The sequence below is a fragment of the Hevea brasiliensis genome, chromosome 1 (assembly GCF_030052815.1).
Source record: "Hevea brasiliensis isolate MT/VB/25A 57/8 chromosome 1, ASM3005281v1, whole genome shotgun sequence".
Classification (NCBI taxonomy): Eukaryota; Viridiplantae; Streptophyta; class Magnoliopsida; order Malpighiales; family Euphorbiaceae; genus Hevea; species Hevea brasiliensis.
This window is the reverse complement of record NC_079493.1, coordinates 7037476-7109564: the sequence shown is the minus strand read 5'-3', so window position 1 is coordinate 7109564 and position 72089 is coordinate 7037476. Positions and strand designations below refer to the sequence as shown.

The 72089-nt window shown below is 31.2% G+C and overlaps 4 protein-coding genes and 5 non-coding genes across 14 annotated transcripts; 6 read left to right on the top strand and 3 right to left on the bottom strand.

Annotated features, from left to right (window-relative positions):
* Positions 1-9209: 9209 nt before the first annotated feature.
* LOC110639220 (uncharacterized) lies at positions 9210-18574 on the bottom strand. Its single transcript, XM_021790076.2, has 4 exons — positions 16345-18574; positions 15648-15953; positions 14867-14958; positions 9210-10381 (listed from the first exon to the last, which is right to left on the bottom strand). The coding sequence occupies exons 1-4, from the start codon at positions 17311-17313 to the stop codon at positions 9523-9525; spliced, it is 2226 nt and encodes a 741-aa protein (XP_021645768.2). The 5' UTR covers positions 17314-18574; the 3' UTR covers positions 9210-9522.
* An 8055-nt stretch (positions 18575-26629) lies between these two features.
* Positions 26630-31550, bottom strand: LOC110639218 (protein TRIGALACTOSYLDIACYLGLYCEROL 2, chloroplastic). Of its 6 annotated transcripts, none has more exons than XM_058143726.1 (7): positions 31399-31550; positions 31199-31256; positions 30176-30897; positions 29736-30065; positions 28400-28515; positions 27041-27131; positions 26630-26932 (listed from the first exon to the last, which is right to left on the bottom strand). In XM_058143726.1, exons 3-7 carry the CDS (start codon positions 30701-30703, stop codon positions 26840-26842), a joined length of 1158 nt encoding a protein of 385 aa, XP_057999709.1. In that variant the 5' UTR covers positions 30704-30897; positions 31199-31256; positions 31399-31550; the 3' UTR covers positions 26630-26839. The 6 variants fall into 6 exon arrangements, with proteins under 6 accessions (XP_057999709.1, XP_057999713.1, XP_057999716.1 ...); XM_058143730.1 differs by having other exon boundaries at positions 31219-31256; XM_058143733.1 differs by having other exon boundaries at positions 31199-31312; positions 31399-31548.
* A 16787-nt stretch (positions 31551-48337) lies between these two features.
* LOC131178603 (60S ribosomal protein L38-like) lies at positions 48338-51986 on the top strand. The gene is made up of 3 exons (XM_058143707.1): positions 48338-48505; positions 51508-51691; positions 51824-51986. The coding sequence occupies exons 1-3, from the start codon at positions 48503-48505 to the stop codon at positions 51844-51846; spliced, it is 210 nt and encodes a 69-aa protein (XP_057999690.1). The 5' UTR covers positions 48338-48502; the 3' UTR covers positions 51847-51986.
* LOC131169706 (small nucleolar RNA SNORD25) lies at positions 49409-49494 on the top strand. Its single transcript, XR_009140606.1, has one exon. It is a non-coding gene; the product is annotated as a small nucleolar RNA SNORD25 (small nucleolar RNA).
* On the top strand, positions 49950-50033 carry LOC131169724 (small nucleolar RNA SNORD25). The gene has a single exon (XR_009140622.1). It is a non-coding gene; the product is annotated as a small nucleolar RNA SNORD25 (small nucleolar RNA).
* LOC131170167 (small nucleolar RNA snoR136) lies at positions 50101-50239 on the top strand. Its single transcript, XR_009141109.1, has one exon. It is a non-coding gene; the product is annotated as a small nucleolar RNA snoR136 (small nucleolar RNA).
* On the top strand, positions 50408-50496 carry LOC131169683 (small nucleolar RNA SNORD25). Its single transcript, XR_009140580.1, has one exon. It is a non-coding gene; the product is annotated as a small nucleolar RNA SNORD25 (small nucleolar RNA).
* Positions 50546-50693, top strand: LOC131170178 (small nucleolar RNA snoR136). The gene has a single exon (XR_009141120.1). It is a non-coding gene; the product is annotated as a small nucleolar RNA snoR136 (small nucleolar RNA).
* A 10234-nt stretch (positions 51987-62220) lies between the features above and the next one.
* LOC131178602 (protein SHORT-ROOT-like) lies at positions 62221-64107 on the bottom strand. The gene has a single exon (XM_058143700.1). It carries the CDS (start codon positions 63915-63917, stop codon positions 62646-62648), a length of 1272 nt encoding a protein of 423 aa, XP_057999683.1. The 5' UTR covers positions 63918-64107; the 3' UTR covers positions 62221-62645.
* Between the last annotated feature and the right edge of the window lie 7982 nt (positions 64108-72089).

Genomic DNA, 72089 nt, shown 5'->3' with positions numbered 1-72089 from the left:
TGATAGACAAGGTTATGAGAATGTTCATGGAGGTTCTGGTTTTGGCAGTCGAAATGAGGAGGGAAAAAGCATCCTGGATTTTGCTATGGCATACGACCTAATACTAGCAAATACCTACTTTATAAAAAGAGAGTTACATTTAGTGACTTTCAAAAGTGGGCAACATAGAAGCCAAATCGACTTCCTCTTAACTAGGAAGACAAATAGAGCTCTATGCAAGGATTGCAAGGTCATTCCAGGAGAGGCTTTAACAAGTCAACATCGGTTGGTGGTCTTGGATGTCAAGTTTAGGAACAATTCAAATAAGGTCAGAAGAAATAGTATAGCTCGAACAAAGTGGTGGGAGTTCAAAGGAGTAAAGCAAGTGAAGTTCAAAAATGAGCTTCTCGAGTCCGAAGTATGGAAGCTGGATATGGAGGCCAATGATATGTGGATACAGATGGCATCAAAGATTAGAGAAGTAGCTAGAAAAGTACTTGGAGAGTTTAAAGGACATGGACCACCCTCAAAAGAGAGAAGGTGGTGGAATGAGGAAGTACAAAAGGCAGTGAAGAGAAAAAGGGAATGGTATAAGAAATTACCTAAATGTGATAATAATGAGGCATATAAACAGTACAAGATAGCAAAGAAAGAGGCAAAAAAGGCAGTTAGTCAAGCAAGAGTACAGGCCTTTGAAAAGTTATATGAGAAACTTGAAACTAAAGAAGGGGAGAAAGATATTTATAGATTAGCAAGGAGGAGAGAAAGGAAATGTCAGGATCTCAATCAAGTTAGGTGCATTGAGGATAAAGAAGGAAAAGTGTTGGTGAAAGATGAGGACATTAAAGAAAGATGGAGAAATTATTTTAATGATCTCTTTAATAATAGTCAAAATGGTAATAGCGTGAATATAGATTATAGAACAATAGAAAAGAATGTGAATTATACTAGAAGGATTAGATCTTTAGAAGTAAAGGAAGCACTTAAGAGAATGAAAGTGGGTAAAGCCTGTGGACCTGATGAAATACCAATTGAAGTGTGGAAGTATTTGGGAGATATGGGAGTGGCATGGTTAACTAAATTATTTAATAAGATTCTAAACTCAAAGAAAATGCCTGATGAATGGAGGAAGAGTATTTTAGTACCTATTTTTAAAAATAAGGGAGACATACAGAGTTGCTCAAACTATAGGGGAATTAAACTCATGAGCCATACTATGAAGTTGTGGGAGAGAGTTGTGGAGCATCGACTACGTCATGATACTTCTATCTCTCTCAATCAATTTGGTTTCATGCCCGGTCGTTCAACTATGGAAGCGATCTTTCTTATTAGAAGCTTGATGGAGAAATATAGAGATGTGAAGAAAGATCTACACATGGTTTTTATTGATTTGGAGAAGGCTTATGATAGTGTTCCAAGAGAGGTCTTATGGAATGTGTTAGAATAAAAGAGGGTATCTATTAGGTACATACAAGTATTGAAAGATATGCATGAAGGAGCGACTACTATTGTGCGCACAGTGGGAGGGGACACAAGAGATTTTTAGATCTCAATTGGATTACACCAAGGATCAGCCATAAGCTCTTACCTTTTTACATTAGTTTTAGATGAACTGACGAAACGTATACAAGAGAGTATTCCTTGGTGCATGATGTTTGCGGATGATATTGTTTTGATAGATGAGACACGAGAAGGAGTCAATAGAAAGCTAGAACTTTGGAGAAGTACTCTAGAGTCAAAGGATTTTAAGTTAAGTAGAACGAAGACAGAATACATGCATTGCAAGTTTAGTAAAGGCCAAACTGGTAATAGGGAAGGAGTTAGTTTAAATGGAGTGATACTGCCCCAAAGTAATCACTTTAAATATCTAGGCTCAGTCCTTCAAGTAGATGGGGGATGTGAGGAGGATGTTAGTCATATGATTAAAGCCGGATGGTTGAAGTGGAGACGTGCCACGGGAGTTTTATGTGATCGTAAGATTCCCAATAAATTGAAAGGAAAATTTTACCGCACAGCCATACGACCGGCTATGTTATATGGTAGTGAGTGTTGGGCACTGAAAGAGTCGTATGCATCTAAGATAAGAGTTGCAGAGATGAGAATGTTAAGGTGGATGAGTGGCCATACTAGACTAGATAAAGTCCGATAAAGTCCGTATTAGAGAAAAGGTAGGAGTGGTGCCAATTGAAGATAAGTTGAGAGAAGGGAGATTAAAGTGGTTTGGTCATGTGAAGCGTAGACATACGGAGGCTCCAGTTAGACAAGTAGAGCACATTAGGTTAGAGGATAGAAAGAAAAAAAGGGATAGACCTAAATTGACTTGGAGGAGAGTAATACAACATGACCTAGAAGCATTACACATTTCTGAGGATTTAACTCAAAATCGTTCAGAGTGGAGAAAGCGAATCCATATAGCCGACCCCAAATTTTTGGGACAAAGGCTTAGTTGAGTTGAGTTGAGTATTAAAAACTTACTGACAAAATAGAGTAGTAGGTAAATATTTAAAAAAATCATTAAAAAATTTACCTACGAAATAAAGTGGTAGGTAAAATTTTTTAAAAATTATTACCAACCAAAAATTTGGTTGGTAATTATTAGTTGCTAAATCCATTTTACCTACCATATCTTTTTTATCAGTAATTAGGGACAAAAAATTTAGTCAATAAATGGTCGGTAATTCTTTTTTAAGCCTACCATCCTCCTACGCAATTACCTACGAAAAATTCTCAATTTAGCTACGAAATTTTTTGTTGGTAAAATTACCTACGAAAGTTATTTCGTTAATAAAAATTACCTACGCATAAATTTGTGAACGAAAAAAATTTTGTCGGTAATTCATTGGTAATCCTAATTACCTACGAAAAATATAATCAAATTTTATCGGTAATTTTCATCGCTATTTTTTTAATTTCTTGTAGTGATAATTTAAAATTCAGGATATTGTAGTTGGTATATCAGTAAATATTATGATTTGCTACTAAATTTAGTAACCGACTTAAATTCATTGCTGATTTAAAAAATAAATAAATATTATTATTTTGGAAATTAATTTTGTAAAATTATTTTATTACTATAAATACATTTTTATTTATTATAAATTCATTATAGTGAGAAAAAAAGTGGTCTTTGAAAAAGAAAAACAATAAAAATAGAAATGAAATGAGAAAAAAGATAAAGCCATGAGAGCAAATGGAAGAAAAATGAGACAAAAGTAAGAGAAAAAAAAAATGAAATCAGAGTGAAATGAGGAAAGAAAATGTATTAGTGAGTATTTATGCCCAATTAGCAATAAATTGCAAATCCATTACAAATTTTTTATATAAGAAAGAGGTTTTTTGTCTAGAAATTTGCAATGGATTGAAAAATCTATTGCAAAATTTTAAAAATTCATTGCTAAATGTGAAAAAATATTTTTCCGCTACTTTCGATTTAGTAACGGATGGAAAAATCTATTGCTAATTTTGGCAATAAATTGAAAAATCTATTGCTAAAAGAAAATATTTCTAACATCTAGCAATGAATTACACAATCCATTGCTAATTGAAAAAATTGTAAAGTTAGCAATGCAAAATCCGTTTATTTTAGTCACGGATTTGAATTCGTCGCAAATCCGATATATTATTGTAGTGTATTATTATTTATGTTAATTGCATTTTAATTGAAATAAAAAATAGCAATACTAAAATAATGAAAAGTGTGAAAAAGAAATTAAATATAGATAATAAAATTGAAGAACTGTTAGCTTTCACATGTTAAATTAAAGCTATTTTAATTGATATTATCTATATATAAGAAAGACAGAATACTTTTAACATTTAAATTCACCATTATAAAATTATTTTCTTGAAAATTTATTGTTTTAATTTAGATATAAATATTAAATCTAATATAATTTAACATACATTAAACTAATGACATACAAAGACACAATATTAAATTAGATAGACTTTAAATTCAGATAAATCTCTCTCATAATTAGATTTTTGTTTCTCATAATTAGATTTGGAAAAAAAATTATAAATTAAAGACTTCTTAATTCTTGATAAGGAAAATACATAGAATTACAAAATTAATATAAAATTATTATTGATGGAAGTTATTATTATTATTATTATTATTATTATTATTATTATTATTATTATTATTATTATCATGAATTAAAAAAATTATAAAGTATATACGCTTTATAAATTAGAATTCTATATAAAAATATAGATGAAAAATTAAAAATCGACAAAAATAATAAAATTCATTATTTATAAGAGAACACAATTAAGTAATAAGACACATAATTACATATTAATTTTTTATTAATAAATATAAAGTTTCTATGCATATATATAGTTTATAAGAAAATTAAAACTTAATTAATTTGTTAGAGTTCAAGTTGAATTGAAATTAAGAAGTATAATTAATTTAGGAAATATAATTAGTTTAGGAAGTTTAGTAGAATTTAAATTATGAAATTTAATAATTAGAGTCTTAAAAGGACTAGATTTTAGTGACCTATATATATGAATAGTTGATTGACCATTAAATGGAATGTATTACAGAGAGCCTACAAAGTGAAATGTGTGTTGAATTCTATAAGTTTTGTTTGAGTTATAATAAAGGTGAGAAAAATAATTAGTAGTTGTAATTACTTTTACTTAATAGTAGATTTATTTAGTGGAGTAGGCTTCCAATGAACCACGTTAAATTTTGTGTTCTTTATTTTGTGTGGGTGTGATTTTTCATAACATAATTTATAATTTTTCTATAATATTTATTATTTATAAATTTAATTGTATTTAATCTTTATGAATAATTATGTTTATTCTTTACTTTTATTTATTTAATAGTGAAAAATATATTAACTAAATATTTACGTGTTAATAAATCATATAGAAACATGTATATTGAATATGAGATAAATATGAAACAAACAAATAAAAATAAATTAATATATTTCTATTATGTATACGCCAGTTAGACACTCTAGGATTTAAAAGTATATTCCTCACTCTCCTCCTCTCCCTTCTCTCTTTCTTCTTTTTTGTTTCAGATTTCTTTTTTTTGGGCGATCACCGGTGAATTTTTCTCAGTAGTTGTCCTTAGATCATTTCTACTTTTCCTTTTATTATTTTTTGTTAGTTTTTTTTCTAATAAACTCTCATATCTGTGTCTATTTGGAATGAATCTAAGTTTCTCTTCTTAAATTTGTGCATTTTAGGAGTAGTTTTCTCCCCAATATTGGAATCCTATTTTCTTCCCATTATTGGGGTTTTGTTTTTCTCTCCTTAGCGGAGATTTATTTTGTTTTTTTAAATATTTAAATATGTTATTTGACAATTCGAAATACAGTATGAATCATTGATTTTTTTTTATTAGAAAATATGGGTAATGATTTTCCATCAATGGAGTTTGATAGTGCGACCTATTCCTCCATTTAAGTTTGGTGGTTTAATATCTTTTGTAGGCTACAAAGGTAACAACATCCCGAAAAGACAATTTTGCAGAAAATTTCTTTTTTCGTCCAAAATCTCTTTAGTGGGGATTTGTTTTATTTTTTTCAATATTTGAATGTATTATTTGGTAATTCGAAAAACAGTATGAATAATTGATTTTTTTTAGTTAGAAACTCAGGTATAAGTAATGTTTTTCTATCAATAGAGTTTAGTAGCGTAGTCTATTCCTCCATTGAAGTTTGGTGCTTTAATATCTTTTGTGGGCCACAGAGGTTACAAGATCTGGAAAGGGGAGTATTACAGAAATTTTTTTTTTGTCCAAAATAAAAAAAGACCAATTATTACCCGAAAGGTTATTCTACTCTATCCAGTTCATCTCTAAATAGAATATTTTAATTATCTATATTTGTATTTTTTTTTTCTCTTATGACAACATTATGCTATAATTATTTTATTATTCTTATTAATGAATTGCCAAATTTTATCTAAAAAATACAAAGAAACTTTAGGATTTAGCATAGCATTAGCCATTAGGATATATTTAGTCATGCCTACAAAAAAATTCTTATGGACCCTCACTTTTAGATGAGTATTGATTGAATGTGAAGTAATGTTAAATATAAATATTCTTCATGCGTGGAGTTAAACTAGCAATCAAGATCTTATGTTTGGCTATATATTCTTCATGCATGAAGTTAAACTAGCAATCAAGATCTTATGTTTGGCTATATTATAATAAAACAAAAAAATTTACGTCACGTATTAAAATTGTAATGTAATCATAAATTATATATTTGATTACATTATTTAATAAAAAAAATTTAATATAATGAAATGATAATTATATAATGCAATTAATTACACTTGAAATAATGTGTATATATATATATATATATATATATATATATATATTCTCAACACTATCATTACTTATTTGGCCACCACTGTTATTACTATCACTATTATCCCTCACCTTGTCACTACTATTGTTATCACCTTATCACCATCATCACTATCACCACTATTACCATCACGTGATCATTGTTACTATTATTTAGCAATTGCCATTGCTAGCTCCACTAGCACCTAACAACAACCACTACAGCTACTCTCAGATTGCTACTACCACTTAACCATCGGTATTGTTGCCGCTACTACTACTACTACTATATCAGTTAATTACCACAAATACTTGACTATCAATTATCGTAACTATTACCACTTATTATTAACATCATATATAAATTAAATATTAAAATAAAATTTATCATTATATTACATTACTTATATTTTTATTTTGCAACCATATATAATAAGGTAGTAACAATTACATTACATTGATTTCACTAGCTTGAAAAAAAGTTAACTAATTGAAAAAATAAATGAAGTAGCATGTCAAAAGATTCAAAGATATATCATATAAAAATTAAAAAGAAAATATTTATTTATAATAATAAAATAAAAATTACAAAAAAATAAAGATATCAAAAATAAAGAATTGCAATAGCATAAAATATCACCACACTATAGTTAGAACAATAAATTATACTTTATTAAAATAAAATTATTTTAAAATTATTTTAATAAAAAATAATAATCAAATAATTTATAAGTGATCGAAGTTAAAAATTAAAATGAGGATAGGGGTATGGAGACCAGGAACAGTAAAAGGAAAGTGGGTTTAGTGAGGGTTGTTCTATTGGGACAATTAGGGGTGGCCACGGTCTGCTTTTGAACCGAAATTGAATTGGAATCGATTTGATTAAAATCGGTCAAAATTGGAATCTTCTTCGAATTGGATTGAAACCGCCCTTCTCTGATTTGATTTAAGTTTATATTTTTTATGAATTGGTGATTCCAAACTAGAATGAACCGACGGTTCTGGATCAAACCAACAATTTAAATATAAAAGAACTTAATAAATACCTTACTCTACTCCTAATTCATTTATATAAAATTTAAATTCTCTATACTCTCTTTAATTCTTAATACTCTCTCAATTTCTCTCAAAATCTCTTAACAATTATTTTCTATATTCTTTTTAATTCCTAATACCCTCTCAATTTTCCTATTTTATTATTTTATACATTTACTGAAATTTTCAATACTATATCAATTACTCTGTTATTATTTTATATCCTCAATAAAATTTCCAATACCCTCTATTTAATTATTATTTTTTCTCTTTCATACTTTTTTGTAATTATTAAATTATCATACAATTTTTAGAAAAATGGCAAGTAATAAAACTGAAAATTTTGATTCTTCTAAATTCCAAGAGGATACGCAAGCAAAAATTAAGTTCATACATATTTTTTTGATTTCCTTAAAAAAAAATTAAATTTCAAGTCTTTTCTTATTAAATTTTTCTTAAAGATAAATTAATTTCATTCTCTTTTTTTTTTTTGAATTTTATTTTGATTGAAAGATTTCTCAGAAAAATTAAAATATTTTTACAAATATAACTTAATTCTAAATCAATAAAATTTTTCTCTAATTTTTTTATCTAAATCAGCCCCAAACTACCCTCCGAATGTCTTGAACTGTCCTTTTTTTAATCGCCCTTCAAACCGATTTAAACAGGGATTTAAACCGAAACCCACGGTTCAGGAATTGTCTTTCAAACCATCTCATACTGATTTGATAAGTTTATAATTTCATTGAATTTGAATCAGCAGTTTAGGAACTGTAATTAGCAGTTCTGAACTGTGACCACCCCTAGAGACAACCCCTCCCTCCCTTTCTCTTTCTCCCTTCTCATCTCCATTTCCTTTTCTGTGTGGCATCCTGCCTTTTCTTCTTCCTCTCTCTCTTTCAATTTCTCATATTTCCTTCTTTTCATTTAAATTTTTGCCAATTTCAATGAGGATTTTTGCCAATTTCAGTGAGGATTTTGTGCTCTCTTTTGCAAGTTCCCCTCTAACCTCCCTCCCTAGTGAGATATTTATGCTTGAGAAAAGAAGAAAGACTAGACTGTACAATGTTTTGGACCAATCTACTCAAAACGTAATCTAGCTTCATAGTGCTTGGCGTTTCTTTAACACCTAAGTGGCTTAGTCCAATAGTCTGTAGATGGTTTCAGAAGCTTGACTCGGCCTATCCGAACATCAACAAAGCTTCTATTAGCCCCACCTCCCTTGGAGCCTCACAAGTGATCATACACTCTACATTTAACCGCGACTCTAGTCTGATTCTCCCGCCTAGTGTGAGATGGCCCACCGATTACAAATCTGATTTCTTTTAAGAGTGTTAGAAATCAATTTGTTTAGAGTTTGAAATATGCTTGAGTTAGATTTCTAGTCTTGTACTCTTTTTGTTGGATTTGAATGAAATTGATGTTCTGATTTAATAAAAAAAAAAAAAGAGTTTGAAAACAGTACACATGATATTATTACAAGAGTATAAAAAAAAATGGCGAGAACATCACTAAAAACATAAGAATACGAAGACCAGCTTCTGTTATTGGCAACAGAAATAGGCAAATTCTGAACAAGACTCCTGTTTCATTGGTTCCTCATGGTAGGCAACTTTTGTCAACTGAACTTAGATTGTGGATGAGACATGAGAAACTCTCTTCCAATCCTTGGTCAGTCTCTTCAACAGAAAATCAAGAAAATTGAGCTTCTCTTATCCATCCAAAATATCCAACTGACATTATACTGAAAAGAAAAGGATTACTTGGTCCTTGTTCAGTCTATATTTTGCATCTCTTTGGTTAGAAAAAGAGATGCAAAATATAATGATGAAAAATTAAATTAAACAGTTAGTATTCTAAATGAGAATTTCATAAATTTCCTTCTCAACAAGGAAAAATCTCATTTTCCAGCTTACCAAACTGTTTCATTTTTGTATAATTTTCAGAAAACAAATGACAATGAGAATGTTTTGAAAGAAAAATTCCTTGCATTTCACGTCTATATACTTTCTTTCATAATAAACAAGGACAACCATCTATACCTCAAATCCATGTTGGATTTATGTACATAAATTAGAACACCTCAAGTCCTTAGCGCACTTGTTTGGTTAGCGGGAATTTTGGTATGATATATGCATGCATCACCAATGCTGCATTTCATTGGCCAAGCTGCAAATTAATCAAGTTACTTTTTTGGTTTTTGTGTCTATACTCCGGAGAGTTGGTGATGATTGTGATCCACTACCTAATGCAGCAGCAGCACTTTCAACATGCGTAAGAAGATATTCATAAATCTTCTTCCTAAGCCTGTCCACTGTCCCTGATGAAAAATGGGGTGTTTGTCCTTCCTCCTTGCTTGAACCAATCCCATCTAACCAGTCATTCACACTCTTCAGCTGAGTCAACATGCCTGCTATTTGGCTATTATCTGACAAAGTTGAGGAATCCACATCAGCATCCAAGAACCTCTCCACAAATCCCAAGAACCAATCTTGGGACTCCACTTGTAACATTTCAGCCAAGTCCACAGCCTCATCAAGGCCACTTCCTCTGATCCACTCAGGTGGAGGTTGGGGCGGCATCTTCTGAATGATGGCAGAACCATCCCCTGATTTGCGAAAAGCTCCTGTAGCTACAAGCTTGGAGCCAACAGATGGACGGGTTTTCCCTTGAGTTTTTGTTGATGCATTCTTAGAAGAATTTTCAAGGACTAAAACAGGTTGATTACTACTGTAAGTCTTTTGGCCTTGAGTGGGAGCTGAAGTAGTTTCTTTTGTAAATACCGAAAAGGATGACAGATTGGTGGCCAATGCAGCTTGGACCCAAGAGGCTGCATGCTTGCGTCTTTCTGATGTGACCTTAAGCACTTCTTCTGATGGGTTGTCACCAGAATCGGGAGATGAGTCAACTGTAATAATTTTAGACAGAGAGTCGGCAACCATGCGAGCATTGTTCAAGCTGGCATGGAGGGTCAAGAACTGCTCCACAGCAGGTTGTGGGTTATCTTCTTTAGCAGAGGACGTTAGGTCAGAGTATATGCTGCAAGAAGGAAGGAAAGAGAGTCAAGACATAAAACTTAACCTAACTGTAGATACGTCCAAAAATGAAGTATATATCGTAAATGAGAAAATATAAAATAAGATGCTTCCTTTCAGAATTACTTTAGTTCTCAAATGCAAACATAGAAAAAGAGCCCTCATTCTTATTAATTAAATTTCAGCATAGAGATGGTCTTACACTTGTCTACACATTCAAGTTTATTGAAATTTTATGCAAGGGATAGAACAAGAGAAATAAACCTAATCCTTGGCCATCATCTTCAAAATAGAACTTTTAGGTTGAGCAATCCCTTAATAGTTGACGCTCTACAAATTAAATTAAGCTCACTTTATTTCCTTCCATGACCGCTGTGCTCGTACATGAAGTGAGAAAACTTAGCCATAGCCTAATACTGCTGACTTGGAATCAGACATTGCTATTTAAATGAATTCCTTCTTTCTTCTTGAACTATGGTCCTTTCAGGATCTTTAGGCTCTCTGCACTCCAAAATCCCCCTTCAGTTGTTACAGTAAATTTGAACACAAACTCCTCCTATAAGTCTATACAAAGGAAATGTTCAAGGAATGGTTCTAAATCCTCCTCCTTCCCTTTTCTTTCCCCCCACTTTCCTCTCTCAAAAACATAGGGATTGTGAAACTCTCACAATATGTGGTTCTTTACAACCAAATGAACTAACAAACAATTAAACATGGACAACCAACATCCTCAGTATCATAGATTCATAATGACACATAAATATAGCTGTGATAGTCGTGTGCGATTGCATTGTCTATCGTCAAGTTGGGCTCCGTTGTCCATCGCTATGTAAGTGGACAAGCCGTTTCATGATTGCACTGCAATCAATTTGAAAACCACAGCTTCATTTATTTTATGAAATTCTCATTTCATTTATACAATCAACAATAGCATCAGACTCTAGAAGGAAAATTATCCCCTTATTTTCATTGTTCAACCAAACGAATTCACTACCACTCTGGTTACCTTAACAGTTTCCTTCTGTATTTAGGTGCTTCAATACTACCACAGACACCAAGGCTTTATAATCTTTAGTATAACTATTATTGTATTTACAATTTTTTTTTCTATTACATTACTCTTACATAGAATAGTAGAAAGGGTCTTCTATCACTACATAGAATAGTAGAAGGGGTCTTCTATCACTACACCTTTCTTTGGATGTTACCAATAATTGGGTTGAATGGAGAAAAATAATCCATGTGGCCAATCCTAACTAGATTGGGATTAAAGCTTAGTTGAGTTGCATTGAACTCAGCTCTGTGTTTTTAAAATAGGAACAGTCAGTGTCAACTGGTTCAGCTCGGTAAAAAAATGGTCAAATAAAATTTAAAGTTGAGGAAATTGATTTTTAGATATTTTTAAGGTAAAAGAGTAAGAAAATAAACAATAAAATAAAATAAAAGACTAAACCAAACCAATTGTAGTCCACTTTCTATTTTACCTGGTCCAACCAGCTGTTCTGGTCTGGCTTTTTAAAAAACTGGTTGAGATTACTCTTGCATAGCATCATGTATAGCTTTAGTGATTGGCAATTTTTGAGAAAAGTAACATAGATTGCCTTCTTTGGAAGGAATTTATGCCTAATGACAAAAGAAATACATTGGGGTGTTTTAAAATGCTGGCTTTTTAATATATATATATATATATATATATATATATATATATATATATATATATATATTATCAATTTGGTCATCTACTTCATTTAGTGTAGCAAAATTACTACCTCAGTTACTATAGAGTTAAGGGACCCACTGGGTGATGAATGTAAGTTGACATGGCATGATTTTGAGAGCTCTTTCTCTCTTTGCAATATAAAGTGGGAACTTAAGTTGGCATAGACCAATTTGATATGTTGACTGGCAACCATGAGGTCAAGATAAAATAAAGTGAGGAATTGAAACCAAAGTGGATAACTAAGAAGGTGGGGTTAATGCATTTCTTGAAATCTTACAAAGAAGGTGAAGTCATTTCAAGTCCTGTTTAAATAATAGAATGTCTGCATGACTCCTTATGCCCTGCACCATCCCCTCCCTCCACTCTTCTGCTTGGAGAGAGAGAGAGAGAGAGAGAGAGAGAGAGCAAGAAGATACTTTTGGGACAACTAAGTCACATAACCACCAAAGTAACATAATCTGCTCATGCATTTTAGGGTGCAGGGGGGGAGAAGGAGGAGAACATGTTTATGTATTTTAGGGTGCAGGGGAAGAACGGTGGAGAGGAGAACATTGCCTACAACAAATTTATATGAAGGCTAATGCTAAAAATCAAAAAGTTTTTCCACATTGTGTTCAGGAAGTCCATAGCAATATCTTTAGCAAAGCAACAATTGTATGCTAGTACATTTCTGCAATCTTATAGATTCCATTACTTCAACTATATATAGATTTACATAAATAAATAGGACAGGACAATCTTATGGGAGTAGTTGCAAATTATGGATAATGTAAAGTACCTCATAACCAACATTCATTCAGCACATTATTTTGAGTTTTTATATACAAAAATTCTAATGCAAAAATAAAGCATAAAGCAAACACCTAGACTTTTACGCTGTCAATTGGCAGTGAAAGAGAGGGAAGAATCACAAAGCATTAGAACTGATAAATAAATAAATAAAAAGCATTTTTTTAGAAGAAATTGGAAAAGAGAAATAACAATGTGTAACCAAAATTCTTAGCACTTCGCATTTCGGACCCTGCATATCCCATGAAAACCATTTTCTTATATTTTCATGAATTAAAAAAAAAAAAAGGAAATCATCATTAAACTATTGTGTAGCCTATCTAGACCACTTGAATTGCATAACACTTGTCCCTGATGTTTTGTTTCTGTATTCATGAAAGCATGGTAAAGATTCACGGTCAGTTGTGTAAAGCACCTGACTCAACCTACACTGAAGCAGGCAACGTATTCCATTACAAAAAAACTAACTAAAAAAGCGCAAGAATTTCTGGTGCCACGATTCACAACATTGTTGGCCTTCATAAAATAAGCATTGTTCTTTATCCAAGAAAGAGTAATGCAATTGAAGAGACAAATATTTTGAATTGTAATTGATTATGAGGTTAAAACACAGTAAACAGACATTATATTTTTAGTTTGCTTCTTATCTATTTACTCTCTATGAATTGTGGTTCTATATAGCAAATTGATGGATGGCTAGCTAAATGGCATTCAGAAAAACACAAACTCACAATTTCAAACCATAAATGTTCAATCAGAATTTCATCTTTAGTTCTTTCAAACTATGTACCTAGGATCCTCACAAATACAAATCAATCCATGCCAAAGTACTGCAGCAAAAAGCTAGACTGCTACTATCATTTGATATTAAAAAATTAAAAAAAAAAAAAAAAAACTCAACACATATAAAAGGTGTTTGAACAATTTTGCAGGCACATGTTGTAGAGAAGATCAGACCCACCCATGGTCCTGTTTTGGCCCAGAACTGGCCTGGTCCAACCAGTGATTGGAACCAGACTGAAGCTTCACGGGCCTGAACCAGACCAGAACAGTTTCCTTCCCACCCTTGAACTGGAACCGGACCGGGTGGTTCCAGTTCAGTTCAATTTTCTCTTAAAAAAGGGAAAATTTTGAAAAAGATTTCAACCATTGGATTGACTCAAACTGTAACCAGCCAAACCTTGCAGTCCAGTTCAGGGTCCTCCGTTCCACATACTGGAACCAGCCCATGGCCAGGACTAACGAAGATGATAAAAACATGAAAATGCTTTCCACTTCTTATAGCTTGGAAGATATCACTGTTCTTCTCAATTCAACTTCCCAAAACAGTTCCATTCATTTATATATATATATATATATATATATATATATATAAAACCTTGTTGTACATGACCTATAAGCAATTACACATTTCTGAGGATTTAACCCAAAATCGTTTAGAGTGGAGAAAGCGAATCCATATAGCCGACTCCAAATTTTAGGGATAAAGGCTTAGTTGAGTTGAGTTGAGTTGAGTTGAGTTGAGTATATAAAACCTTGTTGTTAAGACATAGAAAACAGACATTCTTCAATTTAACCTAAAAATGTTATATATGCTCAAACAATCAAAGCATCTTAACAAACAAGGATGCTCTTGCTTTGACACTGCACTTCAAACTCCTCAAATTAGAAACTATATTAAAATCAATGAGAAACTAACAATGTTAACCAAATAGAACTACTTAGCTAGGTTCTATCCTTATTCCATAAACTATGGATGCTAATTCCACCAATCATATCCCACAAGTTCGAGATACAAATAGAAGACCGATGAACTAACCCTGCAGGGCCCAGAATCTGGTTCAAGAAAGCTACAAAAACTATATGAAACAATGAATCCCAACTAGAAGTTACATTGGAAATCAGAACTATTCTCCTTCAAACAAAAATGAAAAACTACTATTTATTGCCAGTACTTGTCTATCGATTATGTTATCTTACCTTAGACATTGAAGTAAGCTCTCTGCAACAGAAGCCTCTTGAATAGCCTCTATTGCTGCTGTCTGTGCAGCATCTCTATGCTTCGTAACTTCCTGTAATAATAAATATGTAAATGAGAAAATGGAAAGAAGGCACAGAAATCGACATATCTTTTAAAAGACCAGAAAACCAAATGAATGAAGCATTTACAAATAAAGAACACGTGGAACTACAAGAATTGGCTCTTAATGCCAATCAAATAATTAAGATAGCAACAGTGCAGACAGTCAACTGGAACTCTTTTTTCCTATTTAATATATGAGGAAAAACTATTGATCACCTAAAAGCCAGCTGCTAATGTAGAAAGAATGTTCCATTGTCAAGGGATCATTTTATAGTATTAATTTGAGACACTGACTTCTAGATTATGCTCCCAAGAAAATAAATAAACAGCTTAAAGCATGATGCTTGCGCACAAAGAGCAGTTACTCCCAAGGTAAATGAAATTTACCTTATATCTACGACTTCAATCAACCAATATTGTTTCACATTCTATCTAGTTATTTCATCAAATATTGTTAAATTAGTGCACTTCCTGTGCTTCTATTTTATCTTAGAGAATAGTTTGATGGAACTAACTGATAGAGACCAGAGAATAATTGAATATTCAACAAGTGGGTGCCTTTCAGAAAAGAAAAGAAAAAAGATTCATTAAATCTGGCAATTTGGTCCCCACCACCAACCCCCAAGGAAAAAAGAGATCATGAATTTATCAAGATCAACAACATCATAAAGCTTTTACCTTTCCGAGCTTAGCAACAGAAGAAGGGAGTGAACTCCATGAAACGCTTCCCTCAGTTAGTTTCCTGCTATTTACTGAAACCTTAACCAAGTTTCCTGGAAGTCCATTATTATTTCCTGATGATTTCTTTCCAATTGATGCTCTTAGTTTATTTGACTTTTCTTGATCATCCAAATTTCCATTTGCAGTAACTTTCTTTGTAGATTTCGGATTTCTGTTCTCCTCTTTAGATGATTTGGCTGATAGTTGGGTCTTATTATCCTCTTTAGATGCCAACCTATCAGTTGACATGCTTTTTCTAGGAGCCTGTGAAATACATATGGATTAGATGTAGAACATAGTATTTTGACTTTAAGAAGAATTGGGCAACATCCAACAAAAAGGGAATTAAAGAATACAGAAGCAGCAAAAAGATATTCAAGACTTTTGGGGAAATCATCATAACATGGAGAGATCACAATGATTAATATAGAATAACAACTTATAAAATAAAATCATGAATGCATCACCAAATCCAATTGAGGAACAATTGTGAAGACCAAAAACCAATGATTAATACAGAATAAAATCAGGCTTGACCAACCCATAGTACAAAATTATAACATAGTTTACATGTAAAATGAGCAGAGAACTTTATGTGCATTTCAACCAAATCATGTTCTAATGAATGTCAATATCCATAAATGGTTATACTTACTGAAATACTCCGAGCTTCAGGCTTTGGATCGTATTTGGCAGCCCTTAATTTTGAATTCTCCCCGTGTTTCACCTCCATATTCCCTTCCCAACTCTTCCTTAAAGCTTTGGCCCCAAGCTCAATTCCCTGAACTATATTCTTGATAACTGGTACCCTCTTTGCATTTGGACTTGCCCCACGAACAGAACTCAACTTTTCCACTACTCTTGACTTAGTTGATCCCTTCTCCGACCCCTTAATCTTCGCTTGCTGCTTAACCCCATTAGCAAATTTCTCAAATGAAGTAGGAAGCGAATAACAACTTGTTGGAGAGGAAGGAATCGACCTTGAGCTTGAAGATTTTGATTTTGCCAAAATTTCCTTCTTCAAATCTAAATTCGGTGTTGGTTTTGATAATTGAGACTTTGTCCTGCTCAGAGAAGAGGTTTTCTTAACTGATAAATCCTCCTTGTTAGCATTGCCATTCAGTCTAACCCTCGCTGGTTTCTCCTTCTCTCCTACATTACTACTTCCCAAAAACCTTTTCTTAGGTGATTTCACTTTCTCTAAATGTTTTGAACCTGAACTTGAATTATGATTATTATTATTGAGGAACCCAAGAGAGCGAGTTGCTACGATATCTTCTGGGCTGCCTATACAAGGGTGCCTCCCAGGAACCGGCCTAACACCTCTAAGAATCGGGACTGGAGAGGCTGATTCAAGCCTCTCAACATGAATAAATTGACCCAATTGGATCTTATCACTAAGAATTAGATCATCATGCTCATCAGGTAAAGATACATAAGTAGCATGAGATGAATCTGATACCTTGAGATAAAAACCTTGGTTAGGAAATAGCTCCCCTCCAGCTAGTGCTGGTACAATGCTCACCACCTGCAATAAAGATGACCTGTGCTCACCAGCAACTTTTATATCCGTGTTCATGTGCCGCAAAAGTTTGAGAAGCACCCCAGGAACAAGATTGCCCATTTCTTAAGAGACCTTCAATTTGCATGGGCCTGATTTACCCAGATGGAGAAGTTGAGTTTGATATGTAAATAGGAAAGAAATGGATGAAATAGGCCAAAGGAAAGGTGATTGTCAATACCCAGATTGAAACCAGGGAATCAAAGATTTGGACTTTTAACAGGAAAGAAAAGATTACACTTTAGACTGAGATGATATATTTTGCCCAAAAAAGGGAGATTCAAAAGAGAGGTGCAGAGAGCTCAAGATTCAGATTGGCAGACGTTTAAGGTTATGAAACTAATAATGCTGAAAAAGCGACAAAACACAGAACAAACTATGTCTGTTCAGTAATCAAGAAAAGGCAATAATCATAAAGCTCCAACTCATAATCCAAAAAAAAAAAAGCAAATTAAGCACCAACCAAGATGAAATTTATATGAAGAAAATAAATTAACCATAGAAAAACAACCCAGAAAGTAAAGAGATGTTTTCAATAAAATGGAAGTAATAACAATGTGCAGCTTGTAACAGATGCAAGTGAATTGTACTAAATACTCAATGTCCCAGGAGAGAAAATGACTATAAGTCTGTAACTGATAATAGCATTTGGCATTTTATGCAACAAATAAATAAAAAAACAAATATAGAGCAAATTCTATGCAAAACCCAAAACTGAAAGGCAACAAATTTTGGAAAAAAATTTAGTTGGGTTTTTTATTGTAGAGCCAAAAGAGAGAGCCAATCCAAATGGGTTAAAAAAAGGTAACTTTTTATGAGAAGATGATAAGAAAAAAAAAAGGAAAAAACAAAAACAAGAACAAGAATGCACGAAAAAATGCTTGTAACATAGGAATATGATATGATATCATATCGGAGCTGAAAATTTGGAGGAACAGAGAAAAAGTTAAAGAGAATAATTGATGCCAGGCTTATTCTATGATTAATATTACACAATCCATAGAGGAAGAGAGAGACAGTTTGTCAGTCACTGACACAGACCCACAGATCACACAGGCGACAATTTCAATAAGTACTTTCTTCCTATGCCTGACCCACTTGAGCTTGGTTGGATTGAATTGAACAGAACTCAATTTCAATACAGAATAGCTATAATTTTAAAAAAGTTTCAGGCTGGGCGAGGAAGAAGCAAAAGGGTCTCCTGACTCCTGAATTCTTTCTTGCAGGAACTGGACAGGAATCTTAACAGAGAATTGAAAATTAAAAAAAAATAAAATAAAACCCCATTAATTAATTAATTTAGTATTAATCTTTTGATTAATAAAATTTAATAATGAAAAAATATGCGTATGGAAATGCAAATGGGTGCATGTGGAGAGTAATGGTGGGGTGTTTGGAAGAAGGTATTGGCGTGTCGGCTACCAGAAAAAGTGTCACATCTGCAAGATAGACAATCAGTTGTGACGTCTTCTCTTCCCTTTTTTTTTTTTTTAATTATCTTTTGTTTTACTGATTTTTATTTATTTGATTTTTGTTATTTTCATGGCCATGATCCACGAGGCCATACATGTGGTGGATATCTGGATATATGGCTGTGGACCCTACTGCACCGCTTCTTCAAAAGCCAGATATATATGCTAAATTATACAAAACTATTTAAATTTTAATTTATAATATAAAATTATTATATTTAATTAAAATAATATAAAATGTTTTAAATTTTAATATTTAATTTTTAAATTATTTATATTGGTATAATATTTATTAATTTAAAAAATTATATTTTTATAGATTAATAAATTATTAATTTTAATTTTAATTATTATAATTATGAGTAAATGAAGAATAGAATTATTTTTTTTCTTTATAAAAAATATAACTTTTTAATATGATAAGTATTTTATTAATAAAAATAATTTAAAAATTAATTATTAAATATCATAAAAAATTTTTTACTATATAAATTTTATATTATAAATTAAAATTTAAATACCTTATTATTACATATCATTAAATTTATGTATCGTCTATATAATATATAAATATATATTAATAAATATTTTTTAATTAATTTTGATTGAAATTAAATTTAAGATTTTATAATTTAAAAAAAATTAATACCACCAAATTAAAATGTATTGGTAAATTTAATACTCTTTACATTTGTAGAATTTTAATTAATTCTTAAATTAAAAAGAAAAATATTTCATGAAAAGAAATATATACTCTAAAAATACTAAATAATTTAATTTCATTATGACAAAATATAAATCAACAACATATTCATTCAATAACAAAAATTTAATAAAATGAGAGAGAAGAAGAGGAAAAATTTGAAAAAGTTTAATTTATTGGATTATTTTATTATAATTATCCAATTTTTTTGCAATTTTTTTATTTACTAAAATTTATAAAAAATTAATGGAATATGTGGCAGCCTAAGATAAGATTAGATTAGGTTGGCCAAGGAAAAAAATATTAACCAATTATAATTATGACGTTTGGCTAATTTCACGACGTGCGGAGAACAATTAGCAGGATTTAGGAAGGGTGGATCACATCGGCCTAAAGAGACTTACACGAGACAACGCCTATATATAATAGATTGGCACATTTGTCTGTGTGTATCTAATGAGCATTGCCATCGGATTGGGCAAATTCTTACGAGAGCTAAGGGAGCCCCTAGCTTCAATTGTCGTGCGCAAAAAGCAACTTTAGGCCTTACAGTCACATCAAGTTGAGAGTAGTTCACTATAATGTATAAATTGGAACACTAATCCCAAAATACCAACAAATAATTGCCATCAGCTCTTTTAATCAAGTTATTAAACTAGGCCGAATTATCAGTTAAATTAATAAATTAATTTAAATTATAATTAAATTAAATAAGAAAGTAATTTGATATGATTTTATTAAGTTAGTAAATGAATCAGTGAATTGATGTGATTAAATTGATCTAATTGATTTAATTATTTAATAAAATTTTTTATTAATATTGATATAGAGAATTAAATTTAAAATTTCACAAAAAATTTTTAAAATAAAAATTAATTGAACTAATTTAATAATTTTTTTAATTTAATATATTTATTTTTTAATATATATTTAATATTTCATAAATATTAAAAAAATTATGCATTATATTACTTAAAACTTTTTATATAAAATTTAAAAATACTATTAAAATTTATTAAATATAACTTAATAAATATTAAAGTTTTATTTTAAATAATAAAAAATTTAAATAATTATATTCATTTATTTATATATTTTAGACGTTATATTTAATTAATTTATATATATTTAATTAATTTTTAATAAATTATTAATTGAATCATTAACTCACTGATTGAATCACTAACTTATTCACCTGGTCCTTTCATCAACCTTTAGACCGAGTTTAATGTTATAACAAGTATGCAAATTTAAGAAACACGCACAAATCGTATAATCACATAGTATAAAAAAAAATAACACAGGATTTAACATGATTGACCATAAGGTCTACGTCCATGGGTAAGAAAAGAAAAAAAATTTCATTATGATGACAAGAGCAAGATACAATCACTCAGAATTCTCAAACCCAAACCCTAGTATATTTCTCGAATATTTCATAACTCTACCACAAATGACAGAATATTACAATATTATATCGGTCTCCCAAAGAGATTAGTAGTGAGTTTCGAGTCTAGGCTTATCAATCCGTACTATCTGTTATCATCACTGATTTTACTTTTTTATCCTAATTAGATCGCAACACGAAGCATTTAATCGAGTTACAATTCAAATTCGTAAACATTTAAAATTCAAGTAATATAAAAATAACATTTAATAACACTACTTTTAATGAATAAGCAGTCAGTGTGTAACTACAAATTAAGCGTGGCAGGAGATAATTATCATTAGAAATCAATTGGCAATCTCCCATTGGATTGACGAAGATATAAAATACCTTGCAGTATTAAGTATCAACAAATCTTATATTTCTTCGCTTATTCATATTTTCTATTTTTATATTTATTCATTAATTTAAGTATCAGGTTGTCAAATTGGAAAGACAGCACGTTGATCCCTTGACTATATTCATCAAGTAATCTTCCTTAGCCCACTAGAGAACCAGTCAAAACCAATAAATGGCCGTCCAACTCCTTTCCTGATCATAAAGTCAAGCGAGAATTCACCAAGTATCATGTAGTTGTCCTTGACCCACACAAAATTTGGCTCCAAACACATTCATTAATTTTGCCCATTAATGCTTGATTTAGAAAATCTTGGTAGACCAAAATGTTGGGATTTTTTTCTACAAACTCATGGCTTCAATTCTTTGTGTGATTTTATCTTTTCATAAATAATTAGTAGTATGTCTTTGCGTTGCCCAAGTTTATATTATTAATAATTTAATTTAATTTTTTATATAAAAATAATTATATTAATAAAGATATTTTTATTTATTTTAAATATTATTTGGATCATAAAAAATTTAGATATTGTGAAAATAATTTAGTTTAGGCATATATTTGTTGAGTGTATTTTATATATTTAAATTTTTAAATATTAAACGTCACAAAATAAAAAATTAATAATGTATAATAAATTTATAATATTTAATAATATAACTAATATGATTAGATTTTCAAAGTTATAATTAATTATAAATAAATATTAATTTTAAATTTAAAAGAAATACATTAATAGATCCATCAAAACACAGAAAAATAGAAAAAAAAACTCAAAAATACTTAAAAATAGAAAAATAGGTTTAAAATTTATAAATTCATGAGAAAAAAAATTTATACCTCAAAAATATTTTCATATGAACAAAAAACAACTTTTTTCCATAATACAAGTGATAAACAATATAAAAAATTTTTACGTTAATGATAATTCAATATTGTTCACTACAGTTTTGATGACCAAAAGTTGTTGTAATAATTTTTTTACCATTAAAGTGTTTAATTGATTTTAAATATATGAAAATAATGACAAATTATGCACTTTAAGAATTTAACTTCTTGTCTTCCTTTAGAAATATTGAAAAATTTTGTACTATAATTTATTAAGCAAAATCCTATGCTATAAACTTGCATTCACTGAAAGACCATTGGACAAATTTAATTTTGTCTCCATTTAAAACATACATTGCTTAGACTACAACTATTTCAAATTTCAATTTTCATAAACTAAAACTCTAGGAGTTTAGGATTGTTGGTCAAATACAAATTTAATGTTTAAAATTACATTTTTTTCGAGAAATTCCAAATAGCATTAGAAAAGTAAGAAAAGAAGAAAATGAGATGTTATATTGCAAAAATTCAAATAAATAGTTGACATACCTGTTGGTTGGAAAGCTGTTTGGAAATCTACTGAAAATCATCTCTAGCAAGTTCATACAAAGGTAAATCATCCAAGTACCCCTATAGTTTCTCCCATTTAAATGCAGCCCTTGTAGCCCTCTTAAGTCCATTGAAATAATATTCATTTATCACCAAGAAATATAATCTTTTTAATAGTCTAGTGACCGTATGCACAAATAAAGCAGTATGCACCTCAACATCCCATGAAAGAATCCAAAATGGTAATGCCAACTACCTATTGTGGTTTTCGTCACTTTTATAACCTGAAATATATGTTAATTGATTCAATCAAAACAAAGAAATATAGAAAAAAAAAACTCAAAAACAAATAGAAAAACAAAAGGACGGAAAAGAGGTAAAATATAAAAAGAAAAGGAAATTGAGATTAAATCGGTTAATAAAATGTCGTCTCCTATTTCACATTAAATTCAACTATTATTACTACTTACTTGCCTATCTTTTTAACTTGCTAATATAATATATATATATATATATATATATATATTTTATTATATATTATTTCTAATTTTTAAAATATATTTTTCTTTAATGATTCACATTATATATAAAGTAATTTGTGATATAATTTACAGAAAAATAATCTAACAAAGAAAAAAAATTTTCCATAAACATAATTTGAAGAAAAAAAAAGTGTAAAGTAAACATAATTTGAAGAAAAATATAGCGTAAAGTCCAAATAAAACAAAGAAAATTAATTAAGAAATAAGAGTTATCAAATAATAAATAAATCAATTTAAATTAAAATTTATTTATTTCTCTTAATTATAGGTTATCAGATAGGAGTGAGAAAATTACCTTAATTTTTACTCTTTTGTGAAAATTGAAAAATATATTTAAAACTCATAGAAAATGCTAAGTAAAAAAGAGAAAAATACTCTTATCCTTTACTTTTATATAATTATATAGATAGATAACAAATTGTTTTCAAGTATAGTTATTTATTTCACATTTTTATTAATTTATTGTATTATTTAAAGTAGGGCTACATTATTGATAAAAGAAATTATGATAAATAGCATTTTTCTTAATTTTGGTCGAGGAAACCAAGTTAGAGTAAGAGTTTATTATTATTATTATTATTATTATAGATTAATAAATAATCAACAGGATTAATATAAGTGATAAAGGATCCTATATCCATTAAACAACGTTGAGTGTTTGATCTTTGTGAGTGAAAAAAATCTCCGCTGTGAGCGTTTTACCTCCATAATAAGTCTATTTAGCACGAGTAGGATTAGACCTATCTCATTGAGTTAGGAGATACATATGGTTTACTAGAAAAAAATTAATAAAATAACTTATAAATAACATGCTACACACTAGGAAAGTAAATTTTTTTTATAATTAGATTCAATTGAAATTTAAATTTAAGACATCATAGTTTTAATACAACTCCAGTATCACTAAACTATACAAAAAAAATTAATACTTTCTCTCTTTTTATATTTTTAAAAGGTGAAATAAATATGCCCATTCTAACTTTGTTTAATAATTGAAGACATATCATTTACCTAATAAATCCATATATGAGTCTCCACTCTCTCAATCCCTACTTAAAAAAATAAAATAAAATAAAAATGAAATAGACTACTCTTATTGATAATTAAAAACCAGAGACTTAACATAGTATAAAAAAATAGCTGCAAAATATTTGCCCATAAAAGTCATAAAACAATACAACTTGTTAATGATTATTCTTCTGTTTTTTTCTGAATTATTAAGATAGCTTTTTTACTTCATTAATAAAGCACTTTTTGTTTAACATAATATCATTTTAATTTATGATTTTTTTAATAAAAAAATATAAAGTAATCTAGCTGCTTCCTATTTAAGAGGCACACTAAACTTCATTTATTTGTCTTGTGTGTAAAATATTTGTTGATGCTTAGTGACTTAATTAAAAAGTTGAAAAAGCTAAAAGCATTATGAATGATAAGTTGGACCTACAAAGTTGGTCTATTGATTCTTTTCATTTGTAATAGCACTCATTTACAAGTGGACCTTATGATTTCCTTTCCTTTTTTTTTTTTATTTTTGAGAAAAAAAATGTGCCTATAGAACAAAAACATTATTAAGATTAATTTATAAAATGATTATACAAATTATATTATTAAAATTAATATAATTAATTTTGATTCACAATTTTATAAATAATTTCAATAACATTGGATTAAAACTCATTAAAATTTTTGCATCTTTGAAATTACATTATTACCGCATTCATTAGTGATTGATTTATTTATATATTAATAGGAAAGAAATGATTTTATTTTATTTTATTTTATTTTAATAGGAAATTGCAATAGTGAAGATACAAAATTTAAGTACCTATTTGGCATTGAAGTTATAGGGTCAAAATTGTTTCTCTAAATAAAAATATCATTTGATTAGATGCAATTGAAAAAAAATAATTTGAAAAAAAATTATTTTATTATTTTAATATTCTTATAATTAAAACTTATTAAATTTAATTTTATATTATTTTTAATACTTTCTAATTAATATACTTAAAATAGAAGCAATCTAGTCTCTAGATTTTCAAAAAGAGGAAAGTTGGAGAATTCAATAGGATGTTTCTTATCAAGTTGAAATACTAAATAATTCTTTTTTTTAAGTATAAAGGATTATGTTCACCCTCCTCTTCTTCTTCATAATGGTGTAATATATTTTAATTTTGTGTTTTTTAATTATATTTTAATTTTTTTTTATTAAGCCCTAGCACTTTTGAGCTTTAAAAGCCATTAAATAATAGTGTTCTACAAAATATAAATTAAAAAACATTTTAAACATTTTCTATCACAAAATGTTAACATGTGCTCATTAAATATAATATAAATTATGCTTAAAAAATATTATAAATTAAATTAATAAAATGTAAAAATATAATTTAAAAGAAGTAAAATTTATTCATATAATATATTAATTTTTATTATATGATTTCTTTGATTATTTGTGTGAGTTTTGAAACTTTTAACATTGCCAAATTTGAGGATATATGATTAAAATAGGGAATAAAAAGAAGCAAATCTAATTGATTGAGCATTAGAATATGCTAAGTTGTGGTAATTATTAGTTGTTTTTAGAGTTATAACACTAAAACCAACAAGTTTATAGCTTCCTTCTCACACTCATTTGCAAAGTAATCACTAAGCAAAAAGATTAATGATTTTGATTAAGAAACAATCAAGAATATAAATCTTTAATCATTAGTTGAAAGGGCTTTGTGTATCTCTATGTGCTTTTAGATGTATAATTATCATCTCTATATGGTAATATTATATCATCTTTCACAACAAAGACCATTCAACTCTCTTCTACCTTGCCTTTCACTTACTTATTTCTCTTTACTTATTAAATTTTGGTTATCTTCAATCCCTTGCTTGAAATGTAAGGCTTTGTTTCATTGGAATAAGTGAGTTAGAAAAATTTAAGTTTTCAAAAAGTGTAAAAAATTGACTTATTTAATTAAAAGTAAGTGTTTACTTAGTGAAATGTCATTTTTTTCAATAAGTTACTCATTTATCCCAAACTAAGTAACTTATTTTTTTTGAGAATAAAATTCTACTAAATAAGGTTTAAAATTTCATAAAAATTCAATTCAATTTATTTTTTTTATTAATTATTATGTTTAAAATTTAAAAATATACTAAATTAAATTTCTCCAATAATTACAGACGAATAATTAACCTTAAGCCATTAAATGAAACTTACTATTCTGGTCAGAATCAAAATCAAAATTAAAGGAGGAATTAAACTAGTTAGGGTACTTATAGTAAAAGCCAAGAATTAATTTATGTATTGAAGTTTATAAAATTTATTAAATTATGAAAATTCAAAAATGAGACGAAGCGTTTTTAAAGTTGAGAGCGTTCAAATAAAATTTACCAGCAAGTAATTTTCAATCAAGTATTTATTTCTCCATAATGGAATTATTTTAGCTGGGAAAACACACCCCATGGGAAAAATTGAAGTTTTTTTCAAGTATTCAGAACACTAATCACAGGTTTTCTTTCACAAAAAGAGCTTCTATTGAAAAGCTTCTCTGAACATCCAACAGAATTTGATTCAAAAGAATACAATAAGTACCCTCTATTCAAAATGGAGACCTGTAATATCCAGAATTGGTTTCTCTTCTTTTTGATATTGAAAGAAACCATTTCCAGCATCAAATCAACCTTAAAACCTACCGAGCTATTTTCATCTTTCACTCGTCTTCATAACATCCTACTGAGAGACTTGATAAGTGCTTTCAAGTTCTTTCTTGTAGCCTCATCACCCGTGAATCCAAGAATATCAGAGCTTATATTCTAATACAATTGAAGAAGAAACGAAAAAAAGGAAAAAACTTGTCACATAAAAGTATTCATGATTACAGTATAGCAAAAACTGTAGGAAGATTCAGACCAGGATCTCACCTCAAGGTTTTTCAAAGTAAATATCAGACTGTATACGGACTTCTGAATCAGCTCAGTGTTCTCTGGGGTCATAATTGATGTATGTGCCTTTCTGCAAATGAGGAAAATCAACAATTGTTATTTTATAACCAGAATCTGAGAGATAAATAGTCTATCTTGTTTTTTTTCAAAAACAATGTCCTTAATGTTTCTTTCAATCTTGGTCTACACAGAATTCTCATTTTGGTCAAATCAAATGTGAATGTTGACATGAAAATGTTAAAACTATAGACAAAATCACTCCAAATCAATCAACAATTCATCATGGTCAGATTGTCATACCTCTGCATGCCATCATAAGGTTAGTGGGCATGGCTGCTTGAATTTTCCAATCATATTTACATATACATACTCGAAAGCTTCCTATAGAAGCAATCAGCATTTAGAAGCATGTCACTACAGGTCCAAGAGGTAATTTTCTTATTGTAGTATGAAGGATTATTGCATGAAATATCAGTGAAAAATACATGGCAACAAAACATAAATCTAAAAGGGCCTTTCTAAATCTGAGATTCAACTTGATGGAAAAATTATCCCCTTGCTGAAAATCTCAACACAAACCTGCAAGCTGCACCTCTTGGGTGCGCTACAGGATGACTGCAGGTCCATTCCTATCAGTAGACTTAGACAGGTGAAACAAAGATATATGTTCAGGAAGAAATTATGTATTTTAAGATACTAAATTTCCAACCCAAAAAAAGAAGCTATTAGAATTTAGAAGTCAGTAACTCCAGTTCAACTTGTACTCAATTTTCACATATTTTAGTGGATCCAGAACCTGGAAGCTAAAATAATATTATCCAAATAGTTAACGTTAATTTGAATGGACCAAAAATATTGCAATTTGCACATTTTGTGAGTTATATAAATAACTCTTTTAAGAAAAAAGGGACTTACATATCGATTATCAAAAAAAAGGGGACATACATACAGGCATCTGTGGGCACTAAACATGTATGATGTTCGTGATGTTGAAACCCTGAAATTATGGTTCAGTGATGTTCGTGATGTAACGTAATGGTGGAAGGAAGTGATGAAGCAACAAGCATAGTGCAATTGTGATAACATGGGGGCAACACCAATGGCAGTGAAATAAGAAAGAGATTATGGTGGTTTTAATCAAAGTTAAAGACAAAACGTATTTTGCAGTATTACATTCCCAACAAAATTTGTTAATAAAGAAATAGCAGATAGCTTTTCCGATAGAGGCATTCGGCAGGGCGACGAAGAGAGAGATCACTATTGAATGGTGATGTTGTGCGCGTGGGTGGGAAGACAACCAAAATCCAGCTGTTAAAGAAAGGAGGCTGTATAACTTACCTCAGATCTTCAGAGGCTTGTGTTAGGCTTCTGGTCAAATTCTCAACTTCCTTAAGGAGACCTTTATCACGAACCTCAGATAGCAAAGGTTGAACATCTTCAGCCATTTCCTGAATCTGAGATATCATTACATCATAACCAAAGTTTGCATGAGTTCACATTAATTTCTAAGCACAGATGTGGAACAGATATGATTACACAGGCTTGACACATGTACAAAATTAAGGCAAATGCAAGCGGTGCAACAGCCCCTTCAAATTACCCCTGCAATTACTAAAAATGACAGCTTATCAACACTCATGATGCAATACATGATAGCAATAAAACACTGCTATGGTTTAGCCCAAAAAAGAAGAAAATTACACCATTCACTTTTTAAGTTTTCTGCTGTTGTGTCCTCAAATGCCATAATAACTCATTGTAATTACCATTTAATGTTTGCACCAAAACTGATAGTACATTTAATTTACGCTTGACAAAAGTTAACATTTTGTTCTATGCAATTGAATTGATCAATCTTAAAATAAAGCAAATTAAGTCTGACAAGTTGGCTCTGCAATCTAATTCAATATCTAATTTCTTGAGGTTTTGCTAACATAATGCTTAAATCTCTACTTGATTTTATTAAAATTTACATTTAAATAACATTCAATTCACAATGTGCACTTTTACATTCCAACCAGATGCCTCAACAAATTATTCAAAGCATTGGCCCTCAACAACATATTTTGCTCGATGAAATTTGGTTAACAAAAATTCTCCAAGGTGTCAGATTAGACATGGCCACAATCTGTTTCAGGCCCAGAACCAGACAGGTCTAACATGGAACTGGCTTGATGGAAACCAGTTTTGAACCAGACCAGAATCGGCCAGCTCGGTTCCAAGGTCAAAACCAGGGTTTTTCTTCTGTAAAAAAACAAAAAAGGAAAAAAAAAAATCTAACCATTAGATTCGATAAAACCAGACCAAACCAGAACCAGAGGGACCTTGCAGTCTGGTCCCGGCCCGGGTCCTGGTCCCAGTCCCCTTGACCCAATGAACTGGAACTGGCCTGGACCAAACTGGTGGCCTGGTCAACATCAGATGGTTGTTACTTGTTAATTTTGTTTACCAATAAAGCCTTTTATTTTTACAATAACTTTGATATTTGCAAAAGTGAGAATATTGCAATAATTCACCAAACAACAGGTGATTGTTAATTTGTTTACCAGTAAAGCCTTCTGTATTTATAATAACTTTGATATTTGCAAAAGAGAATGGTGATCACCTCAAAAATGCAGTTTTGATAAGCTATTGTCATTTAAATGTGAATGCAAAACATAGATTCAGATCGCACCTTTGTAAGCAGTGGCTTTGCCTCTTCAATAACAGCAGCAACACGCTCAGCCAATGAATAGCTTTTAGAAACACCAATTTCCTCCATTTCACGTCCGAGCCGGGTGAATATCCCAACCAATGCATCCAAACTTACTCCTTGATGCCCCTTTATCTTTTGCCTATCACATACAATTAGACCTTCTTTAACACATTCAGCATCAAGAGGTCCCACAGAAGGTAATGGAATCGGATCTTTAGGGGTAATATCAATCAATGTTTCCATAAGAAGACCTGACTGATTCACCTCAATCAGCGAATTTCTAGGTATGATTATCTTATCATCTTCAACCTAGAAAATAACATGCAGAAGACTCTTGATTTAGTATTTATAAACCATATAAATAATTGAACATTGTGTCTGCGTGGAACATAAAAAAAATTAAATTTTGATTGACACACCTCAACAACTGCTTCAATACTTCTCAAGGAAGGATTAACTTGGATGACATTGCCAACAGTTACCCCTCTAATCCTAACTGGGGTTCCTGTGCAAATACCACAAGCTTGAGCAAACTCAAATACAGCCACATACTTCCTGAACTTGGAGCGTAACTGAAAACCCCTCAACCAAGCCAAACTAAGAGCAAGGAGGACTGCACCTGACACAAGAAACAAACCCACCCCACCTTCCCAAATGCTCCTCCTTCCAAACCCAAAATCACTCAATGGCTTCAATGTTTGCCTCCAAATACTTTGAGGAACCTCTAAAACAACTGCAAGTGGATTCTTTTTCTCTGAAGAAGAGGAAGAAGAAGCAGCTTGGCCATGTCCTGCATCTGCTGACATAGCTCTTACCCGCATGAGCCGCTTTCGTTGCCTCAATGGAAGACAAGGCAAGAAGCTTGAAGAACCAGGCGGAACAATAATCAATGAAGAAGATAACGCAACAGGGCATGTTGAAACCGGAGCTAAAGAATTTCCAACCATTTTTTACCCCACACAGCAAAACCAAACTCAAACTAATGTCTGAAAGCAATTACACAAGTAAGAATATCCTCTATATACACTTGCCCTTATATCAAATTCAAGATGAACTAAGATTGGGTTTTTAAAAAGCCTTCAGCAATCGAAGTCACCATCAGTACAATTGATGGGATCCCAAAACAATACACTAAAAGTCCCTGGAAATATGAAAATTGATTATCAGAAAATTAAAAGTCAACAATGCTCCAATTTTTCTCAGAGTAAAAAAAAAAAAAAAAAGGAAATGGGAAATACAGAATACTGATTAAATTTCCAAAAATAAAATCTAACAATTACAAAGCCAAATCGCAGTGTCCAGCTCAAAATCAAATCATATTTTTCCATTCTGTTTTGACACATTTTCTCACCAACCAAACATAGATTGAATTGACTACTAAGAAGTAACCCCACTACTGAATATCCCTCAGTGATAAAATTCATAATCCAATATCAACTTACCAAACGCGAACAAGGCATACCTCATCGTTACCAGCAATTTTGATTTTTGAGCAATCAACTGGGAAAAAAAAAAGGGAGAATGAGAACAGGAATCTCAAAATCTGCAGTCAGCTACTGAATTTGGAAAAGATGTTCTTAATTTTCCATAACAAAAATGAAATTAGAAAGAGAAAGATTGAATAGGGAAGCGAGAGCAGTACTAGAGTTCGGAAAGATTTCATAAACTTGGTGAGCCAAAAAGAGAGAAAGGAGGCCGTTGCCGACCAGCACAGCACGGTAAACGCGACGAAGCACGCCAAAACCAGAAACAAATAATGAACAAACCCACCTAATTATGATCTCCATTTTCCTTCATTTTTTTTTTATTTTTTTTTATAGAATGCGCTCCATAATAATTTAATAACTAAACTTAAAAAAATATTAAACTAGTGGTATCAATTATTTTCTTGTTTACCGATGATTTTGTACGGAATAATAAAGGTAATTATTATTTTTGTTATTTTTAATTATAATTAATTTTATTTGAATATTTAAAAAAAATTAGATTAATTTTTAATCTAATTAATAATATTTATATTTTTTGAAAAGGGTTAAATATTAATTTTGAAATACTAGATTAATAATTATTTCTTTTAAAAAAATTAAAATTTGTAAAATAGTTTTTAACTTTTAATTTTTTTAACTTTCCACTAAACGCATCTTAAGGATTAATTCAAGTTACTCAAGATTAGAGTTGTCACGACCCAATCTATGGGCCGGACCGGCACTAGAACCTGGGCCAGCCTAAAGCCCCCGAGGCCCGTAGTAAGCATAACTATTCCTCAACTAAATTCTAAGGCCTATTTGGGTCCAATTTCAAGAATTCAACCAGACAGAGTCAGACCATAAAATGGACCTTTCAACGGGGAGTTTTTGACTCACTCGACCTGTAAACACAATATACAATCAATTGGGGAGCTCAGCTCACCTTCCACATACTCATATGTCATAAAAATAAATGGGAGCTCAGCTCCCTCATCCAGTCCAACATACATGCATATAATAATAAGTTTATAGATCCAACATGGTAATTATATTACAGACCCAAATCAAATAAATATTTCTAACACATGCGAAAATTCTAGGAGTTAACAGAATTATACAAATATAAATAAACGACTTGCGAAGAAGAAAAGTAGGTTAATCACAATAATAATTCTCCTGTAGCCAGGAAAAATAATGAACAGGAGTGAGCGTTTGACTCAGAGAGTAAAATATCAATTTTAACCATAATCTCTGTAGCTATTTAAAGCTAATGCACCATGTTGAGTGAAATGCAACATCGTCATATTTTCATACAAATCACATCAAAAAGGCAATTTGGAGCACTCGCACACCCGATAATGTCAAACAATACATATATGGGAGCTGATCCCCTATACAGCCCTCTTAATCCAACCTGTGTCAGCGAAGAACTCAAGCCGGACTTTCGCTTAATAAACCAAATCGGGGTCCCCGCGAAGAACTCAAGCCGTGTCTACCCCGAAGGACCGGGTCCCAGCGAAGATCTCAAGCCATGTCTACCCGTCCTATCCATAGCCAACACCACACCACACGCATGCCAACTCACGCACACTGCTCCAAATTACCACAACAACATCCATGGCACTTTAACAGTTGTGAATGCAACATAATACGTGCCTAGAGTTTAACTACATAGATACATACATATAAGTGATGCATGGGCATACTTGAACATATAATAATATCGAAATTACAATTAAAATTAATATTTTACTCACAGACTTAACCGCAATCACTGTGGCGGCTGGGCGAAGGAGGAAGGCTGTCTCGGCTCACCTGACAATTTTATTACAATCATTTAATAAATTTGACTCAATACAAACTAAGAAAAAGACCAAAGATATCCTAAGTAGTATCGAAAATCTGACAGAGTCTCCTCTATACCTAAAACCTACCCAACCTGCAAAAGGGCTTAAAACGCACTTCTATATCCACGAACCATACACCCACAACTCAATCACATCACACAGCTCCTCCTGGGCCCATCCAAACAGTCATTAATCACAATATGTAAAATTACAGTTTAGTCTTTATAATTGACCATTTTTGCAAAAACTACTCAAATGAGCTCTAAAAATTCTAAAACTTTACCCCGCGGTCCTTAGCAACATTACTAAGCTAATGCAAAAGGAATTATAATTTTCTGAGCTACCACGAATATTTTATGAATTTTTAATCCAATTCAAGTACTAAAAATTTATGAAAAAGCAAGGTTCGGGTTTACCTATGCCGATTCTGACTCAGGGAACGCGCTCTGGACTTCTAACAACGGTGGGTTAGCCAAAATCTCGATCCAATTCCAAGACTTTTTTCGGTAGCCTGTCCGTCTGGCTGGAAATTCACAAACCCGGGCAACCATTGAATTTTCGCGAATTGAAGTTACCTACACGAAGCCCACAACACGGGGGTTAGTATATAATTTCTACGGAATTTTCTAAACTCATTTAATGCTCGAAAAAATACTACGAAGTTTCATGGGACCCACCGAAAAACGGTGTCAAAAAATTTCGAAATTTATATTTCCGCAAAGGTCTCAACGAGTAGAGCGCTCTGGTACTCTCGGTTTTCTCGTGCGGTTCACGGTTTGCGAGAAATCTAGCCCAAAAGTCGAAATGGGCTAAAACTTCTCGGATAAAAATTGAGCAAACCGCTCGATGGATTTTGGTGTTCATAGTGTCTATGGAAAGCTCTCGAGGTGTAGATGGTGTTTGACACAAGACCCGGCTCAATCGATGGTCGGATCGGCCGAATTTTGGTCGGGAAGGTGAGGCGTCGTGCTGGGCGTCGCGTGACTTCGCGCGCGTTTTCCTGGGGTTCCAGGCTGCAACCGGTGATGGGGAAGCACTGGGGCGGCGCACCGCGAGGTAGGGAGGATGGGGTGGTGGCTGGCCGGCGTGGGGAGGAGGGAGGAGAGAGAACATGGGAGAGAGAGGAAGAGAGACGGGACGCGCCCGGGGAAGAAAGAAAAGGAAGAACGAGGCCGGTCCGATTCGATCGGTCCGATCCGGTCAGGTTCGATTCGGCCAGTTCGATTCTGGATACAAAATTTTGAATTTTTACTCTACCTTGGGACTGAAAATGAGGCCCAAAAATTCCGAAAAAATTCTAGAAAACTCAGAAAAATTCGTAGAGTACAAATATATTTTTAGTTTTTCCACGTGGTCTTTAAATAATTTTTTAAAAATCATCAAAGTTTTATATTTTCAGAAAATCGAATCCGATTTCTAAAATCAGAAAAATTTTAAATAATTTTCTAAAATTTAAATAAAATAAAATATTAATATTTACTCACAAAATAATAAATTTAAAAATTAGGGGTGTTACAAGAGTGAAGAAGTTTTCAAAATTGTGGATAGTCACTCTCTTCTCTTTCTAAAACGACAGAGAATTTTTCCCTTTTCCTAGGGTTTCAGACTTTTTGTTTTTCTATTGGTCTCGTGGCTTCCTTTGCTCCTTTGGGCAAGGAGGCTCCTCTCCTCAGCTTGGTCATGGGTCTACTCTCCCATCATCGGGTTGGTGTATATAATTTTTAATTTGTGATTTTCAACAGATCTAAGCTTCTCTGAGAGAGCTTTTTTAGTTAATATGTTTATCTTTGTTGTTGGGTCTAGGGGTGGCAATTTTAGACACGACCCGCGAATACGACACGAGCAAGATACGAAAATATTCGGTTTGGGTTAATCTTATTCGTGTTCGTGTCAAATTCATGTCGACCTGTTTATGACACGGGTATAATCGTGTCGTGTCACGAGTTAACCTACTAACCCGATTTGACACGTTTATGACACGGTTTAATATTTGTGTCACGTGTTGACCCATTACCCACTAACCCATTTAACCTACTTATATAAAAACTTAAAACCTAAACTTACCTCTCCATCTCTTACTCTCTCATTTGCCCTAACCTAAATTTACAGTTGAATAGAAAATGCAGCCACTAACTCTGTCCATCAATACCAAATTGATAAAATCCAATATGTGTTTCATTTTTTAAAAAGTTATCATAGGTTTAGAATTAGTATTGGTTTAGTATTTTCCTATTTTAGGATTGTGCTAGTAGCAATAGGATTAGTTATTAGTTTATAAACACCTATGTAATTTAGGTATTTTTCTACAGTTCTATTATGTGAAAATTGAGAATTATTAAATTTGGCAGCTTTGTTTCTTTTCTTTTAGTGTGTTCTGTTGGTTCTAAATCACAACATCTTTGAGCTTTCTTCTGGGAATTAAAATATTCTCTCATTATCATGTAGGAGAGAGCAGAATCAGCACTGCGTGCTCATAGTAGCTCTGTTGGAGGTAGTATCAAGATTCTTGAAGATATTGTACCCCAAGTGGAAAAGCATCAAGCTTTTATCAAAGAAGAGATTCTTGTTGGTATATATAATGTACGGAACTTCTCTTGCCTCTACTTATTGATTGGTTTGTATTACTTTCTATTACTTTTTGTATAATTCATTGTATCTTTTTTGCAGGATGTATTTCCTTGCACAGCTGAGCAGTTTTTTAATATATTGTTAAACGATGACTCTAAGTTTACAAATGAGTATCGTTCAGTTAGAAAAGATACAAATCTTATTGTAAGTTGAAAATCATTCCCTAAAGATCATTTGGATTTAGTTGCTTGCATTTTTGTCAATTAATTGCTTTTCATGGTATAAGAAACAACTGTTGCACATAATTGGGGAAAATATTTGAATTATGTGTATCATAATAAAATTCATTTGATTTAAAAATTGTTAAAATATGTTGAATTAATGAATCAGTTGACTATTTTAAAGGGAAATAAACTAATATTTTCCCAAAAGATTGCTTTAGTGGATGTTTGGTTGTGAAAGACTTAACTTTTTCATTAACAATGTTTCCATACTCATTAAAATCTTTTGGGAAAATTTTAGTTCATTTAGCTAATATTTAGTCTTATTTCGCTTTATGACATTTTCCCAATCGTTTTCTATGTTAGCCTAATACTTTACTATTTTCCTGACTTGCTATTCGGACCTTCTATTATTTCAAAGAAACGCTTAAGGTACCATTACCTACATTTTACCCGACCTTTTATACACTACTCGAGACTAGAAGACTTACACTCAGAAATAACAAAGATAAAAAAGGATGGACTAATCAACAAAGAAGTAACCCGAGAGTAACCTTCTTCGTATTCTTTAGCGCAATATAAACTTAGAGAAAATTACGTACATAAAAGGGCAAAGGAAATACGTAAAATAAGAATGAGCAATTAATGAAATGACAATATGAGCACTCACCTGTAGGGAGCCGAATCTACTAAACTAAGTATGGAATGACCAAAATGTAATAGGACTGCAGATTGATAACCGAAAAGTTAAGGTTCGCCTTGAAACTAAAGATGCTTTGCTAAAATGCCATCGAGTCGAAATAATAACCGAGTTTAAATGGGGTTGAGCCTGAACAATGGGAGTGGAAATAAAGAAAATAAAGAGCTGAAAATGAGAGCACCACAGGATAATGAACGAGCTGAAAATGGAGAGTTTCAGGGTTCAAAATCCTTTTTAAGAAAACACTTCAGAAAACTGGTTTCAAAAGTTCTTCTTATGAAAGCTTAAAAAAATAGCAGAGTAACGAACTGAATTAAATTTCAGAGTTCTTCCGCTATAGTAACTACCACCTTTTTTTGTCCGTCCTCTCAACAGTTTTTCATGCAGGTATTTATAGGAACCGGGGGCTTCCCATGAAGGGTCAGGATTTTCCTTGAGGGAGATGGAGGGTCTGGATTTTGAAGGACATGATCAGATGCTTGAGAATTAAAGAGAATTAAAATGAACGGCTGAGATCATTCTCAGAATACTTGTCATTTTCTTCTTCTAATCTGACGGTCCCAAACTTTGCTGACCTGGGCGATCCAAGGACTGGGAATGAAAGGCGCCGGCCTCGTCGTCTTCCTCATTGATCCAAGGGCTCCTGGCTCATCCTCACAAGTGGGATCAACGGTGGAGATTGGGATGTACAGGACTGTCATGACATACTCTGACACCTGTCAGCATTTGTGGGCGATTCTTAGGCGTGCAGTGGAGATTTCGTCTGCAACGCTTTAACTACCTCGGCTCTGATTCTGATGACGGTTATTGGGATTTGTCTTATTCTCTTTGCCTTTCGATCTCTCCTCTTTTCTGATCTTCTTAACACGCTCCTTTTTCGATCTTTCATACCAGTCTCCCTCTTTCGATCTCTATCATTCCGATCCTTCCCTTAATCAGGTCCGGTCCGGTCAAAGCATTAATTCCCCTCGATTCCCGAAGCGTCCGCTTCGTTTTCTGCTTAGCAATAAATGCCCGATTTTCCCCTATATATACCCCTGACAGAAGAGACTTTCCTCATTCGATTTTCCTCTCTTCCTTCTTACTTTCCTGTTCTAGCTGCTCCGGCAGTAGTTCCGGCCATGATTGTGGCTTTTGATCCCTTTCCGATGGACCTCTTTATTCCCCGACTGAAAATTCACGATCCCGGTGAACGAGAAATTATGATGACTGCACTTAATGACCGTGAGAGAACCGGACTAACTTACCGATCTGGATCAAGGACCTCGATCTTATTGACCTCGAATCGTTCGACCGATACAAACGGCGAACTGATTTCGAGCGAGAAGACTGCTAATATTCCCCTTAACACCGATCGCCTTTGGCGTTCATCTGGCTCCTCTCCGCACTGGGTGTTCCGACAGCGGCTCGGTTTCGAGCGGTAACATCGATGACGACGTCTCTCATCTTCATGGGAGTCATAGTCACCCCATCTGAGCTGTACATCTATCCGATGTCAACAGCCGGTCTCCTGGTCAAACACATCTTTTGACTCAGCCACGAGACTAGGCTTTGACATAGGCCTTTAGATGGGATGTTCCAACGGTATCTAGAGATCGCCCAAATGATGTATTTTATTTTCAATGTAATCCGATCTCTAGAGATCACCGAAATGATGTAATCCAATTTTAATGTAATCCGATCCCTAGAGATCGCCCAAATGATGTAATCCGATCTTTTGGAAATAAAGATTTTATTTTGTCGATTATCATCTTATTATTATTGCATTAATTATTTTCCGATCTTTAAAGTATTTACCCAATCCGACCTTTAATTTAAATAACCCTTAACCGATCCACAATTCAAAATATTCATCTTAATCTGCCGATCTCTAGTTAGCCGATCTCTTTATGGAATTTCCGGAAAACTCATGAGACGTGTCAGAAACAGCTGGCAGATCCCACTAACCGATGCACCGCCTGGGATGCCGTGAGCATTTAATGCTCGGACGAGTATATATAGGGGTGGGGTTAGCCAGTTACTCCCTTATGTCATTTTCAATCTCTTGCGAACAACTTCAAAATTCTCTTGTTTTCTCAAGTTCTTCCGACACCGATCAGACTCCGGTAAGGGCTTTGATCTTTTTTTTTAGTTTAAATTCTTTATTTCCTTTGAAAATGAGCGGTGCCGAGGGTCAGAGAGCGACGAGCCCTCCTTCTATTCAGTTCTCGTGGTCGTCTGATGAAGTAGAGGTGGTCGGGCCAAGCGCGCGACCTGAACCTCCTAGGGTCTCCGTTCCAGCTCGGGGGCAAGAGGCATCATCAAGGCATGCGCCTTCTTCAGGGAGAGAGAGTCTTCCCATGGACGAGCTGCCATCGGTCCTTCAAGAAACCGATCTGCAGTCATTCAGCCAGGAGTACAACATTGAGCCTGATTCATATGAACTCATCCAAAGGTCACGGCGATCACGGCCGATCATTTCTTGAAGAGAACGACATGATTATAGTATACGAAGAACGATTGAAAGCCGGTCATGGTTCCTCTTGACGACTTCTTTAAGGAAGTCTTAAAATTTTACCAAGTGTGCATAGCCCAAGTTCACCCGAACTCGTGGCGGATCTTAGTAACCTTCCGAGGCCTCTGCCGAGCTAAGGGATTCCGTCCTACGCCTAAGGTATTCGCCGAACTACATAGATTAACTCGTCGAAAGGATGACGAGTACTGGTTTTTCCAGGCGAAGCCACATTGCGGGCTTTTCACCGATCTGCCCTCCTCCCTGAAAAATTGGAAGAACCGCTTCTTCATTCTAAGGAGTAAAATTCCGAACGGCTTCGAGGGTTTTCCTCGTAGCTGGCTGCACCAAAGCCCCTTGCTCACGAAGCACATTGTCCTAAATAGGGAAGAGGGCGCAATGGTGATGGAGTTGAAGGAGCAGGCATCCAGAGAGAAGTTCTCTTGTTTGGATGCAATGGATCGCCGAATCAGACATGGACAATGGAGTTGATCACCGGCAAAGATCGCGGGCTTCAGCTCTCTGACCTCGGCATCGGTATTTTCTACATCTCAGATCTCAGGACCTTAGCGATCTCACTGACCTCTTCTTTGTGCAGGTATGGCAAGCGGTGAAGCCTCCAAGGAGAGCCGAAAGCGAAAAAGGGAGATCTCCAGGAAGGTACGGGAGATGAAGCGAGCTGAGGAAATGCAGACACCTAGGCATGAGCCCGGGGAAATACAAGAAGGCTCGTCTCAACCTTCGGGACCGGTGGTCGTAGAATTGATCCGATCCCCTCCTCGCTGGGAAGAGCCGCCTCCACCTCCTCCAGTTGCTTCTGGCGCGGAAGGGGGTCCTTCCCAACAACAGGTGAGGCCCCTTTCCCGCGGCGCTCAAGTTCTGATCCACTCGCTGGAGAAGAACCGGACTGTTCGGGAGAACCTAGGTTTTGCTAAGGTGTTGGGGTCCTCCATCTGCCTACGGGAGGATCGGGACAGGCTATCCCCGGACAACCTTGACGACATCCTGACCCTATCTATGAGCCTGAATGTGGAGTGTTTGGTGAACCAGCACATCGTACGGGAGAAGGCGCATCGCCTGGGTAAAGAGGTCGAGAGGATGGGTCATGAAGCAGCTTCCCTCCGATCCCAACTATCATCCGCTCAGGATTACATATCTCAACTTGAGGGGCGAATGAAGTACTATGAGGACAAGCTAGCCGAGCAAGCTCATGTTCTGGCTGAGCGAGATCATGCTCTTGGAGAAGTTCAGGCGCTCCGGGCCGATGAAGCTGCTCAACTCGCTCACCTTGCTGAGGAGCTCAAGGTGAAAGAAGAAGAGATGGTGACCGGAGTGGCCGGCGCTTATGTGAATGCTCACAGAGATCTCCTGGCCGAGCTCAAGAAGCGTTATCTTGAGGAGGACTTCTCCTGGATGGCCAACCTGGCTCCCGAGGATGAAGGTGAGGATAGCGAGGAGGAGGCTGAGGGTGAGAGAGGAGATGGACAAAATGTAGATCAGGCTGGGGGTGATCCTCCAGCTGAATGACTTGTACAAATTCTGAAATGAAATGAAATGAAATGCCTCTTTTGTTCGGTGAATGGTTGTGATCGGAAAATTTCTAAATTATTTAAACACTTGATTGTCTGAGTATATTGAAATAACTAAAAGTGATTATTAATCTAAGTGTAAGAGGTCGGAAAACACAATAAGCATGAGATCGACAGGGAACCAACGCTAAACGGGACTTGATTAAAATTGAAAATTTAGCTTGAACATTTAAGATCGGGATCATCATTAAACCGGAACGGAACCTTTGATTATTCCTAAACTTTCGAAAGGGAGATCGGCAATAAAACTGGTAACAAAGATCTAGTGTTAGTTCAATTTCGTTTGTCAAAAGAGATCAGGAATGTACTTGAGTGGTCAGGAGATTCGACAATTGGTTTGAGAGGTCGGTGAGTGATTTAATAGACCGGTAAGGCTTTAACCGATACGAGGACTTAGCATTGATTCAATTCCTTGTGAGGAGAGATCGGAAATGTGGTTATCTACCAAAGAGAGGTCGAAAATGTAATTGGCTGTCAAAAGGAGACTTAGTGCTGGGGATCAGTTTCAAAGTTTATTGATTCTGGGGATCGGCCAAAATATGGTGTCGACAATAATACATGCCATTAAAATAAATTAATTAATTTACAACTCAAAGAAAAATAAAAAAATAAATCCAATCACATTGGTCTTTTATTATCCATGATCATCCATCATGCATATTACCATTTAACAATTAAATAAAACATACATTCTAAAATAAAATTGAATATCTCATATTCAACTAAAAAATTCAGATTTGAATCTCATTCAAACAAATTTAAAAATTCAGATTTGAATCACATTCAAATAAATTTAAAAATTCAGATTTGAATCACATTCAAACAAATTTAATTGTGTGATTATAATTCCTAATTAAACAATTTAATTAGTCATCGGAATCAAAGCATACAATAATTGTATAATCATCCCCATACCATGCACACCATTAAGGTGCCATCCAACAACCATGCGCACCATTGAGGTGCCATCCATGCCGCCTCACTTTTGATGCAACCAGCAATGAATCAATAAAAAATTGATTAAATCACACAATTAAATCTTATATTAAACAATCTAAATGGCAAATATAGTGGCTCTGATACCAATTGAAGGAGTGAAAGTATGTAAATTGTTAGATTAGAACATTGAATTCAAAAATTTTCTTCTAGGGTTTCATGCATCATGCCACATCCATTATGTGCCTAATTGATTTTAATGTTCAATTGCATATTAAAACCATTTTAATATGTATTAGGATCTATATTTTCCATTTAAGATTTTTGAATTAACAAATTAATTCATTAGAATCCTAGATTAAAAGAATAATATGTGCACTAACCTTTTGATGCACTGTAGATGTAATTAGTACCTTTGTGAAGCACCTAGGACCCCAAGAGTTGTCCCTCTAACTTGTCCACACCAAGATCACCAATGGGCAACCCCTAAACCAGCTTCTCAAGCCTTGCCAACCAATTATAAATTAGGGACTTACCTTTAGAGAGGTTGTAGATGTGTATAGGATACTAGAAACAATTTCTAGCAATTTTAATTCAAAGGAATATGGGCAATTCTCTTTGAATTGATGAGAGAAGATGAAGAGAGGAGAGAGAGCTATAAGTGGCGGCACACTTGAGGGAATAAGAAGAGTTGGCTGATTTTTTTTATTTTCTCATAACATCACTTTATATAATTAGGTCATCACTTAAAACCCTTGCCACATATCATCACCTGATTGCATTTTAATTTTAATTGACCTATTCACCTTAAGCCAAGTGTCAAAGCTAGACTTAATCTTGACTTTGATAATCTTGCATGATAGGAAGACAAATGACAAACCATGATGCCATGTGTCACCATCTCATGGTGTCATATGTCACCATGTGAAATGACCAAATTACCCTTGTGTTGTAATTTTGAGTTCTCAACCCAAAATAATTATTTCTCCTCTTCTAATCAATTTATATCAAATATAAATTTATTAATTAATCTCTATTAATTAATTTCTCACAATTAAATTCATATTTAAACACTTTAAATATAAATTTAACTTATACTATACATTTTAATAACCTATATTTAGTTTCAAGCCATGTTAGGGACTTTGCAATCTTATTGCAAACCAAATTTAATTAATTAATTAATTAAACTCTTTAATTAATTAATTAAATCACATTTTACTTGGTGATTAACTTGTGTATGTGTGTGACTTATTAGGCTCATCACTAATTAGCAATGAGATATGATATTAACTCTTAATATCATCAGAACTCTTTCTTACCATAAATGATTTCTCTAAATCATTTTAGGCATCTCATAGACCATGGTTGATACCTAGTATAGCATGCCATGGCCACTCAATCAGTAATAAGGAATACCTTTAAATGAACCTATAATCATATGTTACCATGCACTAGAATCTCTCTGTTACAAAATCTCAATTCGAACTGGAGTCATGGTTTATGTCAAACCCAAATTGCTATGAATATTATGTTCTCTTTTAATTTTAGTTCTTGATCAAAAAGATTTTCTCATCAGAAACCCTTTTCTGATTAAATTTGTCTGTCCTGGTCAGGAACTTGAAACATTAAGAACAATTAAATGAATATAGGATTTTATCCCTATTTACTTAGGATAACAGATTTCATCTTGATCAATACCTATCTCCATATATAACTAGTAGGAGTCAACATATGCCCATATATCCATACACAGTACAAGTATGAAAGCAGTATCAAACTGAAATCACCTATATACAAGATAACTGTGTTATCTCAGGTCTAAAGATTATATGCACTGATATGATATATAACAATGCATTGACAATAGTAAACTCCATGTGCTAGTCATATGCGTTACTGGTTCGGCCTACTTATAATGTATAAGTACCTATCATGTTTGTTATATAGTATGAGACTCACTATTCCATCTTATTTATATCTCATATAAATACCTTGAAAATAAATATGATTATAATCTTTCTGGATAAGTCATATCCTTATTGTGAAGTATCCTCGATTGTGAACCAATTTATGATATTTTGTGCTAGAAATACTGTCACTCATATTCTTAACAACTTAAGAATAGGATTTCTAATAAAATATCAATGGACATTTTCTATTACACATAAATACATTATGTAAACGAAAAAGTGAAATTATCTTTTATTAATAAAATATGTACAAGATACATACTAAATAATATGTTATATGACATACTACTAACAAATGGTAGGGTTACTAGAGTGGTGTCTTAGTAGTATTTTGGTTGTTTTCGTTATTAATGGTTGGTGAGGTGTTATTTCCCTCCTTTTCCACGTGGATCTTAATAGGTATGTGGTAAATTCAATCGGTAATCTTTTAAAGACTCTCACAAAAGAAAATTTACCTTCTGTCTTATAGTCGACGCCGAATGTTAGTCCTGAGATGCAAAGGTGTTCTAATGGATGCCACATGCAAGGAACTATTACGGATTAACTACATAGGTATCTAGTGACCATATATGACCCAAGCATCCACTCTACGAGCTCTGCCTTTATAGTCACAACCTCTACTTTGGCTCGAGTTGGGGTATCTAGAATATAGATAAGAGTTAGAGTGCCAAGTAAGGGCTCCCGTACTTGGAACTAATGTTTAAGTTAGTGAGGTTAGAAAGTTAGTGAGGTTAGAAAGGTTTGGGAACAGAGTAAATGTGAAGAGCAAATGATTTGAAGATTTTGGGAGTTAAGGAATGAATACATACCTAGGACTTATAAGGAATATATATGTCACTCTAACCAACATCGAAGTGCCATGTGTTATTATCAGCATAAGTAGGAGCCTAGCAATGAATGTAGGCTTTGCAACCCATCTTGTTCTTATTTGCACAGGCCTTGTTAGGTAGAGGGATATTGCTTCTCTAGCGGCTATTATGGGAAATCCCACTCTAGAAAGATAAGTGGCATATAGGGTGTCTAAGACTTCAGTGTATTTAATCGTTGTACAATTTTAGCCAACTTGAGAAGACTTGCTAGACAAGGCACCTCCAATTTAGGCACTAGGGTACTCATTAGTTGAGTGCAAGCTTTTTAAGCACATTAATGAGGCCAGGTCCCTAATGTATTAGATGCATGATGATAGCATGGAGGTCGATGGTCTATCTATGACCTTCTAGATGAACTCAATGACTACGAGGCAACAAAATAACTTGAGCAGTGTCGTATATGTCTTAAGGTGATTGTTATGTCTTAGGGCGGTTGTATGTGTCTCAGTGTGGTCATATATGTCTTGGGGCGATCATGTATGCCCAAATGGGTTGTATTATATGATCCAAAGATAATTGTGTACTTGCTTGGACGTGTGTCATCATCCAAAGGGCTTATTGGTTTTATATTGTATCATAAACAAAGCTATAACTTCTCATCCATATTTCACACATCCAACTAGCATTAATTATACCCATTTCCAGTTAAATTAATTACATCAAATGTATGATCATTTAACAGAACTTAACTGTCTTAATAACAAATTAACAACGATTATATGTAATATCTAACTAATAATTATCCTCAACAGTTCATCTTGACCATGTACTATTTACAACTAATATTAATGCATCCAAATAATGCAATACAACATATAATAGATAACCACATATTTTCATAGACAGTTTCCTTACCATAACGAATCACGATATAACTAACTTGATATTAAAGTAATTTAATGCATCTTAGTCGACATCATAGTTTAAAATCAATTCAGAAGTCATGCATCATGCCTATGCACACAATTAAACCTCAACTCTCATTATAAGCGCAAAAGTACGACAGGAACTTATCAGTTTGAAATTGAAGTTGAAATTTGTCTCAAGAGATTCTAGACTGCACTTTGAAGTAGCTGGAGCCTAACTGAAGCATCGATGATGGCAATGGCTAGATGTCACCAGAGTGCTTAGAATTGCCACCCCCTAAAGCACATTGCCGAGTTGGTTCCAAAGGTGTTGGTCCCATGTTGTAGTCCATCTCTGTTTAGCAAAATTGAGCTCCTAAAGTCTAGTGCCCCGTTATTCCGATCAATTGATTTCAATGGGTATAAGTGGCATTGCTAATTGCAAAAGGTTATTGGGAGGGCTCTAGGGCTAATGTAAATGATGGCTGGTCGGAACAGCATTGGGAATGACTGAAAATTGAGTGAAACCTAGTGGCTTTGCTTCATCTATTCCATGAGGTCCCTGGACTTCCTTCCCCTATACTCATTCCATATTGTTTTGTGGCATTGCCTGACTTGGTGAGGATGAACAACAAGCAGGTTGGTTGACATTTTTTTATTGAAAAGTTATTTTTTCAATATGACAAAGTTAATTTGTATAGAAAAAATTGTGATGAAACATGTATTGATAGGGATTTATATTCATAGGAAACATGGGACTTTTTTCTTCTCTATAATGAGGAAAATGAATGGTAAAAAAGAAACAGAAATTTCCTTTAATTTTACACTTTCTTACAATCAATCAAATGTAAGTCCTTTGAAATATATATTTAGAAAGTCATTCTTACTCAATTAAATCTTTGTGAAATAATAAATGAGGTTTAATTTATTCATAAACTATCCATTTTATATATATATAAAACACTGTAACATAAATTAACTTCTTTCTTATGGTTTAAAGGACGAAAAACTATTTAGTATTTAGTTTCTTTTTTTTTTAGTAAGGATATAGTTCTCAATTTGAACAAATTATAGATTGAATTAAAAAAAAAATCAAATATATAGGATTAAGGGTTTAATAGAATGAAAGCAAAGAAAAATGGAGGAGAAACTCCAATACTATCTTGATTTGCATTTTCATTTTTTAAAAATCAAAAGAAAAATGAAGGTAATTTTTCTCTTCTTTTCCCTTTAAAGGCGTGTTTTGTAGATAGTAATTAGATTAACTTTAACCCCTCATTAAGGTTATTTAGATACTTAAAGAGACTAAATTAAATTTGTACCTTATTAATATTTATGCATTCTTAAGAGATTAACTATTAATTTTAGGGTTTAGATTAATAATTATTCTACTTTAAAAATTAAAATTTACAAGAGTAACATTTAACTGTTGACTTTTTAACCTTTACTAAATTTATCCTAAAGTTAAAATTTATTATACTTTTATTTATAATATAAAAAGTTTCACCTTATGAAGGAGAAAATATTTTTTTAGTTCTTATTATCCACAATCATTATTTAATTATAAAAAATTTATAAACAATTTATTTTTTCATAGTAATTATTTCCTTCTCTTTAATGCATTCAAATAAAACAAAATATTTATTCTCCCTTCTGTTTTCTATTTAACTTTTAGCTTTTCAAATATAATGGTAAATATTTTCTCTTTCCATCGTAATTAATAATTAAAGTGTATTCGTTGTACATAATATTATTATTATTATTATTATTATTATTATTATTATATATAGTCATATATTGTATTAAATTGAAAAAAATATTTCAAATCCATAAAATATCAGAATCCGAATCAAACCCGAATCCTTTGACCTAATTGCAACATGTAATAGCTTATTTAAGATTTTTATTTTAACCTGTTTTTTGGAACAACATAATCATAATTTTAGATATTAGTGAAAAAATATTTAGATGGTTTAGAATTTTTATAATTATTATTAAATTTAATTTAAAATTAATTTTAATTGCTATTAAATAATATATTTAAAATAATTTTTTTTTTTCATCAACAAATCACATAAGAATGTCAAACAGACCCTAACGCTTTGTTTGGGAAGAAGTTTTATAATGTAATGGAATTTTTTTTTATTTAAAAACCACGATTTGTGTGAGGGAAAATTCATGGTTTTTAAAGGTTAAAACCCTTCATTTTTCAACCTATAAAATCAATAGATTAATAAGATTTTTTCTTCCAAATCTTCAAATACTTTTAAATATTTCATTTTCTCTAGTAAAAATTTATAAAAATTCAAAAATAAAAAAATTACTTTAATTAATTTTAATTCACTTTACTTTCTCTTAGATAGAATATAAGTAACACGCAATTTGTTAGTAACCATCCTTAATTTATTCCTCCTCTTTTTCCTAAGGCATCCTCTTCAGATCTGGCTCGGCCTCGCGGCTGTGAAACCACTATTTTCACTTAGTGTATATCTTTATATGGCCTATTTGGTATTACAGTTATAATTATTAGTAAAAAAAAATTACTTTTTAGATATATTAAACAGAGAGTATTAAAAAATAATTTAAAATTAAATTTTATTAATTTTAGTAAGAAAAATATTAAAATAACAAAATAATTTTTTTTAACAATATTTATTATTTGTTTGACATTAAATTTAGGAGGTCAAAACTGTTTTGTTGAATAAAAAAACTATTTTAGATGCTATTGAAAAAAGTAATATAAAAAAATTATTTCGTTATTTTAGTGTTTTTATTACTAAAACTTATTAAATTTAATTTTAACTTATTTTTTATTAAAAAAATAATATTCTTAATAATAATTTTACCAATAATATTAAATAGACTGTTAAATTAATATTTTTATTCAAAAAAATAATTTTGGACCTCTAAACTATATTAATGGAAGATAAAAATAGAGTAAAAGTTTGGTTGTGGCTGTATCAAGAGGCTTGAAGCCCAATGGCTTATCTTTCCCAAACTTCAAAGCCCAAAAGATAATGGGTCAGTTCAAAACTGGTTCACCGCTTTATGATTCAGACTCTGGCGTAATAACAACAGATCCGTGGGGCCAGAAAGGGCAACAAGGGACTTTAAAATTTCTAGGGCTTAGAGGTTGCTGGCATTAGCCTCCCTCCTCTATATATTCGTAGATCTGCATTCTAAGGGATAGGGGCGTGCTCGTTTCACTGGAACATACAAGTTCTCAAAACCCTCATTCAAAATGGTATTCTTTTTTCTCTCCTTCGTTATTTTATCTTTTTTTTTTTTGGAACTTATGGTTCATTTATTCGTTTTGCTCTGATTTGGGCTGTTTTATGCTTGCAAGCATATGTGTGACTATGATTTTATCTAAAGGATGATGCGTGTTCTTGAGTGTTATGCTTATTTCTTAATCTGGGGTGTTTTGTTTTGAGTGTTTTATATGTGGAATATACCTTTTTTTTCCTTCCTTTTTAATTGTTAGAAGTGGAATTTTTGTCCGCTTGAATGTGATACAGTTGTGGGTTTTCATTGTAGATCTCATTTCCTAGACTTATTTTGTGTGTTATTAATTTTTTGAAAGAAAAGGTAAATCTGAACAGAAGGTGGAGATTGATTATGTATTTAGGTAGTCCATTTGATGTTATTTTCTAACAGAAATAGAAGAGCCGAAATTCTTAGACAACCGTTACTTTTTGGGAATCATTTGTGCACAGAAATCTCATAGTTTGAGAACATAAATAGAACAATGGACTACTGAAGCTTGTAACTTGAGGGTATTGTAGCAGTCAATGAGGAGGATAGGGTTTGAAGTTTTGTAGATATAGAATCTCCAAATGAACATTTTGATCTCTCCATTTGTCCTTCTCTATAAAAAGTAAGAGAGCATCTCTCACAGTATAATGGAGCTGATTTTTTTTTTTTTTATCTAGCCATTTAATTTTACAGAATTTAGGCTATGAATGCTTCACTATCTGGTCAGTGTGGATTTTGATGGACTCCGTTTTGACAATTTCCCTTAAAGCAATAGTCTTTGCGTTGCTTTTACAAAATCTTCTCCTCAGCTCTTTCTCTATGTTGAATTGAGAGTACACAATTCTGGAGAAAACTAGATTTCAGTTTCTGTCTTATTTATTGGAATATCAAATGGAGCAGTGATGAGTCCTACAGACCTGTAATGATTTGTGGTAATGATCACAACTCTTTTATGAACATCTAAGGGACTGAGTTCCAAAAATGTATTTTTCTTTGTGCATCGAGACTTTTGGGTAAACTGTTATGGCTTCATCTTTTATTTATTTCAAGCTTGCAGCCTTACACCAAGTTTAATTAATTAATGCTTTTATCTTTGAAGCCAAAAAAGTTGTTTCCCTTGCTATCCAAGGCTGTGTTTGTGTTAAATTTGGACATCATGAAAATGCTTTTTAATTAGTACTTATAAATATGTTTTTATTTAAATGCGTATGTCTATATTGTATAGGTTCATAAGTGGTAACTGGAGGAATTATTTTTGGATGATGTTTGATGAACTTTTACTGGTAGAGGTTCAGTACATTATTTTTGTTGATTTTTTAAATCTGTCCCTCTACTTTTTATTTTTTATTTTTTTTTATATGGGAATGTCAACTCCAGAGCATCTATTTTTGATATTTACATTTCCATTTTATCTTATTTTATGGGACATTAGACATAGCAGTGATGAGTCGCACAGATCTGTAATGATTTGTGGTTATGGTTGCAATTTTTAAGAGCATCTTAGGGACTGAGTTTTCTAATACGTTTTTCTCAAAATTTTGTTTCTTTGCTTTTGCTTTTTTTTAAATTTCTGGAAAAACTGTTTGGGCTTTATTTATTGTTAGTGTACAGCCTTACACTAAGTTCAATAGTTAATGCTGCTAAAATGAAGCCTAAAAAGTTGTTTCCCTCGCTATCCAAGTCTGCAATACATGTTGCATTTGGACGTCGGGAAACTACATTTCTTCTTATGTATTTCTACTTTGCGCACGTTCATGATAAACCCTTTACTTGTAGAGGTAAGAAATGTGCTGCTTTTGTCATCTCTTCGCTTCAGCTCTTTCTCTTTGCTGAAGAGTAGGAGCAACTATATTTTAATTTCATTTTCTATCTTCATTTACTTAACATTAAATGGAGCAGTGATGAGTCCTACTACAGACCTGTGATGATTTGCGGTGATGATCGCAACTCTTTTAAGAACATCTAAGGGACTGAGTTCCATGATAAAGCGATCTCAAATTTTTTTTTTTTAATTTCTGGGTAAACTTTAAAGGCTTAACATGAATGTTGATTGTAATCTGACAGCTTTAAGCTAAGTTTAATTAGTTAATGCTGCTATTTGTGAAGCCTAGAATGTTTTTTCCCTTGCTATCCAAGGCTGCATTACATGTTGCATTGGACGTTGGGAAACTACTCTTTTTTTTTTTTTTACTGTTTTCACTTTTTTTTATAATTGAATTTAATTAGAAAAATAATCTTATACCTGTTGCTAGTAGAGGTTCAGAATATGTAGTTTTCAGTCCATTTCAAAGTACTCAAAATAAGAGTGAGGAGAGGTTTGATTCCAATTACATAGCTTCAAATGCTTGTCCTTTGAAATATCCTTTAAATAAGGAAGAAGTAATCTAAGTTACTTGTGTTATCTTTCTTCCATGGACTAACGGGGGAAGAACTGGTGTCTTGTTTCCATCTTCGCATACCCTTAATTGTGTTAAATCTTTCACTTCCTTTTCTAGGTCTGCCATTTTAAAGTTATCATTTTATGTGAGGGTGTTGTCGCTTTCATATTATTGCAGTATTCTTAAGGAACTAGGAATAGGCCTTTTCCTCTCCTTGGCACCTACTCTGTGCACCATGTACAATGCTTCCTTAAGCTCCCTTAATTGAGGTTTTGTTAATGGTTAGAGATAGAGATGGTTTCTAAGTACACTAACTAGTGTCCTTAGTGTCAAATTCTCGTCATCTGTGTTTACTATTTGGGCAAAATCTTCTGGCCCCAGTGACAGCATGTGAGCATGTGAAGCCGTATATTTAATTTTGGTGATATCTTTAGCTGTTCCTTGCAATATCTGGTTTATGTGGTATGACTGGCTGCTTCTTAAAAATTGAAATGTTTGTTATTTTGATAATATTGGCTTAACAATGATTCTATTTATTGATATATTTTATACTTTGAATTTCCTTTGCTTTCTAACACTGCTTGGTGTACCTGTTCTTTGAATTGTTACACAGCCCAAGCAAATTCATGAGATTAAGGATTTCCTTCTCACTGCAAGAAGGAAAGATGCACGCTCTGTGAAGATCAAGAGGAGCAGGGATGTGGTCAAGTTCAAGGTCCGCTGCTCCAAGTACCTCTACACCCTTTGTGTATTTGACACTGAGAAGGCTGACAAGTTGAAGCAGTCTCTTCCTCCAGGTTAATTTTCAAATCCTTTTTCTTTTGTGCTTGGCATTTTCCAACATGCAACAAAAAGAAGTATATGCAATAAAACAAATGTGTAGGTATAACTGGTTCTTCAATCTAACTGAATCTGTTATGCGGTTGCAGGTTTGAGCGTGCAAGATCTGTAAAAGCCGGTGGTTGGCCTGTGGCTGTCAATTAGTTTTCTAGGAGATGAACCAGAATTTCACTTTTGTCCCATTCTATTTTTGTGATTGAAATACTTGTGGATTTTGGCTTGCTATTTGATCATATTGCGTAGTTTGTTGTATAGGACTTGCATTATTCTGTTGAGAAATTTACTATGAGTTTTGATTGATATTACAATTTAGTCCCTTAATATTAGGTGAAAAGCTCAAATACCCAATCCAAAGCCTTTCAAGTCCCAACCTCTAAATCCATAAAATTCTGCTTCCTCTCTTTTCTTAAGTGGCTCCACACAACCCAAGTTCTCTCTCTCTCTCTCTCAAGTCACTTCCAAACCATCCAGTGCTTGGGCTTAGCATGAACCCACCATCATTTTCAACCTTCCTCGTTTCCTCAGGGCCAATTGCTGGCTGCAAGCTATGTGACGTTGTCATCGAAGGCAGGCTATATCTGGCTCCTCTTGTGCAAGCCCGCGCCTCTGGTGGGCTCGAAACTTTCCTATTCGCGCAGAACTGCCGCAGCCAAGCCCTGCGGTTGAGCCATTTCTTTGCATGCTCCATGAATTCGAAGATCTTCCCCCTTCTAATCTTACTGTCGATTTCGGTTCCAAAAGTCCCTCCCTATGCTTCAAATCTCACTGTCGATTTTGTTGAGGCATGGATGGAAGAAATGCTTTATTTATTATTATTATTTTTTTTATGTATACAGTTCGTTGGGTGTTGCCATTGGGTTATTCATTAAACCAGGCGTATGCAATCATAGCCTGTGGGTACGGGTGGAACTAGAAGATGATCTTTAGGGGTCAAAAATAAATATTTTAAAAAGACGGATAAAAATTTAGAAATTAATATAAAAATATAAAATATTAAAAAATTAAAATTGAATAATATAAAATATGATTGAATTTTATATAAAATTGTAGGGGTTAAAACAGAAATAAAAATATTGAAGGATCACATAATAAATTTTTCAAAAAATACACTAAATTTTATAGGTAAATTTTTAAATTTAAAAATTTTTGGAGACAAACAATAAATTTTTTTTTTAAAAATATATTAAAAGTACATGGATAAATTTTTAATTTTAAAATCCTTTGCAGGCTAAGGCCCCAAGCTAACCCCTACTTCCGCCCCTGCCTATGGGTGTGCATGCCATCGCTATTTTTTGGTTTTGCCATTGCCAATCAGGCCCCAACATTTGTCTCTAATTTCTGGATTATTATGAGCCGCAAAGCTGCAAATGGAGGATTTGAGTTTGTCTTTGAGGAAGGAGGGAGAGTTGTAGTCTTAACCATGGCCATTGCCATCGCTATTTTTTCGGTTTTGTGATGTGGTTTATGTTTGGACGCTAAGGAAAGAAAAAAGAAGTGATGAGAACAATGGCATTGGGAAATTGAGAATTGCAATAGGTTTTGATTTGTGATATCATTTTGTGGCAGAATTTTAAAATCCTGGTTCGGCATTGTTTGGGCAGAAATGGGAGAGAGGAGAGACTGAGATGGGAAAGTGAAAAACAAAGGAAGAGAAAAAAAATGAAAAGCGAGAGAGGGAGATAGAAGAACATAGAGAGAAGATGCAAAAATAATAGACAAAAAAAAAAGAAACAATGAAGAAACGGTGATTTAATCCTTTAAAAAATTTCTCTTTGGACCTTTTGATGTTGCTAGACTAACCGTTAGAATGAATACAGGGACTAATAATTAAGGATTAAATTGTTTAATTTTAAAACTATAAAATTCAAATCATAATATTTATCAAAATTTAAAAATTAAATAATAAATTTTTCTATTTCTTTTACTCAAGCTTTTCTATAATATTGTGATGATTGAAATGACTTCTTTTTAGGTTGCTTTAGAAGTACTACCAATCATGGTTTTCGGACTCGCTCAATTTAAGAAATTGGTGAAAACAGAAGGTTAAAAATTTAATGTTCAACCGAGATTAAATAAGGATTTGATCGGGATATGACAAAATCCCATAATAATGTTATCAATCTAATAGAAGATCATTGTATTCAATATAAATGTCCATAAGTCATATTCTATATTATAATTAATTAAAAAAATATAATATAATTATTTATATAAATTAAATTGATAATATCTATTTTCTTTCATATTCTATTTGCAAACAATAAGACTTAGCAGAATTCGATTCAAACTGAAAAATTGAATTGAATCGAGTTAATTCGATTTAATCGGTTTAGTTTTAAAATTTAATCGGTTTGGTTCGATTTTATATTATAAAAATTTCGGTTTAGTTAGGTTTTGAAGAGAAAAAAATCGATTAAACCGAACCGAATCGATTTTTGAATTGATTTATTTTTATGAAAAATTATGAATTATATTTAATTATATATATATTAATTATTTAATTTCAGTGATGAATGGTTATTAGGTTCAAACCAAAGTTAAAATTAGACCAAATAACTTGAAAATCAAGTCTAAATTAAAAAATCAATCAAAAATCAAACCCAATTGGTTTAAATCGAATCGAACCGAAATAGAGCGGTTCAGTTTGATTCAATTTTTCACCCATTTCTATTCGATTCGGTTTCTAAAATTTAAAATTTAATTTTTATAATTTAATTCAATTCGGTTTGATTCAATTCAATTCAGTTTGAATCGAATGCCCACCCCTAGCAAACAATAACTCTATTAATGAATAATCCATTCATTTATAAATGTCAGGCAAAAACCCTAAATAATGCTTACATTTTAAACTGAGCAATTACAAATAAAAAGGATATAATAGATATAAAAATCATTAATTAATTAGGTTTTAAATGTATCAAATAAATTTTTTTTAATCTTATTTTTAATAATTTTTATTTTTATTTTTTAATTTTATTTTAAGAAATACTTATATAAATTCTATAGGACAAGTGTATATAGACACCCATAAACATTTCTTTACAATTAAGATTCAAGCCATGATCGTTATATACTTATTTTATGCAAATTATACCTAATTCGATTACATAACCCTAACTTCCTTAAAATAAAGTCATTTTTATCAAATTAAGTGAATAAAAAAAATTAATAAAGATCTGCCCGAACTGTTAAACCCATAACGCGTGACCGAGTATCCAATCAGGTCACCGAATTTTTATCGATTTTGATACCACTCGGGTTTTGAACATAAACCAAACCGTTTAAAGAGTCGGTTCATGAATTTTAGGTCTGACCAGCTGGATCGGACCAGGTCTCAAAACCATGCTACCAACTTCTAAGGCAGATGTGTCTGCTTTTCATTTCCAATCACGGCATCTGACGCTGGTCGTAGATTTTTTATTTTTTTTTATTTTTTTTATAAATTAATTTGGAAAACAAGCTGCACAGAGTTGACTTGGTTTTAGGATATATAATCAGTTTCATCAATTTTATATTTTATATATATGATTATTTGATTAATAATTTTTTAATTATTTTTATTAGCTCCTCCAAAATTAATAAATAACTATGGTGCACGATTATATTATAAGCCTTGCCCCATATATTTTTTAAAATATTTTAATAGGTATAATAAAATTTAACTTTTAATTTAAATTTTTATTAATTAATCTCTTAAAGTTTTTATTAATCTCTCTAAATATTTATAAAAAATATTTAATTGGTGACGTAAATTTTAAATATTTGTTAATGGGCCCTGATTTTTTTTATTAGTCTTTAATAGTTTTTAATTTATACATTGTGATTTAAGTTGAAACAATAAAGTTATTTGATTTTCATATAAATATAAAAATTTAATTAAAAATTATTTATTTATACTTTTATATTTACAAATTAATTAATTAATAATTATTATTTGAAAATTAAATGCAAGTTAAACTAGTATTTTTTATCATATAATTTAAAATTAAATGAATTTTTTTTTAATTTTTATTTTTGCTCTTCCTCTATTTTATGGGTAAATATATATATATGTATATTTTTAATCTTCCCTCTTATTTTACTGTCTCTCCTTTATTTCATTAAAATTTAAAATTATTTTATTAACATACGTGCAAGTAGATATAATCTAAGCTTTCATATAAATTTTGATTTCATCAACTTAAATATGCATTTATTTATTTATAGATGATATATTTACTTTATCATTTTATTAATCTTTAATTTTTCATGTCAATTTATTATTGAGATTTTGTTATTATTATTTTTAATAGATAAAAAATTTTTATATCTATAATTTAATATTTTACGTTATTTTTATTTATTATATATATATATTTTATTATACATGTGTGTGTGCATGAATATATATATATATATATATATATGCATTGAATATTTTATTAATGTATTATGATCGACCCCAAACAAAATTTCCTGACTCACATGCATAAATGAATAGTTATTTTTTATGAATTTTTTTTATAATTATTTAGTATATATTTTATTATATACAAAAAATCGTTATAATAATTATTTATTAATAGTATTTTTACATATATAATGAAGAGCTCAATTATAATTTATTTATTTATAATAATAAAAATAAAAATAAATTAAACTAAAACATATTTGTCATAAAATGTATTAAATTATAATAAATTTAATTTTAAATTATTTACTCATGATTAGGTATATAATAAAAAATTATATTAAATAATATAAAAAATAATTTTCTTGTGCAATATTTTCTAGAAAAATCATGTTAAATATTTCTATAATTGTTTATTTGTTCATAAAAAGATTATTATAAATAAAATTATTTTTTTTATAAATCATAGACTAACATATTAAAATTTAAAAATAAATTATTTTTTAATTATCTTTTAGTATTTATATTTAAATAATTAAATATTTTAACTATACATTTATTTATATTATAAAATTAATGATTTAATTATAATTATTTTAATATTTTATATTTAAAATAAATAATTACTAAAATGTAAAATTTGAGGGATTTAATTGTTTTAAATTATTTTATTATTTATAATACATCCTCTTGTAACTATTCCTGTAATGACTCCAAAACAGATTAGTAACAATATCTCAATGTGCAATGATAGGGACAAACAAGACTATGTAAACTGAAAAAGCAATTGCCATATATAAGGATTCCATGGTCTAACATAATAACCAATTTTATGAGTTCATTAAGTGACGAAGGAATTGTTTGAAAGAATTGTTGTTGAGTAAGGTGGCAAATGAGTAGGGTTAGATGAGTTCAGATTTTGATCATTTTGGATTTGGATTATTTTGAATTAGAGGTCATTTGAGGCTTTTTTTTTTTTTTTTTTTGAATTTAAGTCAATTCATTTCAAGTTGTAGGTTGATTTAGGTTAATAATTGAATCATTATACACAAAAGATTTCGAGTCAAATTAGGATTAATTTACGAATTATATGTCATTTTGGGTTTTTTTTTTAATGTGGAACGCAATTAATTAAAAGTAAAATTAAAATTAGAAAAATACTGCAATAATCTGCAGGAGATTACTATAAAATTACTGAATGTTTAATTTCACTCTTATACTTATTAGAGATGTTTGATTTAGGCTTTTTTTTTTAAAAAACTTTTGTCTAAATTAATCAATAAGTTCAATTTATGAGCTAAATTTTTTGATTTAGATCAAAAATTAATTTTTTTTTTAATTTTTAGACTAAATTTCTTGATTGAATCCAAATATTAAGGAGTTAAATTTCTTAATTTTTGGGATAAATTGAATTTAAATCGAAAATTTTAAATTAATTTAGAGAAAAAAAATTAAAAAATGGGCTAAACTGAATATTCCAATAAATATAGAGATGAAATTAAGCATTAAGTTATTGCCAAAATAATTCATACTTTAATTATTTATCAATAAATTTTAATTAGTCATTGAATTCATTCTTAGAATTATAAAATTTTAAATTTAAATTTTAATCAGCATTAATTTTATAAAAAATATTCGCAATTTAATGTATCATATTTATTTGACGAATATATATAGGTAAATAGAACTAATTAAAATAAAAATTTCCTTTGCCTGACGTCTTCTGCTTAAAAAATTATGTCTTTACTTGTAATATTATCTTTGCTTTTAGTCTCTATCCTTTTTTTTTTTAATATAGAATTTTAGGAGAATTTAATTTAATTGATTTTTTTTAGTAATTATCATGTTTAGAATAAAAAATTTATTTTTTAATTTAAAATTTATAATTTTAAAAAATAAAAATAAATATAATTTTATAAGCATTTAATTCAATTCTTTTATTAAAAATGATTTATTTTAAAGAAACCCTATAAAAATGACCTATGTGATAATTAATGTATTAATTTAATTCTAAAAATATGATTATTCTAAAAGTCATTGAATGTTAAAAATATATCCATTAGAATTTTAAAAGTGAGCGTTTCAATTAAAAAAATATTTCCTTTGCTTTATTTTAAGATTTTTGCACGGTAATATATGAAATAATTAAATCACATAAATTATAATAAAATACTTTTTAATTTAATTAAATTACCTTTTATCTCAGTTAATTAAGAGTAATATGATAAAATGGACTGTAAAAAATTATAGTAATAATTAATATATTTAATAGAAATAAAAATAAAATTAAAAAAATTAATTAATATTCATTAATCTTCTCAAAACAATAAATTAAAAGTGAATGAAAGGAATATTTTGAAATCCATACAACTAATACTAGACAATGTATAGGAAATAGTATTTCCCTCCTTAAATCCATAAGAGTTTTTTTTTTTTTTAATTTTTTTAAGCATATCCATTAGAGTTGTTAATTTGAAATTTCATTTCCAATAATTTGTTTTTTTCTCTATATTTGAGTGCTTGGCTTAATGTATCATTAAAGTTAACCCGAAAATAATTTTGATGATAAATATAAAAAAAATTAAAATTAAAATTAAAATTTTGATAGCTGATTAAAAATTTTCCAACTGAAAAAGTAAAATTAATATATATATATTGCACATTGGAAGGTGTGAAATCAAACATTCCTTAGGGGCCAATAGTCACAACATCATTTACCCATCATTCATCATGAAAAGTAAAAGGCAAATCAAGCTACTGTTCATTTTATTATTTATTAATTAAAAAAAAAAAGCCTCCAATTCATTTAATCTCTAGCTAGCAAGAGAGAGATCTAGAAAGAAAAAGAATAAAAATATTTGTTTGATTCAGAAAGCAAAATCCCTCTTTGAAAGAAAGCATTGGGGGGGCTGGTTTTGATGATGGGAATTCATTCTGTGAAGTTAAATCAAAGTGGATTAGGTGACACACGAGTGCTTAGAATTAGAAAGATACAATTAGATTTTTCTTCTCTCCTTAAAATAAAATGGTAGGTGCAGTGCTTTAATTTTATCCATAGTCCATTGTATGTATGTATATGTCCACACATGAAAAAGAAGATGGTGCTTAATTTCTAGCTCCATGGTTTTATTAGGCTTTCATATTTCTAGACTTGGACAAATAAGAAACACAAAAACAATTCAATTATAGCATAGCAACGGTGCATAGAGAAAGGAAAGGTTATCTTAATTCGTCTCCGACTCAATTCTTATTATTTGAAAAATATGTGGATTTATTTATTTTTATATATTTTGATTGATATTTTATATAAAAATACTTTTTATTAATAATTTATATTTTAATAATTTTATAAAATATTTAAATTTTATTTATTATTTAAAATTATCATTATTATTATTATTATAAAAAAAACATATATTTTATATAATAAATTATTTATGTAAATGGATTCGAGTACATATATCTAAAATGTAAAAATCTGACCCAACATGAATATTATTTTTTAAACCTAAATATTTCATAAACCCAATTATATATTATCTAAACATGTCCTATTAGAATTTGGTTAGATCAGATACTTGTAAATACCCAACTCGTTGCAATCCTAACAACGTATAGCTCAATGATAATTGTACATATATTAGATAGGAAGATTCTAATTTAACTTTCCCCTTTCCCTATATATGTAATAAAAAAAAATCAATACGATCTAATTAGACTTCAAATTCGATCAGAAAAAAAAATGAACTAAATAATAAAAGAAAAAGAAGGTGATTCAGTCAGAACTTTTCAAAAGCTTTGATGAAAAAAAATAATTGAAAGTAGTGGAAAGAAAATAGAAAAGAAAAAAAGGAGATGGGAGTTTAATTAATTACCAATAGAAATGTTTCCATGCCTATATTCATGTGGGCATGTCATGTGGAAGCAAATCAATAAAAATATAAAAATTTCTGAACCTCTCAAGTTAGTAATAAGTGTATCACACACACAGAAATGTATGTGAGGAGTAGTACAAGAGTCTTATCTAAACCTAGAAAAGTTGTTTTCCACTATATAATGTTGGCTTAAAGTCAGTACATATGTGTGGTAATTGAAGGCAAATATGCTATTCAAATCACTAGACATAAGAGGCAAACGTGGGATCTAGTTGGTACTCATCTGTTTGCCACCAAGGTCTCTTCCTGGTCCCTCTCTTTTCTTCCTCCTCTTTAAGTCAATTTTTTTTCTCCATATTTCATCCCTTATTGCTCCCCTTTCCAATGCTGCAATGCTTATACATCACCATATAAGCTATGGAAATTATAATTATTTTAATCTTTATATATGTTAGTTGTGCACACAAGAGAAATCAATGTTTCATTAAGACTTTCATTTACTAATTTCTCTGCATATATTATTGGGGTGTATCATATAGTCTGGATTGTTGGGCTGAACTTTGACTCCCAATTTTGCATATATTATTTAGGTTCAAATTATTTTGAGTTAAATATAAATTTATGTTAATTATATATAGTCTGAGATTTTTCTTATTTAAACCTAGTATATGATGGATTCATGATACAAAATGTACAGTGAGATCCACGTAATTAAACATATGAATCTTATATATTTATATTTTAAATTCATAGTGGACTGGGTCTAGGTAATAATTGCTCGTTAATACGAATTATGAGTATTCAAATCAGATTAATGGATTATGTAAGAAATTGCCATGTCCAGTTCAGTATTTCTTCAGCTCGAAAATTAATGTTAAGCTTATTTCAGTTCATGTCAGTTCTAAGAGTATTAAAGCTAATGATGTATATCAAGAGTTTCATACCCAATAACTATATGTACGTATGCCAAAACCTAACAAATATACATTCAATTGTGTAGTTTGACAATGAATATCAAATTAACTGCAATTAAATTGATAAAGAGGGAGAAGAGAGACTCACTGGGGAAATTTTTTGGTCTATCATAAATTTAAAATATAAATACATGAGATCCATGTATTTAATAGATGACTCCTATCATACATCTTGTATTTTGTTGCTTGAGTCTATAATATATTGGATTTGCATAAGAAAAATCTGACACTATGTTAAGTCATTGTCACTGAGTAGAGTGGTGGCAGTGCAACATGAAAATGATATGATAATAATTCAAACAAGAGTACATATCCCAGTGGATGAAACTGAAAGAACCCTAGTTTAGATTATGAAGAGAATGTTTCACACCTTATCTATTATAGGCCATTTTGAAATAAAAAATCTCTTAGAAATTGTAGCTTCATTTCCCTCATTAATTAATTATCTTGATCACTATATATTCAAATTATCATTCACTATTATATAAATTTGAGTTTTAATCACAAATTTTTGATAAGATCAAGAAAACTAGTATAAAATGAGAAAAGGAAAATCTTGTGTTGTTGGTGGCTGTAGCATCTTAAATTTGCGGTATTCAATAGGTAATCTCCTACATCTTAGTTGGCAACTCAAGGCATTTTATATACTTGCTTACATTCGGTCTATCATAGATTTAAGATACAAGATGTATAATGAAACATACTTATATGTAAATTAATTAAAAGTTAATCATCAATTAGTTCAAGATTGGAATCCATGCATATCTTTACTAATTAGAAATAATAATGAATGAGATATATTCTTTCCACTTGTAATCTACATAAATTAATCATATTTAATTAAGTGATCTTGCAGGGTCCCATAATCATCAAAAAATTCGCAAATGATTTTTTGATAATAAAGTTATAACTAATACTTCTGCTAATTTTCTTTTTCTTCTATTGGAGGAGTCCTGGAGCCAAATATGCCATCAGCTTGGTTGGTAGGCATGCAATATTATATGTAAAAAATAAAAAATAAAAAAAAAATAATAGAGCAATATATAATAAATTGGGCACCAAACTCCTGCATGAGATATTACATATAATTAATTGTGCTTATGTTGCCTGTTTGTGGGTATGCAAATTTGTACTAATTAATTGCAAGTACATAAAGGGAATGAAATTAAAGAGAAGGGTTTATAAATTCTTGGGTAATAACATATATAAATATATGTATAAACTAAAATTTAGAAGCATACATGATATATATGTAAAAATGAACACTATGAAGATTTTGTTACAAATTCCCCCATTACTAAGAGTTGAGGAGAAAGATACTGAGCAAGCAATCCAAACGAGGAAATGGGATGATGTTATGGAACAGAAAAAAGAAGCACAAGTGCAAACACCTTCAAACAAATAAGATGATCTAAAAGCAGTTAAAAAAGCAACACAAACTCCCAAGCATAAAGAAGAAGAGCAGAAAAGTACTTGGACATAAAGATAAAATTAAAAATATGCATGATAATAACTATGACTATGTGAAGAAGAAGAAGATTTGGGATAAGAAAAAAGTAATAAACTCCATCATCAAATCTAATTGTTCATGATGGGCAATCAACTCTCATATCCAGCTTCTGAATAAATTCCCATGATCTGCTTGAGTAGTAGTAGTGTGTAGAGATGATGATTAGGGTTTCCACGCTGATGCCCATACTACAGGTTCCTCTTTCCATGTCAAGTAAAGTCCTGAACCTTCTTGATCTCCTTGTGGGGGTTGCATAAATGACCACCCAGGTCTGTATCTCTTAAGCAATGCCTTGACATCATCCACAACATCATCACTGAATCCGACCGGCGTAAGCACGTCCCTGAGTCTCTCGCACCACTGGTTTCCTCTCTCCCTTCTCTCACACTCTCCCCCTCCTCCTCCTCCATCATTTTCTTCGTGATCACAAGCCAAAACCCTAACTATGCTTCTTGAGCACTCCCTTTCCAACATCAATCTCTCATTACTAGTTGGGGCAAAGCTTTCTTCTAGCATCTCAAAGTATAGAGTGTAATACCTAAGGCACTCTTCAAAGCACTTGACAAACTCATATCTTGAGCTAGTAAAATCAGCTTCTTCTTCAACCACTGTCACAACCCGAGGGTTAAGTGATTGAAACATTCGGATCAAAGAACTTCTTTCCTCTATTTCAACTGTTCTCAATGCTCCGATGCAATTGATCGCTATAGCTTCATCTTCTTGAACACCTAATCCTTCCTGATTGAGCTCTGATAAATTGTTTAGCCCACTTATTACGTTGATCTCGAAGGGAACTCCCATTAACCTAGCAAACTTCTCCATTCTTTGGCCTATTTCCTTTATGACTGATCTCACGATGCCAGCAGTAACTACAACAGTGAGCTTTAAACGTGGGGTCTCATCGTTTCTTGTGGCTAACGCTTCAAGCAAAGTAGGCCATTGGGTGCAAAGGGTATTGCTAATATCAATTATGTGAAGTTTGGTTTCACCTTCTAAGGCTTCCAAGATTGCACCATTAGAAGCAACATGACCAAAAGTTGTCCAGGGGCTTACCTCTTGGAATTTTAGTATCAACTTCCTAGCAGAATCAAAGGAGTGACTCTTTTCAGCTACTGTAGTTAGGGTTTTGAAGCATCGGTGGCCGGACTCCGTCGCCTTACAAAATAAAGCTTGCAAGAAATAAGATGCCAATTTCTGATCACAATCTCCATAAGGGGAGGCAAGCTCATTTAACATCCATAGAAGTTGGTGGATTTTGCATGAGTCCTTGTCGGAGATGGCTCTTGCACACTCCCTAAGAAGCTTTGATGCCCATTTGTTACCTGTAGATCCACAAGGCTCACCGGAATCCGATGACCAGCTGGTCGATGTGTGGCTATTTTGGGGATGATTGTTGCTGCTGTTGTTGTAGTTGCTATGGTTGTTGCTTTGCATGTCTATAGGATCTCCGTGATCATTGCTTCTCTTGGGGAGAGGGAACAAGTGTGTATATGTTTCTTTTGGGGCATAGATAGTTCTGTCCGTGTGTAATGTTGGGGGAGGCCTCCTTTGACTCTAGAGGCAGCGTATTTGCATAACTCAATTTCATTTGAGTTAAGAAATGATCAAGAGCCAATAGCTATATAATATAAAAAAAAAAAAACCTTATAGTATCATATATTTTTAAGGTCATTGGCATATGCTATTTTATTATTATATGCAATTCTTGGCCCCCACATGCATTAGTTAATTTTGCATGCATATATATATATATATATATATATATATATATATATATATATATATATATATATTAAGCCATCAACCATGGTGATGGGTGAGCGCATGGTTTTCCTATGCAACTCCTGGCTACTAGCATCGTAATGTTCCCCAAGGGACAATTAATTTTGCAATTAATAAATGTAGGGATTTAATTTTTATCAATGAAGAGATTAGTTATTTGTATATTTTCTTACACATATGTTTAGAAATATATATATATATATATATATATATATATATATATATATATATATATATATATATATATATATATATATATATATATAAAATTCTCCGATCATCTCTTAATTTAGAAGGTTGTAATATTACAATCCCCTATTAATAATTTCTATTCCCAAACTTTAATGTGATTAGTAGCAAAATTAAGAGAGTCTGATTAGAGAAATAGCACCCGTACATGAGAAGAGAGAGAATAATGATATAGGGTCTGTTTGATATTATTATTAATTAAAATTATTTTTAAAAAATATTTTTTTCAAAATATATTAGTTAGAAAATATTAAAAATGATTTCAATCAATTTTAATTATTAGAACACTAAAATAACAAAATAATTTTTTTCAAATTACTTTTTGTTAAAAATCAGTTTCTTAAACCACAATGTTAATCATGCACATAAAGGACAATAAATATCTCAATTATACGTATATCATTAGACGGTATTATAATGACTATAGCATATAGAAATTTAGGAAATTATTGTCTACATCCTGTTCATCATAAATTTAAAATATAAATATATAAAATTTATATTTTATAGTACAAATAGTTTTGACCAATATTCAAATTTGAGATTTCACAGCTCTAAAGATCACTCAAATACCATTTACTTACGGCCCATCAATTATAAAATTTATATATTTAATAGATAAATTTTATTATTTATCTTATATTTTGAGTTGATGACAAACCTTAGGACAGCAAACATAAAACCATAATTAAATGGGAAAAAAACAATCACAAGGTGATAATCAACATTGTAGTCACTGATAAAAGAGTTTTGGTAAAGAATAAAACATTTATTCTCAGAAATTAATAAATATAGTTATGGAATCCTAATTGTTCAAAAGCAACTGAGTCAGGTTAAAGGAAACATAACAAACAACATATTTTCTTGATTTAAAACAAACAAACAAACAAATGTTCAAATCAACAACACTTTGAAATAGACTAATTAAAATTATTGTGACTTTAATGTGATTTATATGATTTTACTTAAATAAACTTTATTTTGTCAACTTTAACTAGCTAGTACAAAAATGTCTATCAGGCAGATAATAACCTTTTGTACTCCCCTCTTGATTAGTGATTACCATTATTGTTAATAGTTGATTAACATAATAATTGTGTGATTACTGTTGTTGCTAATCTTTCTCTGTATGAAAAAAGATGATCATTATCTAGCCTCAGCCTGATGTAATTAACTAGTCATAGGGATTATGTATTATATATTTTATTTAGTGACGGATTAAAAGTTTATCACAAAAATATGAATTAGTGATGAAAAGTTTCAGCGATGAACCAAAATCCATCGCTGAAAATTAATGTTTGAATTATTTATAAATTAATGACGGATTATGGTCGTCACTGAAACCTTGTAGCTAATTAACAAATTTGTGATGAACTAATGATAGATCCGTCACTAACCCATGTTTTTGCAACAAATTTAGCGATAAATTCGTCAGTCCATCATTTATACCTTATTTTTTAGTAAATTAATGAAAAAGGGTTAATTAAACAAGTCTCATTATCTATCCCTTCTACTATTATTATTATTATTATTTATTTATTTTTTTAAAGAGACCATCAAATTTTCAATAATATTACATGACAAAAAGACATTTAGTGCCTATTTGGCATTGAGGTTAGAGGATTAAAACTATTTTTTCAAATAAAAGTACTACTTTAGATGTTATTAAGAAAAACAGTTTGAAAAAAAATTATTTTATTATTTTAATATTTTTATGATTAAAACTTATCAAATTTAATTTTAAATTATTTTTTAATGTTCTCTGATTAATATATTTAAAAAATTAATTTTCTCATCAATAATTTCAACTGTAATGCCAAATAGGCCCTCAATCATTGTATTAATTGCTTTTTTTTTCCCTAACACACTCTACTATATATTGCTTAGAGCTACTAGGCACTAATTAATTAATTAAGCAACAGCACAAAGTCATTAACTAATTAATAAAAGAAACTCCAGTGTAATGTACAAACTTGCATTACCATCACCAACTGGTTTTTTAATACCTTAATCAGTTTCCCAGTCAATGAAGACAATGAGCATGAAAATGCTCCTTTTGGTAGATTGTAGGTTCTTGATGTGTTGATGTCAATTCTATCCTTCTCATTAGATTATTTATATATATATAAATAATTAAGAGTTAGGCCCCAAACTATCACCGAAAAAACATTAAATTACCTGCGATTTAAACATAAACCTGTCAACCCAATCTCCATAGGTAAGTTATTGGTAATCTCAATTATCTATGAAAATTCTGTTATTTCGTTAATAATCTTCGTAATTAATTAGTTTATTTTAGTTTATAATGCAAGATTAAAACTTCAAAAACTTGTTTGCACACACACATTTATATATATATATATATATATGGCAGGCGAGGGGGATGAAAACGATAGAATACAAAAGTGCAGCAGCAAACACTTAGGAAAAGGGAGGACTAGAAAGAGCAAATATAGCGTTGACCATAAAGTTTCTGGATACCCAATTAAAGCTGCTAGCTAGCTTGTAATTCACGTTTAACAAAAGCTGTTTACTTCATATTTCACCCTACATAAAAAGGCACAAAAGGATTGATGAAGGAGAAAGATATATGAAAAAAAATTAAAAAAAAAAAAATTGAAAGAAAGGAAACAAAAGGCACCGACATATATGATGCATGCATTTTATATCATCATTTAGGTGTAAATTTTGCACATAATTTATCCTTGTTCATAGCTATTATTATTATTATATATTAGCATATATTTAGTCAATTTTATAATTTTCACACTTCTTAGTCTAATTTTTGGAATTTATTTATTTTGTAGGTTAAATTTAGAGAAATTTGGTGTATTTTGATTAGAGTATCCATTTAGAGGAGATTAGAGTTGAATTGCAAAAATTTTTGAAGTTGAGTAAAAAATGGCCGAGAGCTTCATAACCTGCGACACAACCGATTTAGCTTATATCGCAGGTTGTGTCGATCGTCAGATATTCAGGCCGAAGGTTATACAACCTACGACACAACCCGCGATACAACCGACTCAGCTTATGTCGTTTTTACTGGAAATGGCTGACGTGGCATTTTCGTTACTCTGATTTTATATCTCACATTCTCTGGAATCTTCCACCTTTTTACCCATTCTAGGGCAGACCCCTAACCCATATAAAGTCCACTTTATCATTTTCTTTCCATAAGGAGGAAGGGAGGCATTTTTGGGAAGAAAGAAGGAGAGAAAGAGAGGAGCACGTGAAGCATTTTTGCAGCAGCAGCAGAGGCGTTCTGCACTCTCCAGCAGCAGATTCTTCTGCATTTTTCTGGGTTTTTCTATTTCTTAACTTAGATTTCCATTATTTCTTCATTTATACATTTGGGTTTGTCTTGAAACTATGGTTTGTGAGTAGTTATTTGAGATTCTAGAGATGGGTTTGTAAATATTGCTTTGTATTGTGGTTTTGAATAGATTTAGTCATTTAAATGAGGTTTGTTACATTTTGATTTATTGCTTGTGAGCTTGTTGCCTTGCTTGATGAATGGGCCCTCATTAAGTTAAGCTTTAATCCTTAATAGATGGACTGAAAAGTGAATATTTAGGATAGATAATCTTGCAATAAACTTAGTTTTCTTGGTGTTAGAGATAAGCTAAGAGAATTAAGGGGACTTTCCAAAATCAATTAGAGCTTTAATTGGGTTTTTGTTAGGTTTGAAATACCGTGAAAACAGGGTTTGATTTAATGAATACCAACTTTGAAATGCTTGAAAAAGGTTTCAAAGATTTAAGAATTGATTTCCCTCAAAATTGCAATTCTCATGTGTTTGGCTAAATTAGGGATAAACCACATGCAAACAATATGGAAAATCCAATCTCTAGAATCACTTTAATTTTTATTGAATTTAGATTTAATTTCTCTCAATTTCATAAATAGAAATTTCAATTTAAATTTTGGTAATCTAGTTTAATTAATTTTAGTTAATTGTTTGATTTAGCTTTAATTCCTCAAATACCAATCTTAAATTTTAAATTTCATTTTACATCTTTAAATTTTACCATTCTAATTAGCTTATACTTTTATTTCCAATTTAAGCACAATTCCCTGTGGGATCGATATCATTTTTTTTAAAACTATACTACTGTGACCCGTTCACTTGCGGATTACAACATCAATATATCATCACAAAATGCAGAGATACAACCTAGCTGCTATATAACATTTGGAAATTATTCTTAAGACCCGATGCATCATATACTTAAAAAACAATATGTATGATCAGATTTATGTATAAATTAGATAAAATTTATATATTTATATCTTGAATTTATGATAAATTTACATTTAAATATTTTTTTTTCATATCCAACTTATTTGATAAAAATTCAGTCAAATTCTAGTGAAGGTATAAATTATTATATTCATTGCTAAACAAGGGATTTTCAGTTGCAAAAAGATGAAATTAAGTATGATTGTGTAACAATTTAATTGAATTTTTTTCTTGTAACTAATTTATTTTATACAAAACAATTATGAATTAAGAAGTTGCCTTTAGCTAATGTAGTTAAAATTTTCACAAATAAAGATGTGAACTATGGTTAGAGTTGATGTATACATCTATACTTTATAGTAAAACTGCTTTCATGATTCAAACTCATAATCTCTAGATCATAAATAGAATAACTATACCATTATATCAAAATTATTCTCTTCAATTTTTACAATAATTAAATTGAGAGGTTTCATCAGTTTAGACTTTATAACAGTCGCTTCCTCTTCTCTTCTTTTATTTTTCTCATTAAACCCATATATAATTTATAGAGAAACAAATTAAGATGGAGTTTTATTGGAGAGGTTGATACATATATAAAACCAAAATTAAATGGGTATCGAAATAAGGGTTATTCCCTCACAAATGATTGGACAAGAAGACAAGGGTAAGGCTCTTGTTTTTGCTTTCAATCATTGGAGAAAATTATATAGTGCATGTCTTTGCCTCAGTCTTCTTTCTATCTTCCTTTTTCTATATTTTTTTCTTTTAAAAAATAAATATGGTTTTCATGGTGGTTCCATTCATGTGTGGCCCATGTTTTTGTACTCTCCATTGTCTGCATGTGTTTCTCGTACGTCATATTTTGCCGATATATAAAACTGGTGGAAAGGGCAATGGAGGAGTAATTCTTACAATGTGATACTCCCAGTAATCTCAATGTACAAAAAAATCGCTAAACTTATCAATTTAATTAATTTGAATAATTAAAATCAGTAATTTTATATATTTAAATATTAATTATAATTTAAAAATAACTTAGAATTTTTTATTTAGATTTTGGATTAACATAGTAAAGTCACATGATATATATATATATATTAAATTAATATTTATTTTTTCAATTAGTATATGATAATATATATACGAATTTACCCAAATCGACCCTCTAGTCTCAAGTTTAAATCTCCATTTTCTTAATTCTTCTATTTAAAAAAAATACAGATTTTCTTTGTTAATATGTATGATAATAACAAAAGTTTAATTATATATATATATATATATATATATATATATATATATATATATATATATATATATATATATATATATGATGTGCCCAACCGCAAGTGCACGGGTCATACAAGTAATATAGAAAAGATATCGTTCTCATGAGGAGTTGTGTTAATGATTGAATTTTTGATATAAAAAGTTGACTAAATTGAACTATTTTTGAAATCAAAGCAATAAATTGATGGGTATTGGAGTATGAAATCTATATGTGCAAAATTAATAATCTATCCAACAATGTATTAATTAAACTAAAATTGCATCAATTTGAAATAAGCAAGTTGAAATATGGCAAAATTTAAAATGGCAAGCAATTAAATTTGATTAGAAATTAACAATGATAAAAAGGCGATTCCGGAGTTCGGGATTTCATATTCGAGCTATTTTGGGATTTCAAATTGGTTATCTAATCTTGTGGAACTTACGGGTTTTAAGGAGATTAATTCTTAAATCCTTTGAATACCCTTTCGAGTGACACAAAGAGTGCCTTAATCAATCTAATCCTACTTTCGTGGAGTTAGAGTTAATTAAGACCCATTAGATTCTTTAATTAATCTGTGAATCCTCTTAATCCTTAGTCTATTTCTAGATCTAAGTTAATTAAGTCAAATTCCTTGATTATCTATCACAAGGCCTTCTCCTTTCGGTGTCTCAACCATGGATTAAGAACATCACTTAATGGGATCCTACACTAAGCATGTCATTAAGCACACAAGAAATGAATAAAACTCATTAAGACCACAAAATATGGATTACCCAATCAAAATCCACAAAATATCTCAAATATTACAACCCTTACTCCAGAATCTAATTAAAACTACTCACTACCCATAATATTTACAAGATATTCTGAGTTTATATAGAAATAAAGCTTTAATCTAAGCTAAGAAACAAAAAGCTCAACACTAGAAATGTAGGAAAAATGTAAGAAAAGAAAGAAATCTCCAAATCTGGTTGGAAATGGTGTGGGAGGTGATTGTGACTCTTCAGCTGCTGCCTCTCCTCTCCCTTTTCTTCCTTTTCTTCTTCTCCCTAAAATGGGAAATAAGACTATTTATAGTATTTTCTGACATGGAGCCCTAAAATGGTGTCTTTTAGGAGGGATTTTCTAAGGGAATCTTTTGCCAGCTCATTAATGAAATCTTAGTGGGACTGCATAAGTGGACTGCATAAGTCATGCAGTCCCTTATGCAGTTTTTAGCTGGTTTCTGGCTCACTTATGCGAAACTGCATGACCAGGTGCATGAGTTATGCACAATTCCATGAGATTGCATAAGGGGGCATGAATCTGCATAAGCCATGCACTCTCCTTATGCACAATTCGACAGGTATTGGAACAGTGAATTTTCTCCTTATGCAGATCTGCATGGCTTATGCGGCAAGTTATGCGCAATTTGGCCAATGCATATTTCAACTTTGAAACTTGTTTTTGGCATCTTTGGCTGTAGAGATCACTCCTCAATGGCAAAATTTCTTTTTAGACCATCAAAAATACCATTTTTCCTACAAAACAAAGTAAAAATTACAAATTAATATAAAATTGACAATAATGAAAAACTAACTAAATAACTAATGAAATTAGCTACAAGTGACTAATAATCAAATAAAATGGCTATGAAATTAAACCTAAATGATTATGCAAAATGTATGCATCAAATACCCCCAAACTCAAACTTTTGCTTGTCCTCAAGCAAACTTTAAAATGTGATGCAAAATTTTTTTAGGGGTGCCTTATCCAAAGTGCTATGAAAATTACCTATTAAAGTAACTTAACACACCTTCAGCCATACCAGCAATCCATATACCCATCCTTCAAAATGCAAAGAATTTAATGCTTATCCAAGCTTTCACCGCTTAGCCATCAAGTCAATTATCATTCAAAATCCCCAAACCAACCAATCAAAAGAGAGAGTCATGCTCAAAAGGAATTCTAGGACCATCAATAACCAAAGTGTCTCTATATAGAATGATGGAATTAAATGAATGAATGGATAATTTTCCAATCCCATAGGCAAATTCCCTACTCCTATCTCCACTAATGTAGC

Excerpts from the sequence above, each read along its gene's own strand:
- LOC110639220 (XM_021790076.2), bottom strand. The coding sequence starts at position 17,313 with ATGGGCAATCTTGTTCCTGGGGTGCTTCTCAAACTTTTGCGGCACATG. Across the intron at positions 14,959-15,647 it reads CTGTTGCTAAGCTCGGAAAG|GAAGTTACGAAGCATAGAGA; the intron begins GTAAAAGCTTTA and ends TTATTATTACAG. Across the intron at positions 10,382-14,866 it reads AGCTTACTTCAATGTCTAAG|CATATACTCTGACCTAACGT; the intron begins GTAAGATAACAT and ends TCCTTCTTGCAG.
- LOC110639218 (XM_058143726.1), bottom strand. The coding sequence starts at position 30,703 with ATGGTTGGAAATTCTTTAGCTCCGGTTTCAACATGCCCTGTTGCGTTA. Across the intron at positions 27,132-28,399 it reads CAAGCCTCTGAAGATCTGAG|AAAGGCACATACATCAATTA; the intron begins GTAAGTTATACA and ends CCTCATTTGCAG. Across the intron at positions 26,933-27,040 it reads TTACTTTGAAAAACCTTGAG|AATATAAGCTCTGATATTCT; the intron begins GTGAGATCCTGG and ends CAATTGTATTAG.
- LOC131178603 (XM_058143707.1), top strand. Across the intron at positions 51,692-51,823 it reads GAAGCAGTCTCTTCCTCCAG|GTTTGAGCGTGCAAGATCTG; the intron begins GTTAATTTTCAA and ends ATGCGGTTGCAG.
- LOC131178602 (XM_058143700.1), bottom strand. The coding sequence starts at position 63,917 with ATGCAAAGCAACAACCATAGCAACTACAACAACAGCAGCAACAATCAT.